Source organism: Lactuca virosa, chromosome 3 (assembly GCF_052849685.1).
Source record: "Lactuca virosa cultivar CGN04683 chromosome 3, Lactuca_virosa_CGN04683_v6, whole genome shotgun sequence".
In the NCBI taxonomy this organism is placed as follows: Eukaryota; Viridiplantae; Streptophyta; class Magnoliopsida; order Asterales; family Asteraceae; genus Lactuca; species Lactuca virosa.
This window is the reverse complement of record NC_136428.1, coordinates 214279052-214351140: the sequence shown is the minus strand read 5'-3', so window position 1 is coordinate 214351140 and position 72089 is coordinate 214279052. Positions and strand designations below refer to the sequence as shown.

The 72089-nt window shown below is 38.3% G+C and overlaps 3 protein-coding genes and 1 pseudogene across 3 annotated transcripts; 2 read left to right on the top strand and 2 right to left on the bottom strand.

The window, feature by feature from the left end:
• Window positions 1-23512: 23512 nt before the first annotated feature.
• On the bottom strand, window positions 23513-26859 carry LOC145164394 (katanin p80 WD40 repeat-containing subunit B1 homolog KTN80.1-like; annotated as a pseudogene).
• Window positions 26860-52335: 25476 nt separating this feature from the next.
• LOC145164393 (uncharacterized) lies at window positions 52336-52791 on the top strand. Its single transcript, XM_079083117.1, has one exon. It carries the CDS (start codon window positions 52336-52338, stop codon window positions 52789-52791), a length of 456 nt encoding a protein of 151 aa, XP_078939243.1.
• A 3865-nt stretch (window positions 52792-56656) lies between these two features.
• On the top strand, window positions 56657-57124 carry LOC145164392 (putative mitochondrial protein AtMg00820). Its single transcript, XM_079083116.1, has one exon. The coding sequence runs from the start codon at window positions 56657-56659 to the stop codon at window positions 57122-57124; it is 468 nt and encodes a 155-aa protein (XP_078939242.1).
• An 11988-nt stretch (window positions 57125-69112) lies between these two features.
• Window positions 69113-69565, bottom strand: LOC145164391 (uncharacterized). The gene has a single exon (XM_079083115.1). The coding sequence runs from the start codon at window positions 69563-69565 to the stop codon at window positions 69113-69115; it is 453 nt and encodes a 150-aa protein (XP_078939241.1).
• Between the last annotated feature and the right edge of the window lie 2524 nt (window positions 69566-72089).

The following is a 72089-nucleotide window of genomic DNA, read 5'->3' as shown; positions in this document are numbered from 1 at the left end:
CTAAGCTTCGTGCTTACAGTTTTCAGTTTTGGTTCAGGTACTTCCACTAGTTAGGGGAAGAGCTCGGCATGATTGCATGACACACACCACAGTTTTTAGCCTGGTATGTTTAGACTCTGATGTTTTGACACGTGATTTTGATATAGTATTTTGATATGATGCTTTGGGGATACATGACTTGTGATTTTATTATGATCTTGATGAATTATTGTTTTTCTTAAATGATTTAAAACGAAATTTTTGGACAGTATTTTTGGGATGATTTAAGTTGGTATCAGAGCCTTGGTTTGAGGGATTCGGACATGCTCTCGTGTGTGTCTGAACTCAAACTAAGGAGTTGGTATGAAAATTTTCTAAAGAAAATCATTTTTATAAAAAGAGCATTGAAAAGAGAAAATAATTTTGAAAGGAGAAAAGGGTGTGGTGCATGCAATCAGCCGAGCCCAAGTAAGTACTCCCAAATTACCCATAAAAAGTTTATGTTATGCTATGTGTATGAGAACTGCATGCTAGATTGGGACTAAGGATCTAGGAAGGATGCCTTATGTGGCTGTTATATTTGTATTAGCTTTATTAACTGCATGCTAGTACAAATTAGTCTGTGATATGATGGTCTAATTAGGATATGCTTGATTATGTTTACTCGATGCTCGAATGTTGCTTGCTTTGTGCTTTTAGGAGTCTTAGTTATATTTTACTAACTAGTAAATGGATATGTTAATTTACATATTGCGAGAAGTAAATAATTTCACAAGGTTAGGTTTAGCTCTATTTCGCAGCTCTCGTTTGAGTCTAACCGATGTAGGGTAGGACCTCTCATTCGAAGAATTATCTAGTCTTAGTGATATGTAATAGTATTCGCAAGCTAGTTAGGGGGAGATAGCAGGGACTTCTTATGCAGCTGATAGCGGAGAGTGGGTTGGTGATTACCCTAAGGCAAGCCTAGGATGAGATTAGTGTGAGAACAACAGTAGTAGTAGGAGGGACATGGTGGAGTCAAGGTAGTTATTGAAGAAAGTACGGATAGATGTGGAAGGTGGTATGGGCCCCTACTACTGAAAGCAGAGGATCCGTACTCGAATGAAGGAAGGTTGATATGAACCTAGGAAACTTGTAGTATGTGAGATCCCTCGAGTTATGATGAGTATACTGATGTTTTTTATGGTTTATTTTCAGTATGGTGACGCTACGCACTAGGCCAGTTGGAACTTCAAGCACTGGTGACGTATCAGGCTCGGGCTCAGGAGCCGGGCAGCTCGATGAGAAGACAAGAGAGTTCATCTCGTCTGAGATGACACACAACATTCTAGACCAGACTCTTGTGACCTTTGGTTCGGTCAAGGAGGGCATTTTGGAGATACTTGATGAGAGGTTGGGTGTATTCTGCACCGAGATGGCGGCCATGCTAGGGGCGCACACACTGACAATCAGGGAGTTCAAGGCTTGTAGAGCTCCCGACTATCATGGGTCTCGGGACCCCATTTCCAGTACCAGATGGTTGGCGGATGTCGCCAACGCATTCTGCACCAGCAGATGTACCGAGGGGGACAAGGTCCGACTTGCGTCCTACCTTCCGAAGGAAAGGGCACGTGACTGGTGGGAGGAGGTCAGACGGGCCATGAGGGATGATGCTGTTTTAGATGCGATGACCTGGAGTGATTTTTTGGCCAGGTTCAGGGCTGAGTTTGCACCTGTGATTTAGGTGCAACAGCTAGCTAGGGAGTTCCAGGAACTTGAGCAAACGAGTGAGACAGTGGCGAAGATCACCACCAAGTTTAGGGAGAGGGCCCTTCTCGTTCCACTGTACGTGGTGGACGAGGAGATGAAGAAGGGTCGATATCATGAGATGTTGCGGAGTGATATCTGCTAGTTTGTGAGCCGATCTAGCTACAAGACACTGGAGGATATGATTGCTAGGGCTCGTGAGAGAGAGATTGATTTAGAGATGGAAAGGAAGAGGATGCCAGAGATAGTGTATTGCGTGGAGGGCTCGGGCAAAAAGCCCAAGGTAGATTCCCGGGGGAAGGGCTAGCAGCACCGAGGCCGCTGCAAAATTTGTTAAAGGGGGCACGAAGGGATGTGTAGGGCAGGTAGTTCGGGCTGCTTCAAGTGTGGCCGAACTGTACATGCGATCAGCGATTGTACTGCTACCACCACCACACCATCTGATCTGATATGCTTTTAGTGCAATTAGAGGGGCCACAAGAGGTCCCAGTGTCCGAGTTTAGCAGCACCATGGATGGTGGCGGCACCCGCCCCTACTACATTGAGGATTACAGACGACCGTCATGATCGGAAAGAGGCACCAGTGGCGAAGAGCAGAGCCTTCTAGTTGGCAGAAGAGGAGGCACGTGCAACTCCTGATGTCGTTACGGGTATGTCACTTCTCCTTATCTCTTTATTTGTATTGCTTATGTGCTTCTTATAGGATCGTTCTTAGTGAATGGTATATCAGCCTTGGTACTGTTTGATTCGGGTGCCACCCGATCTTTTGTGTCGCTCGCGCTCAACAAGCGATTCACAGGGGCTCCTGGAGAGCTAGATATCCTGCTTGATATGGAGATAGCAGACGATAGGACCGTCAGGGTTGCGAGAGTTCACCGAGGATGTACACTACAATTATTTGATGAGCAGTTTTTTGTGGATTTAGTCCCTATTCCCCTGCGAGGGAATAAGGTTACAGTGGTTATGTATTGGTTGAGCCCCAATGGGGTAGTAATCGATTGCGAGCAGCAACTAGTGAGGGTCCGGACTACTAGTGGGGGGGGGGGGGTTAGTGATTCAGGGCGAGAGGCCGCAGGGTGGATTGACTCTATGCTCAGCAGTGAGAGCGAGGGGCTACCTTCATCAGTGTTAAGCGGGTTATGTTTCCTATGTCACGGATACCCGAGATAAGGGTAAGGCAACATTCGATGACGTACCGGTAGTACGAGAGTACCCGAACGTATTCCCGAAGGATTTACCTGGGATACATCCGGAGAGACAGGTTGAGTTCAGGATTGACCTAGTCCCTGGTGCGGCTTTGATAGCCAAGGCACCATATCGGTTGGCTCCTGCCGAGATGCAGGAGTTGTCTACGCAGATACAAGAGCTGCTAGACAGAGGATTTATCAGGCCGAGTAGTTCGCCATGGGGAGCCCCGGTCCTGTTTGTAAAGACGAACGACGGGTCACATCAGATGTGCATAGACTTCCGGGAGCTGAATAAGGTAACGGTCAAGAACCGTTATCCCCTCCTGAGGATTGATGATTTGTTTGACCAGCTAAATGGTGCATCTTGGTTCTCCAAAATTGATTTGCGGTCGGGATATCACCAGATGCGAGTCAGGGACGAGGATGTGATGAAGACAATTTTAGGACTCGCTATGGTCACTATGAGTTTGTGGTGATGCCGTTTGGGCTCACTAATGCTCCAGTCGTGTTCATGGATCTCATGAACTGCGTGTGCAGACTGATGCTGGATCGGTCTGTGATCGTTTTCATTCATGGTATCTTAGTCTATTCCAAGACTCAGGAGCAGCATGAGGAGCACCTAGGGGAGGTGCTGGAGACACTGAGGAGGGAGAGACTTTCTGAAAAGTTCTCCAAGTGTGAGTTCGGGTTGCGCGAGGTGCAATTTTTGTTGGATAAGGTGTCTAAGTCCATAACTATATTGGTATGTACTTGACCTGATAATAGCATGGTCCATTTGGGTTGCATTTCACCGGAACAATTTGAAAGGATGGACTTCTGAGTAGAGGTTGTTTATGATGCCTTAATATATTATAAGTTCTAATATATTAATATGAAATCATATTATTTAATTAGTATTGATCAAGAATTAATTTGGAATTAAGTTAGTGATCAAAACAGACTAATTAAATGTATGGGGATTGACTTGGTAAATCAATGATTCTTATAGTGTGGGCCCACAGTTATTTAGGATGGGCTAAACCAATATGGTAGTCCATGGATAGTCCATGGAGGTTTAACCCATGGAGCCTAAGTAATATGAAAAGTCATGTCCATTAGGGATTATATGGATGAAACCCTAGACTTTGCCACACTATAAAAGAAGTCCCTTAGCTTCTAAAATCAGACCTAGTTGTTCTTAGAGATCACAAGAGCCGATTTTTGTGCAACTCACTCTCTCTCAAGTCCTCCATTGATGGTGGTGTTTTGTGAAGCCTTTGAGGCATCACATTTGGGATGCTAGGATCTTAAAGGTTCAAGTTAACAAGCTACAACAAGTGGTAAGTCATCTAACTAGTTTTGTTGTTCAAGTACCATTGATTTGTATGCTAGTTAGGATAATTCTTTGGAAAATCAAATTGCATGTATAATTAGAGAAAACATAGATCCAAAGCATTTAGGGTAGTATGTACACCATAAGGTTGTTACAGTGCTCAAAACCCTTCAGTGGTATCAGAGCCTAGGATTGTTTTCTGTTATACTTGATGCTTATTGGTTTTCAAAGTTGAAAAAAATCGAATTTCTGGCTTCTGAATGTTGAACTTGCCGAGTCCACTGGCTGACTCGCCGAGTCCACTCAATAATAGACCAACTCGATGAGTCCAGTTCATGTACTCGTCCAGTTGGTGCTCCTGTTTTGGAATTTGTAAAGTCACACTCATGAACACTTTAATTCCAAACCCTAGAATTTTAAAAGTTTAAAACTCAACCCTTCTACTATTATAATATTACAAGTTTAATAATATATATGTATAAGACAAGTCAGTTTTACCGTTAGTAGGCCTAATTCACGAAGTCGGTCTATAAGGGGGGGTATAAGGTTGCTACCTATAAAATGACAGTTTAATGGGTGTCCACTCTCACCCACCGCTTCCTTGACTGGTGGAGGGTGGTTAGTCGAACGGGTAGGATAGGACATTAATTCTCATTAAAAGTATAATGATAATTATAAAGTAACTAAACTTTTATTAAATTCCCAATCTTAGTTACTTGAGGAAAAATGTGAATTTGATGCTAATCCATGAGATTGCACTTTCCACCTTGCCAAGTCGTTAGTGGAGCGTGTGTGGTCAACCGGGACACTAACATGGACTAGTAAGGGTGGCAAAGGGTAGCTTGATGTTTGTCACAGATCAATGGAGTGTGTGTGGTTAACCGGCACATTGATTAGGTGATAATTGACTTCAAGTGTACCAAGTAAATTTGCATGGTTATTCTCACCTTGTTTGTGATCCTCGATATCTCAGTCACAAACTTGAAGGGCATAATCAAGATTTAAACATGCCATTGAAATTTCATTGAATCTCAAAAGAATCTAGTAATTTCAATCCAATTAAAACTTAATAATCAATTTCGTTTTTCATGGTGGAAATTGCTAAATCGTCATTTACCTACCTTCAAATATTTTGCAAGTTGGATTACGACATTCCTCTTCCAAATTGTAAAATATTGTGTTGGATCCTAGCCTTAATATTTCATTTTGGGTGTTATATTAAGGATTAATTTCTAATCTAAATTATGTCTTTCTTTTTCAGATGTCTTCCAACACTGCTTCTGGCTCAAACCCTTCTAGCTCCTTCTCTCTCATGATCTTGTGTGGGAGAGTCATCTTTGATGGTACCAACTTCAATGACTGGATTAGGAACATCATGATGGTTACTCTTTATGAGGACAAGGAATATGTCCTCGATAAGGAGCTTAAGGAAATTGATGAGTCTTCTGCTACTCCTGAGGAGATCGTTGAGTTTAGGACTCATGAGAAGGATGCCATCAAGGTGTCTTGTATCATGTTGGCTACTATGACAGCTGAACTCCAAAAGTCCTATGAGGACTTATACCCTTTTGAGATGCACCAAGACCTGATGGAAAGATACCATCAGAGTGCTCGTCAAGAAAGGTATGAAATCATCGCCTCCATGATAACAAAGGTTTGTGGACCGCTTGCTGAAGTTGAATGTGAACTTCGATGAAGAGTTGGCGATAGATATCGTTCTACACTCTTTACCTCCATGTTATGATCAGTTCCGTATGACCTATCATATGGACAAGGAGGAGGTCACTCTTAGCAAGCTTCAAGACCTTTTGAGGACTGCTGAAAGTAGTCTCAAAGGTAAAAATGTTGTCCTACTCCTACAGCTACTGTCCCTGTCTTGGCAATTGGACATGGGAAATGGAAGAAGAGGAAGGCTCCCTCTAAGAGCCGCAAGGGAAAGTCTCTTGATGGATCCTCTTCAAGTGGAACCAAAGGTGGTTCTGCTGCTCCCTCTTCCATTGCTAAGGAAGTAGAGTGTTTCTATTGTCATGATAAAGGGCACTGGAAGCGAAGCTGCCCCAAATACTTGCAGGATGTAAAGAATGGGAATCTTAAACTCACCCATGCATGTATTTATACTATTCTATCTAATAACTCATCACATTCTTGTTCTTGGATCCTTGATACAGGTTGTGAAATTCACATTTGTTCTAATTTGCAGGGACTAAAAAGAAGTAACGATGTGGAGCACGGGAAGATGAACTTGATCATGGGGAATAGGAAGGTTTCACCTGTCACCAATATTGGAGTTTATTCTTTATTGCTTAGTAGTGGGCTAGAATTAGATTTGAATAATTTTTGCTACTCATCTGAAATGGCGAGAAATGTTATTTCCTTTCATGGTTTGTACAAACAAGGTTTTAGTTTTTCATTTGATAATGAAATTTGTTCTATTAATGCTTTTTATAATGGTGTTTTTTGTTTTAAAGCATTTCCATCTAATGGTTTATATGGAACTGTGATGGTTGTAGACAACTTAGGAAATAATGTGTTGCACATGGATTCTTCTAATGATCTGGATAAGGCATGCGTGTGGCATTGTCGTCTTGGACATGTCAACAAGAAGCGCATAGGCCAACTCCAAAAGGCTGGAGTATTGGAGTCAATCGAATTAAGGTCGGATGACACTTGCGAATCTTGTTTGCTTGGAAGTATGACTAAATCACCCTTCACTGGTACTTGTGAAAGGGGTGAAGGTTTGTTAGATCTCATACACACCGATGTGTGTGGACCTTGCAGAACCGCCACAAGGGATGCTAACCGCTTCTATGTGACTTTTACTGATGATTACAACAGATATGGCTATATCTACTTGATCAAGCATAAGTCAGAAACCTTTGAAAAATTCAAAGAGTTTAAACAAGAAGTGGAGAATCAGCTGGGCAGGAAGATAAACATTCTCTGATCCGATCAGGGTGGTGAGTATCTTTGTATCGAGTTCCTAGACTATCTTAAGGAATGTGGGATTGTTTCCCAATTGATGCCACCTAGGACACCACAGCTTAATGGTGTGGCTGAGAGGCGCAATCGAACCTTGTTGGACATGGTTCGGTCCATGATGAGTCGAGCTTCGTTACCTATCTCATTCTGGGGGTATGCCTTAGAGACTACCGCCCATATCCTTAATCTAGTCCCGACTACGAAGGTTGCCAAAACTCCTCACGAGATGTGGACAGGGAAGGTTCCCCCGTTAGCACACATCAAGGTTTGGGGTTGCGAGGCTTTCGTGAGACTCAAGACTCACGACAAGCTCAAACCTCACAGTGAGCGTTGTATTTTCATCGGCTACCCGCAAAAGTCCTTTGGATATCTCTTCTATAGACCGAGTGACATTGTTGTCTTCGTTGCAAGGAGAGGAGTCTTTCATGAGAGAGAGCTCATATGCCAAGGAGACAGTAGGAGGCAAATTGACCTTGAAGAGCTTCAAGAGTCAAGCGGTGAAGGAACCTCAAACACTAGCAATCAACCTGAGGAGGAAACTCCTATTGATCCAGTTGATGAGTTCGTACCTCTGAGGTGCTCCAGTAGAGTTAGTGTTCCACCCGTGTTATATGGTTTCCATATAACATATGAGGGTGATACATTTATCACTGATAGCACACAGATAAATTTGGATGAACCTAACAACTACAAGGAAGCCATGGGAAGCCCCGAGTCTGCTAAATGGAAAGAGGCTATGGACAGTGAGATTCAGTCCATGTATGACAATCAAGTTTGGAACTTGGTTGACAATGTATCGGGACGTAAGACAGTCGGGTGCAAATGGATCTTCAAGAAGAAGACCGAAATGTATGGAAATGTACACACATATAAGGCGCGACTGGTTGCGAAGGGATTTACTCAAACTCTGGGAGTTGACTATGATGAGACCTTCTTGCCAGTGGCAAAGATAAAGTCTATTAGGTTATGCTAGCCATCGCTGCATTTCATGATTATGAAATATGGCAAATGGATGTCAAAACCGCTTTCATTAATGGAAAGTTGACTGAGGATGTTTACATGAGTCAGCCAGAAGGTGTTGTCAATGCAAAGTATCTTAATATAGTGTGCAAGTTTGAGAAATCCATTTACGGATTGAAACAAGCATCTCACAGATGGAATCTTTGTTTCGATGAGAAAGTCAAAGAGTTTGGCTTTTCGAGAAGCGAGGATGAGTCATGTGTGTATGTCAAGGCTAGTGAGAGTACAGTTAGCTTTCTGGTGTTGTATGGGGATGACATACTTCTCATAGGAAATGACATCCCAACCTTGCAGGAGGTTAAGTCCTGGCTTGGGAAGTGCTTCGCTATGAAGGACCTCGGGGAAGCTGCCTATATTCTGGGAATAAGGATATTGAGAGACAGGAGTAAAAGACTCATTGGACTTAGTCAAAGTACCTACTTGGATAAGGTGTTGAAAAGGTTCAACATGATGGATTCCAAGAAAGGTGACTTACCCATCCAAGGGAATACCAAACTGAGTAAAACTCATAGTCCGAGTACAGAGGCTGAGATAGCTGAGATGAGTCGAGTACCGTATGCTTCCGCAGTTGGTTCAATCATGTATGATATGACTTGTACTCGCCCAGATGTGGCCTTTTCTTTGAGCATTCTCAGCAGATATCAAGGGAATCCTGGTAAGGCTCATTGGACTGCGGTTAAGAACATTCTTAAGTACCTGCGGAGGACTAAGGACTGGGTCCTTACCCTCGATGGGAGTGATGAATTGAGAGTAATGGGGTATAGTGACGCCAACTTTCAGACTGACAGAGATAATTTTCGCTCTCAGTCGGGCAGGGTATTTACCCTGAATGGATGAGCAATAACTTAGAAAAGTTCCAAGAAGGAGACTGTAGTTGATTCAACGTGCGAATCAGAGTACATAGCAGCAAGCGAAGCGGCGAAGGAGACAATATGGCTGAAGAACTTCATTGGAGACCTTGGAGTTGTACCAGCAATAAAGGAGCCTATGGAGATTTTCTATGACAGCGAGAGTGTGGTTCCCTTAGCCAAGGAACCTATGGATCATGGTAGATCCAGGCACATCGACAGAAAATATCACTTCATAAGACATCGAATAGAAGAAGGACTCATCGTAGCAAAGAGGGTATCGTCAAATGAGAACCCAACAGATCCCCTCATGAAGGGACTGAGTAGGGTTAAGCACTAACAGCATGCGAGGCGCATCGGGCTGAAGGACGATATTAGTTTTAAAGATTAGCCAGAATTTTGGAAACTTGTAATTGTTGAAATGTAATTGACATTTGATGATTGAATAAAAGGTGTTTTTTATTTATAAGTAATGTTACTATCTAGTGTCAATCATTTACTATTGTTTCATTTTACATTTTTTGGCTTCGAGAATAATTATATTATTCAAACTGTCCACAGTCGATCATACTTTGGAAGTAGGTATTGAGGCAAGAGTGTCATGAATTTGGCTTGTAGATTGTCTGAAGTGTATTAGACATAGAAAATTTTACTACAACATTCATGAGTGCTCATAAGGTCTGAGTATTGGATTAAACCCACGCTCACTTGAATCACTTTATGGAATTTATCATGAGTGATCGTGAGACGATAATATCATATAGTCTTCAAACCAAGATATATGAGCTGTTGGCTATGAGTTGGTTGTACATTGATAGTGCGAAACCGCAGCAATAACTTGATGCTATAAAACGCACTATTGTGTATGATTTAACAAGTAGTTAGTACAAGCATATATTTGAAGGGTTTTGAGCATTTTAACACTCCTAAGGTGTACATGCAACCCTAGAAACGTTGGATCTTTGTTTTACTAAGATACATGCAAAATTGATTTTCCAAGGTTCTTAACCTAACTAGCATGGAATGGGGAACTTTGAAACATAAAAGCTAGTAGGAGAGCATACCTTTCTTGTTGCTTGGATTCCTTGAGAACCTTGTGAGCCTAGCACCTGAAGTGTAATGCCTCAAATGTTTCACACAACACCACAACAATTGGAATAACCTTGAGAGAAGTCCACAATCGGCTAGCCCTCTTGTTCTACACATAGTGCCGATTTTGGTAGCCCATGGGGTCCTTTTATAGTTGTGTCACAAGTAGGGTTACAGCATGTAAACCTTAATTGACATGGCTTTTCATATTCCATGATCCATGGGTTTATAACCTCCATGGACTATCCATGGAGCACCTTGTGGGTTTTAGCCCAACTTAATAAACCATGGATCATTAGCCCACTATATAAGAATGGATGATTTACACAATCAACCCCATATATTTAATTAGTTTCAATTTTGATCACCAAGTTAATTCTAAATTAATTCTTAATCAATAGTAATTAAATAATATTATTAATATATTAGAACTTATAATATATTAATAAACCATAAGTGTCCTTTCGCTCATTTAGTCTATCCAAGTGTTGCAATGCCATGCAACCCAAATGGACCATGCCAATCGGGTCAAGTACATTCCAGAAATAGTTATGAACTTAGACACCTAATCCAACAGTCTCCCACTTGCATAAGTCTAATAACTATAACCGCAAGAATGACTTCAGGAACCGATCAGCAATCGTAGCTCTTTCAAAGTCTCGCGGAACTGAGATGATGATGATACGGCATTTAAGATAAGTGATCATATAATCCTCTGTTCTAGATATCAGCCGGACAAATACATAGAACAATGTCATACTTATTGTCAGCAGTTTGTTTCCCGATTTCCAATTTGTTTGACATAGAACTTAATCGAACACATCAATTTAGTTCTGACCGGGTCCGGTACATAGGTCACAAAAAAATCATCGAGGGGCCCATATATCGCTTCTAATTCAAGAAGGAACAGATAAATTTCGACTCATATGCTTGTTCTACTGCTTGTTGAATTATACACAAAGGCACGTTTTATAACATCGATTTACCAATGCGTTTTCGTACAATCAATGTATAACCAACTCATAGTCAACAACTCATATCTCTAGGTTTGAAGACTTATATGATATTACCGTCTCACGATCACTCGAGATAAATTCCATGAAGTGATACAAGTGAGCGTGGGTTGAATCCAATACTCAGAACTTATGAGCACTCATTTATGTTGTAGCAACCCTTGCTATGTCCAACACTTTAGACATCTACAAGCCAACTTCATGACAGTCTTGATTCATATCTACTTACAACATATGACCGATTGTGGGAAATTTGAATAATATGATATACCATAACATAATTATTTTGGACGTCAAAACATGCAAAATGAAATGATAGTAAACGATTGACAGAAGATAGCAACACTTTACTTATAAATAAACAACAACTTTTATTTATCATCAAATGTCAATTACACTTTACAAATTTCAAACCTATCTAATTTCTAAAACTAATATCATCCTTTAGCCCTATGCGCCTCGCATGCTGAAGATGCTTAACCCTACCCATTCCCTTCGTGAGGGGATCTGTTGGGTTCTCATCCGATGATACCCTCTTTGCGACGAGGAGTCCTTCTTCTATTCGATGTCTGATGAAATGGTATTTTCTGTCGATGTGTCTGGATCTTCCGTGATCCCTTGGTTCCTTGGCTAATACTGCACTTTCTCTATCACAGAAAATCTCCATCGGCTCCTTTATAGCTGGTACAACTCCAAGGTCTCCAATGAAGTTCTTTAGCCATATAGCCTCCTTTGCTGCCTCGCTTGCTGCTATATTCTCATCGAAACAAAGTTTCCATCTGCGAGGTGCTTGTTTCAATCCATAGATGGATTTATCAAGCTTACACACTCTATTAGGGTATTCTATACTAACAAAACCCTCTGGCAGATTCATGTAAACATCCTCAGCCAACTTTCCATTAAGGAAAGCGGTTTTGACATCTATTCACCATATTTCATAATCATGAAATGCAGCAATGGCTAACATAACCCTAATAGACTTATCATAATCAACTCCCGGAGTTTGAGAAAAGCCCTTCGCAACCAGTCGCGCCTTATAAGTGTGTACATTACCATTGCAACCAGTCTTCTTGTTGAAGATCCATTTGCACCCGACTGTCTTACTACCTGGTACATTGTCAACCAAGTTTCAAACTTGATTGTCATACATGGATTGTATCTCGCTATCCATAGCCTCTTTCCATTTAGCAGCCTCAGGGCCTTCCATGGCTTCCGTGTAGTTGTTAGGTTCATCCAGACTTACCAGTGTGTTATCACTAATAAGTGTATCACCTTCCGCAATAATATGGGAAGAATAGTAATGCTCAGGTGCATTCCTAACTCTCGTGGAACACCTCAGAGGTACAGACTCATCAGTCGGATCAACAGGAGTTTCCTCCTCAGGTTGATTGCTAGGGTTTGAGGTTCCTTCACCACTTGACTCTTGAATTTCTTCAAGGTCAATTTGCCTCCCACTTATTCCTTGGCTTATGAACTCTCTCTCGCGAAAGACTCCTCTCTTTGCTACAAAGTCCACATTATCACTGGATCTGTAGAAGAGGTAACCAAAGGATTTCTGTGGGTAGCCGATGAAAATACACCTCTCACTTCGAGGTTCGAGCTTATCGTGAGTCTCACGCCTCACGAAAGCCTCGCAACCCCAAATCTTGATGTGATCTAGATTGGGAACTTTTCCAGTCCACATCTCGTGAGGTGTTTTGGCAACCTTCTTTGTAGGGACTAGATTAAGGATATGGGCGCAGTGTCTAAGGCATACCCCTAAAATGAGATTGGTAGCGAAGCTCGACTCATCATGGAACGAACCATGTCCAACAAGGTCCGATTACGACTCTCATCCATACCATTCAACTGCGTTGTATTGGGAGGTGTCAATTGTGAGATAATCCCACATTCCTTAAGATAGTCAAGGAACTCTGTACTAAGATACTCACCACCTCGATCGGATAGAAGCATCTTAATGTTCCTGCCCAACTGATTCTCCATTTCCTGTTTAAACTCCTTGAACTTTTCAAAGGTTTCTGACTTATGCTTGATTAAGTAGACATACCCATATCTACTATAATCATCAGTAAAAGTCACATAGAAGCGGTTAGCATCCCTTGTGGCAGTTCTGAAGGGTCCACACACATCTGTGTGTACAAGATCCAAAAAACCTTCACGCCTAGCACAAGTACCAGTGAAGGGTGACTTTGTCATTTTCCCAAGCAAACAATATTCACAACTATCATCCGACTTTAGGTCAAATGAATCCAAGACTCCATCCTTTTCGAGTTGGCCTATGCGTTTCTTGCTTACATGTCCAAGACGACAATGCCATAATGATGCTTTATCCAAGCTAGTGGAAGAATCAATACACAACACATTATTTCCTAGGTTATCTACAATCGACACAGTTTCATATACACGATCACAAGGTAATGATTTAAAATAAAGAACATTATTAAAGAAAGCATTAATACCACCACATTCATTATCAAACGAAAAGGTAAAACCTTGTTTGTACAAACCATGAAAGGAAATAATATTTCTCGCCATTTCAGATGAGTAACAACATTTATTCAAATCTAAAGTTAACCCACTACTTAGCAACAAAGAATAAACTCCAATCTTGGTGACAGGTGTAAGTTTCCTATTCCCCATGATGAAGTTTATCTTCCCATGCTCCACATTTCCTCTTCTTCTTAGTCCCTGCAAATCAGAACATATGTGAATACCACAACCTGTATCAAGGACCCAAGAATTCGAATAGGGTGATTTGTTAGACAATATAGTGTAAATACCTGCATGGTTGGGTTTCACTTTCCCATCCTTAACATCTTGCAGATACTTTGGGTAGTTTCGCTTCCAGTGCGACTTTTCATGGAAATAGAAGCATTCAGCCTCTTTAGGGATGACAGAAGGAGCGACAGAACCTCTTTTGGTTCCACTCGAGAGGAGCCATCAAGGGACTTTCCCTTGGTACCCTTCGAAGGGCTCTTCCTCTTCTTCCCTTTACCTTGCCCGATTGGCAAGACAGGGGCCACGGTAGGAGTAGGAGTAGTAACAACCGACTTACCTCTAAGACCACTTTCCGCGGTCTTCAAAAGTCCTTGAAGTTTGTTTAGTGTAACTTCCTCCTTGTTCATGTGATATGTCATCCGAAATTGATGATAACACGAAGGTAAGGAGTGCAAAATGATGTCAATTGTCAACTCCTCGGGAAAGTTCACATTCAATTTCAGCAAACGGTCCACATACCTTTGCATTTTCTACATGTGGCCCATGATGGGTTCACCATCCTTCATCCGGGTTGTTATCGTGGAGAAGATGATGTCATACCTCTCTTGACGAGCACTTTGATGGTAGCAGTCCATCAAGTCCTAGTGCATCTTAAAAGGGTAATAGTCCTCATAGGACTTTTGGAGATCGGCTGTCATCGTGGCCAACATGATACATGCCACTTTGGTGGCATCTCTCTCATGAGTCCGATATTCAGCGATCTTCTCAGGAGTAGCAGACGACTCATCACGTTCATTAAGCTCCTTGTCGATGACATATTCCTTGTTGTCGTAACAAGTAACCATCCTGATGTTCGGGATCCAATCCATAAAGTTCGAACCATCGAAGATGACTCTCCCACAAAGGTTCATGAGTGAGAAGGAGCCGGTAGGGTTTGAGCCAGAAGCAGCATTGTTGGAAGACATATGATGTGAAAGAAGAACAAGTTTAGATTAAATATAAAGATAGTCCTTAATAAGACACCCAAATGTAATATTAAGGCTAGGACCCAACACAATATTTTATAACTTAGAATAGGGATGCCGTAATCCAAGCTATAAAATATTTGAAGGTAGGTGAATAACGATTCACCAATTTCCACCATGAAAAACGAAAAAAATTATTAGGTTTTTAATTGGTTTTTAAACTCCTAGATACTTTTGAGATTCATTGAACTTTTCAATGTCATGTTTCAATCTCGATTGTGCCCTTCAGGTTGTGACTGTAATGCCGAGGATCACAAAACAAGGTGTGAATTAACCATGCAAATTACTTGCTACTCTTAATGTTTATCACCTAACCGATGTGCCGGTTAAACACACGCGCTCCACCGATCTATGATAAACCTTAAGTCACACTTTGCCTACCTTGTTCAGTCCAGGCTAGTGTGCTGGTTCACCACACACGCTCCACTAACGACTTAAGCAAAGTGCAAACTGTAATTTCACGGTTTAGCACCATATTCACATTTTTCCTAAAGTAACTAAGAACGGGAATTTATAAAAAAACATTTAGTTACTTTATTAACCATCATACTTTTAATGAAGATTTAAAGTCATTGTCCTACCCGTTCGGCTAACGACCCTCCACCAGTCAAGGAAGCGGTGGGTGAGAGTGGACACCCATTAAGCTGCCATTTTATAGGCAATAACCTTATACCCCCCTTATAGACCGACTTCGTGAATGAGGTCTACTAAAGGTAAAACGACTTGTTCTTACAATATATATATATATATATATATATATATATATATATATATATATATATATATATATATATATATATATATATATATATATATATATATATATATTATTAACTTATAATATTATAAAGTATAAGGGTTGAATTTTAACTTTTAAAATTCTAGGGGTTGGAACTGAAGTTTTATATAGTGACTTTACGTGTTCCAAAACTTGAGGGCAAGTTTTGTAACTATTCAAAACTTTTCAACTTTCATAAATTATGAGTTAATGATTTATTAAAATGAAGATTCTTCATTTTATGTAACTTATGTGTTTAATTAATGGACTTTAAAAGAATGACTTTTGGTAATCCACAACTTCAGGACAATTTATGGATTCCATTAAAACACATCAAGATCAAGAATTAAACTAACAAACTATTTGCAAATAATTCCTATGATCTTCTAAACTCATAAGTGTATGAACATTCATATCAACAATTTCAAGAATCATAAATAACACATACAAAACTTGAAATTTTGATAATAGCCATTGTAAATGGTTAGCATAACCATTACACCATCTAAAACAGGTTTTATAAGACCAAAACAGTTTAGGGTAATGTTTCTAGTCCATTTCCAGCAGCAAAACTCGAAAATATGCATCCAGGGCCTCCTACTCATCGAGTGCAAGGACCTACTCGACGAGTAGGATGAAATAACACATGGACTAGTCGAGTCCCCCCATTGACTCGGCGAGTTCACTCAGCAGGATGCATAAATCTTGAGTTTTTCAATAATTTGCATCAAGTATCAAGAAAACAAGCCTAGGCTCTGATACCTCTAACGGGTTTTGAGCATTCTAACACTCCTAAGGTGTACATGCAACCCTAGAAACCTTGGATCTATGTTTTACTAAGATACATGCAAATTTGATTTTCCAAGGTTCTTAACCTAACTAGCATGGCATGGGGAACTTTGAAACATAAAAGCTAGTAGGAGAACATACCTTTCTTGTTGCTTGGATTCCTTGAGAATGTTCTGAGCCTAGCACCTCAAGTGTGATGCCTCAAATGTTTCACACAACACCACAACACTTGGAATAACTTTGAGAGAAGTCCACACTCACTCAAAATTGGCTATTCCTCTTGTTCTACACATAGTGTCAATTTTGGTAGCCCATGGGGTCCTTTTATAGTTGTGTCACAAGTAGGGCTACACCATGTAAACCCTAATTGACATGGCTTTTCATATTCCATGATCCATGGGTTTATAACCTCCATGGACTATCCGTGGAGCACCTTATGGGTTTTAGCCCAACTTAATAAACCATGGATCATTAGCCCACTATATAAGAATGGATGATTTACACAATCAACCCCATATATTTAATTAGTCTCAATTTTGATGACCAAATTAATTCTAAATTAATTCTTAATCACTACTAATTAAATAATATTATTAATATATTAGAACTTATAATATATTAATAAACCATAAGTGCCCTTTCTCTCATTTAGTCTATCCAAGTGTTGCAATGCCATGCAACCCAAATGGACCATGCCAATGGGGTCAAGTACATTCCATAAATAGTTATGAACTTAGACACCTAATCCAACAATATTGTCGAAGTTTATATGTTCCTTTTAGTAGTTTGAGGATTAAAAGCGATATCTTGGGCCCCTCAATGATTTTGTTTTGACTTATGTGTCAGGCCGGGTCAGAACTCAATTGATGTGTTTGATTAATTTCTATGTCAAACAAATTGGAAATCGGGAAACAAATGCTGGACAATAAGATTGACTATGTTCCATGTATTTGTCTGGCTGATATCTTAAGAACAGAGGATTCTATCATCCCTTATCTAAATGGCATGCCAGAGTTCGATAGAGGCTTTAAGAGCTACGATTGCTGGTCGGTTCCTGAATTAGTACTTACGGCTATAATTTTTAGACTTATCCAAGTAGGAGACTGTTGGATAAGGTGTCTAAGTCCATAACTATAATTGGTATGTACTTGAACCGAAAATAGCATGGTCTATTTGGGTTGCATTTCACCGAAACAATTTGAAAGGATGGACTTTTGAGTAGAGGTTGTTTATGATTTATTAATATATTAAAAGTGTTGGATTAATGTCTAAGTCCATAACTATATTTGGTATGTACTTGACCCGACCCGACATGGTCCATTTCGGTTGCACTTCACCGGCACAATTTATATGGATAGTCTTTTGAGAATAGTATATTTATGATTTATATTAATATATTATAAGTTCTAATATATTAATATGGAATCATATTATTTAATTAGTATTGATCAAGAATTAATTTAGAATTAATTAAGTGATAAAAAAAAACTAATTAAATGTGGACTCTTATATATATGGAATGGGTCAAGTTCATTTAGGTTGGGCTAAGCTTTCATGGATGGTCCATGGAGCTTTTAACCCATGGATCCTATGTAAATGAAAGGTCATGGGTATTAGGGTTTACATGGATGTAACCCTAATTCTCCATAATATATAAAGGGGTCCTTGGCTCACAAAATTGGCACAAGTGTGTGAAAATAAGAGTGGGCCGATTTTAGTGTGCATACATATTCTCTCAAGTTCTTCCAAGGTGTTTTGGTGATTTGTGATTCCATTTGAGGCTTCCACACTATTGGGGCTAAGCTCTTAAAGCTTGAAGACATCAAACTACATCAAAAGGTATGTCATCTAACTAGAACTTTGTAGTATAGGTGCTTCATAATATGCTAGTTAGGATGAAACCTTGGAATATTTAATATTTGCATGTATAATAGAGAAAACATAGATCCAAGGTTTATAGGGTTGCATGTACACCATAGGAGTGTTAGAATGCTCAAAACCCAACAATAAGTTCTAATATATTAATATGAAATCATATAATTTAATTAGTATTGATCAAGAATTAATTTGGAATTAATTTAGTGATCAAAAGAGACTAATTAAATGTATGGGGATTGACTTGGTAAATCAATGATTCTTATAGTGTGGGCCTATGATTATTTAGGATGGGCTAAACCAATATGGTAGTCCATAGAGCTTTAACCCATGGAGCCTAAGTAATATGAAAAGTCATGTCCATTAGGGTTTACATGGATGAAACCCTAGACTTTGCCACACTATAAAAGAAGTCCCTTAGCTCCTAAAATCGGACCTAGTTGTTCTTAGAGAACACAATAGCCGATTTTTGTGCAAGTCACTCTCTCTCAAGTCCTCCATTGTTGGTGGTGTTTTGTGAAGCATTTGAGGCATCACATTTCTGGTGCTAGGCTCTTAAAGGTTCAAGTTACCAAGCTACAACAATAGGTAAGTCATCTAACTAGTTTTGTTGTTCAAGTAGCATTGATTTGTATGCTAGTTAGGATAATGATTTGGAAAATCAAATTGCATGTATAAATAGAGAAAACATAGATCCAAAGCATTTAGGGTTGTATGTGCACCATAAGGTTGTTAGGGTGCTCAAAACCGTTCAGTGTCTTGGGCACCTAGTCAACCAGATGTGTATTCTGGTCTATCCGGGCAAGATGGAGGCCATGATGAAGTGGGAGATTCGGAGGTCTCCAACTGAGATTCGGAGTTTCCTGGGTCTAATGGGTTATTACCGGAGATTTATTCAGGACTTCTCCAAGAATTTTGTTCCTTTGAACCGACTGACCAAGAAGTCGGTGACCTTCCGTTGGGGGCCAGAATAGCAGGCAGCTTTCGAGACTCTAAGACAGCGGTTGTGAGAGGCACCGATCCTGACTTTACCGGAGGGCGTCGATGATTTCGTGGTTTACTGTGACGCTTCGATTACGGGCATGGGTGTGGTATTGATGCAGCAGGGTCACGTGATAGCTTACGCTTCGAGGTAGTTGAAGCCTCACGAAGCTAACTATCTAACGCATGATTTAGATTTGGGGGTTGTGGTGTTCGCCCTCAAGATTTGGCGGTATTAACTCTATGGGGTCCGTTGTACGATTTTCACGGACCACAAGAGTTTGAGGTACCTCATGGATCAACCGAATCTAAACATGAGGCAGCGTCGGTGGTTAGATGTGGTGAATGACTACAATTGTGAGATCCTTTACCACCCGGGCAAGGCCAATGTGGTGGCCGACACCCTGAGCTGCAAGGCAGTAGCGGCCCCGATTTGAGACATTTGTCTGAGGATGACAGTGATTACTCCATTGCTGGAGCAGATCCGAGAGGCGCAGGTAGAGGGCCTAAAGGAAGAGCGTCAGAAGTGCGAACGGATCATACCCCGGGTGGCCACATTTGATTATGATAGTCGAGGGTTGTTGACCCTGCATGGGAGGGTCTAGGTTCTGTACTGGGGCAGAGTACGGCAGGGTCTGATGGATGAGGCCCATAAGTCAAGGTTCTCCATCCACCCCTGGGCGACGAAGATGTATCGGGATATTCGTCCTGATTACTGGTGGCCCTGCATGAAGCGGGACGTAGCGTGGTATGTGGAGAGGTGCTTGACCTGCAGGAAGGTCAAGGACGAGCACTAGAGACCACATGGCAAGATGCAGCCGCTAGACATTCCGATCCAGGAGAGTATATCGTCCGAGAAGCTGGCTAATATATACGTGCGTGAGATAGTGGCACGACATGGAGTGCCTGTCTCGGTGCTGTCAGACCAAGATGTCCGTTTCACTTCCAGATTTTGGAAGAGGTTTCACGATGATATGGGTACTTGTCTCCACTTCAGTACCGCTTTCCACCCTCAGACAGACGGTCGGAGCGAGAGGACGATACAGACCCTCGAGGACATGCTACGTGCATGTGTATTGGACCCCAATATGTTGGGGAGAGGTCCGTCATAGAGTCATGGGTAGTACTGAGGTAGTAATCATGACTATAGAGCGGATCCAGCAGGTCCGGAGCAGGCTCCAGACTGCTCAGAGTCGGCAGAAGAGCTACGCCGAAAAGCGGCGTTCAGACTTGGAGTTTCTGGTGGGCGGCATGGTCCTCCTGAAGGTGTCACCTTGGAAAGGTGTCATCTGGTTCCGGAAGCGGGGTAAGTTGGGCCCCAGGTACATTGGTCCTTTCAGGGTTATAGCACGGGTGGGCAAGGTGGTGTATCGATTAGATCTTCCAGCAGAGCTTAGTCAGATCCACAACACTTTCCATGTTTCCCAGTTGCAGAATTTCTTAGTGGATGATTCAGCAATTGTGCCCTTATAGGATATTCAGGTTGACGACAGTCTGAACTACATTGAGAGGCCGGTGGCAATTCTGGATCACAATACGGAAACCTTGAGGAACAAGGTTGTTCAGCTAGTGAAGGTGCAGTGGCAGCACGATAATGGTTCTGAGTGGACTTGGGAGCCCGAGGAGGAGATGAGGGAGCACTACCTGGAGTTGTTTCCAGAAGCAGCAGACTTCGAGGACAAAGTCTAAGTCAAGTGGGGGAAGATAGTAGATCCAGAGACTTCCTTCCACCCCCTCACTTTCTGGTAATCAAGTCTCTAACTTGATCATTTGTTCATTAGATCTCCTTACTACCATTTTATAAGGGTTTTGGTTCAAGAATCTCGATCTTTGGGATTTGGAAGTCCCAAGTGGCTTACGTTTCAGATCTGGGATCTAGAAGGGGTTTCATGGCATAAATGTTCAAACTTTATGACCATGGAATCCCCATGCAAGCTTAAAGACGTTATCATGGCCTTCTAGCCCCAAAAGGCCATGCATTGAGGTAAAGTCTGAGACTTTATGTGTTCAAGTGGTGTGTAAGGCCTAGATCTGTGTTATGGATTTTGGACCAAGATATATGTTCTAGAGAGCTAAGGTTTGAGTTTAAATCTTTGAGAAGGACTAATAGTGGGTAAAGTTGGAAACTTTACCCTTAAAAAGGCATTTCCATTATGTAGATAAAGTATGGAGTTTGGATATGAAGAGTAGGGGCTTAATCCTTTAAGTTGACCCAAACAGACTAAGGAACTCGGCTAGTCCATAGAGGGACTCGACGAATTAATGGCATTATGTCCCGATTTTGTTCAAGGTAGAACTCGACGAGTCTTCAAAGGGACTCGACAAGTTGGATCGCGATTTCAGGATTTCCGGATTTATAGGACTCGGCGAGTCAGGGGATGACTCGACGATTTGAGTCAAATTGGATGGTTGACTTTGATTTTGACCAAAACGTTGACTTTGGCCAGGGGTAAAATGGTCATTTTACCATAAGGAGAATTATTAGGTTTTGACTAAGTGTTATTGTGATAATAATAGTCGGGGAGTCGTTGGAGCAGCCGTCGGAGATTCCTTACTCGAGATTTCAACAGTCAGCTTTACGAGGTGAGTTTCCTTCATTAGGAGCGGGTCTACGGCACCAAGGCCGGCCCGTATATGTGATACGTTAGTAGCCGAGTGAGGGCGGGGCCTGAATCTCATAGTAGCCGAGTGTGAGCGGGGCCCGAATCTCGTAGTATTATTTGAGTATAGATATGTGACTACTTGATAGGAATAGATATACTTCTTGTCAGTGTGATACTTGTATACACGTAGTAGCGGAGTGTGGGTGGAGCCCGAATGTCGTAGACAGCGGAGTGTGGGCGGGGACCGAATCTCCTAGACAGCGGAGTGTGGGCGGGGCCCGAATCTCCTAGCACTACTAGAAAAACAGCCTTTTACGACACGCAATGCGTGTCGTAAAACGCTCAGACGACGCGCAAATGCGTGTCAAGGAAGGCCCTGTCATAACGAGAGACGACACGCTTTTGCGCGTCGTCTATTTACGACGCGCATTTACGACGCACATTTATGACACGCATTTTCGATGCGCAGTTATGACACGCAATGCGTATAAAGGAAGGCCCTGTCATAAAGGAAGACGACACGCATTTGCTTGTCGTAACCTTACGACGCGCGTGTTTATGACACACAATACGTATCAAGGAAGCCTCTGTCAAGAAAGGACATGTCATAAATGAAGATGACACATTTTTTTGCGTATCGTAATTTTAAATGTTCAAAAAAAATATTATTTATAGATTTACTAACTATCAAATTAAATTTGCATTTAATGTCTCATAACAAAAAATAAAATACCATATACAAAAAATACAATCCATTGCATAAAATTTAATGTCATACAAATAATCGATCCAGGGAAAAATAAAACAAATCAATAGAAGTTGTTTTCTCCCTATACACGATTATCACATAGTAAATAACAAACTTTATTTCATATTCATACATATGATTACATTATTCATTAAAAAAACATATACCTACATCTTCACCTAAAATGTTATTACATGATGCAAGTTGGCCACTTCGTTGATGGATTACCAAGAGGAAGACCAACAACTGCCCTAAAATGTTCCATGATCTGCCCATACTCATGTCCTGTAACTTTAAACATTTAATGAGAAATTACTAACATGAATGGAAAAAGTACACTATAAATTTGTTTTTCCAAGAGTGGCATGGACGATAAGGTGCTACAAGTTTGTCCAAGCTGCCAAACAAAGACTGCATGCAAACCAAAACATACATATACTAGAAATTTAATTACCATACAGATAGAAACTTGGGAGTATTTATATTAGGTCATATCCTAAGAAGGCCCATAAATAAGTGATATGCTTAAACAATCCTCAATTGTTTTCTAGAGTGTGGTAGTTTGTTATTAACATGGAAGGCCCATGATTATCCTACACCATGAAAATTTGATCTTCTTTACTTTTGAAGAAAAAAGAAGGAAAAGAAAAAAGACTACATATGCACCTATTGGCAAAAGGCCAACAATTACCATACAAATTTCCAGCAACAACCATATGAATCTTGCATAAAAAACTAGTAAGTATCAAAACGTGTTCTACAACATGCAGATTTGATGTTTGTTGCTAAAATTTGTACAAACTTGCTTTTTCCATATAAAATATACACATTTGAACTTTAATGGGATCACGATAGTTGAAGTACAAGATTTAGTTCTTGTGCACTTCTTGCTGTCAAACCACCCCGCCTACAACCAAAAATAATCGATAACAAATGTTGTTCCCAAATCTGGAAGTTAATGTCATCAACTTCAAAAAAACATTTGTTTACCTTATAACATTTGGGAGACTTTTCTGGGTCTTTTGGAGCTCCACATGGCACTGGTTGCAGCATTCAAGTCTGTCATAAAAGTCAGATTGTTATACACAACTGAAAGTAGTTTGTGATTTCTTCAATTTAGCCCTTTTAAACAACAGTTTAAACTTTATACAAACCTTTTTTATGCATGAAGATCAACACCCACAGTTGGAGGTGCTGAGATTGTGGAGGTGATTAAAGGCCCAAAGACAGCTACAAGCTTCAATAACATTTCCAATGACCGTTTATATGTCTCTCTGTGTTGCTATCGAGTAATCCCAAAAGTAAAGGCAACAAGCAAGAGAAGTGATATAAATTTAAACACTCTGTGTTTTACAGCATAACACTAATCACATCTGCATGTACCTGAAATCAATCACACAAAATAACATGTCAAATGATAAAACACAAAGTATTTGTTGTAACAGTAAAACTCTACAGTGAATGAATAGTTGAATACTCACTGCATGATCTGGTAACTTCTGCAAGGAATTAATAGCGCCCCTTGTGTCATTTCGTGCCCAAAAATGTCCTACAACCTAGTCAAATCCAATCACAAATAAAACAAAAAGGAAATTAATTTAGAAAAAAGAAAGCACCCTAAATTTTTAAACCACGTGCTATGTTCATTTCATTTGATTAATAATAATACTGAAAATTAACAGGTACCTAAAGTTTTGTAAGGCGAGATTGAAGAGTGCTTAAAAATAACTCATGATCAATCATCAAATCTTCAGTATCATCATTCTTCGAGTTACACATCAAACCTCTTCATGTGGTTTGTGGATTATCTTCCTGCCAGTTGTTCAACCTCAAAAGTAAATCTATTTATTTTAATATTTATATAATCTATAGGATTATCTTACCAACAAGGGAGAAAATTTAGGTTTCTCAATTGTCATTTGTGTAGTAGAAGTAATTTGCCTTGGTACAGCTGGCAGATGTGAGGTTCTGGTTCTAATTCTAGTTCTTTCAGGTATCACTTGAGAAGAAGCTCTACATCTCCGTGCAACTGCCATGGGAGGTGACCTAACTTTTTTCGATATTACCCTTTGGGAAGCAACATGTCTTCTCTGAACTGATAAGGCCTTAGCTTTAGGGGAAGTCTTAAGTGACACAGGTGACAATTTAGCTTCTGATACTGACAAAGACGCCATATCATTATCAGGTGTCTTTATTGGTGATGTGGCAGTTTCAGGTATTTCACATGAGACCACATTGACAGGTGGATGTTCTACAGTGTCACCATTTACATACATGCTATCTGTATTAGGTTTTTGAGATTCATCAGTACCCAACTTTTCTTTTTTCTCAAATTTCTCAACAAGATTCCGAGTCTTTCCATTTGAAACTGCAACACATTTAACATGTGTCGACCTTTTGTTGGAGGAATCAACAGATACCTCATGGTTAGATGAAGATTTAGAGTTAGGTGTTTTCTCCTCTGAAGAATCAATCGCCACATCATCAGTAAAAATCCTTCTCTGAATATTTGTATTTGATCCATCTATCCTAGAAACAACAGGAGTCATGCCTGCAGCTTTACTTCAAACGATGAGTGTTACAGTTACAGTAACAGTAAGATAAAATAGGTAAAAGATTAAAATAATTGAGATAACAAAACAAATTACTGTCTACATATATATTCTTGATATCTTGTGTGTCATCATCTAAGGGTATAAATGACATTCTTGGAGTCTTAGTTCTCTCTATAACACTTTCCTGGAGATTAGTCTTTGGATCCACATGAGCTTTTTCTATGGCTATCATGTTATATGCATATGGTTCAATATGCTTCACAAACAGAAAGGTATACAAGTAAATAATAAATAATGTGAAATTATTTAAATTATGGAAGGATAAAGAATTAAAGATAGATATTGAAACATCTGCTGCCCAAACTCCAATAGAGTTTTGATAATATGAGCACCCTAAAAGCTTCCCATCATCAATACAAAGGTCACCCAATGTTGACCATCCTATATCAACATCATCATGACAAATTATAGGCTCCCATTAATACACCTTAAAAAAGAATCAGAGTGAGAATTATAGTTTCCAAAACGCAAACTATAAAAACTAATGTAAAAAAGAAGAAAATAGTTAGAACCTTTAAACTGTTGTCTAATCCACAAAAGAGTGTTCTTCCATCTGGATAAAATGCAACTGATCGTAACCCTGTTGGCTGTGTAAAATCAATAAACAAGTTATAAAAGAAAGATCATGGGCCCACGTTATTACATAGATTTTTCTAGAAGTATACCTCAGCCCGAGTTGTTCCAATCAATTCAAAGGTTTCCAAATCCCAAAATTTCACAGTTCTATCTGATGAACCTGAATTAACACATGCATCATCAAGAAAAACATAAAAAAGTTGAAAGAAAAAAGAAGCCATTGTTGGATGGATACAAACCTGTTGCTAGAAGAAACTCAAGAGGATGGAAATCCATTGATTTAATGTGGCCTTCATGTAACTTGAACTCATGCAAGAGCTTTATAGCAGTTAAGTCCCATATCTTTACAACATTATCAAGTCCTCCAGACACCACCCATCTTCCATCAGCGGTAAATCTGATTGTACTAATTGCTCGTTTATGACCCTTATATGTATGAATGCATCCTTTCTTTCGAATATCCCATATCTTCAAATTAGTATCCATGGATCCTGATGCAAGAAACTCACCAAAAGGATGGAATTCCAAGGCAGTGCAGTAGGATCGGTGTCCATTAAGTGTTCTAAACACTGCATTTAAGGAAAAAGAATTAGACATCGAGTAAAAAAAGTACTACGGGGACGTAAGGTGATTACTTAAAAAGTCATAAACACCCTTTGTCTCTTCTAACTCCCAGAGCATTACCACGCCAGAAGAAGCTCCAGCAGCCACCAACACTTGGGTTGAATCAAAATTTACAGATTCTATAGGGCTCGTGTGGCCACTTAAACTCTGCACCAACAAAAAATATATAATAGTTTAGAATCATTTGTACATTTTCTTCAATTCATTCTAATTTTAGAAACAGAAAGATGAAGTTTGGGTATTGAGACTATATATGTCTCTTTTTTTGGTAATGAGGATAGATAATCTCCATCCGAGCCAACTTCGTTTGACCAAAAGGGAAACTCGGGCCCTCACAAATACCTCGGGAACCATCCCCTTAGGAGAAGGCCGGTGGCTGTCAATAAGCTTTCCCTATAGAATCTCTTTGGTATTCTCGAATGAAATCTCAATAAGCTTGCCTTCATCTAGTTCAATAAACCCGCAAGAGATATGAATCGCTTTTGGAATCAGTTTCCATTTGTAAGAGGAGTATGAGAGAAGGAAGGCAATAGGGAAATTGATGCGGTGTGTTTTGGGGAAAGGGTTGTTAGACATCAGAAAAATGGAAGAGAAGAAAAGATAAGGGTAAAACCATATTTAGGGTTTTTTCGATTTGGGGTGTGAAGAACGCCTGAGCCATCACCACCAAAAACCCTAGCACGTACTAAGTCGATAGAAAAATGAGAGAATCGGGATTTAAGAAGAAAATAAAAGACCTCCCGCTACCTACTAAGAAGGAGAATCAATCTTTGCATTTGATACTTCATAGTGATAACTCATGGAATTCACAGAGTTTCACTAAGTCAAACCATGGAAAAGAGAAAAGTAGAAACGAAGGAAAATGAGAAGATGGCGGGGTTTTCTAATTTTTGGGATTTCGTTTCCCACTTAGCTATTAAAGGTTGAAAAATGTGCGTTCCATTAAAAATTATAAAGCGACATCCTTAGACGACACGCATTTTATTACAGGTGCCCTCCGTGTTTTATTTTGTTTGGACACTAATTTAAGGGCACGCAATAATGCATGACATAAATCCTTAAATTTTTTGAAGAGATGACACTTTTTTAATGTCACACGCTTTTGTGTAACATAAATCAATGAGTGTCATGGTTTGTGCGTCGTAAAAGGCTGTTTTTCTAGTAGTGTAGACAGCGGAGTGTGGGCGGGGCCCGAATCTCCATGAGAGTGGGCGGGGCCCATATCTCCTAGTTGCATGTTATGTGTGTGGTGTGTGGTAGTTTGGGGAGACTCACTAAGCTTCGTGCTTACAATTTTCAGTTTTGGTTTCAGGTACTTCCACTAGCAAGGGGAAGAGCTCGGGATGACGGCATGACACACACCATAGTTTTTAGCCAGGGATGTTTTGACTCTGATGTTTTGACACGTGATTTTGATACAGTATTTTAATATGATGCTTTGGGGATACATGACTTGTGATTTTATTATGATGTTGATGGATTATGGTTTTTCTTAAATGATTTAAAATGAAATTTTTGGACCGTATTTTTGGGATGTTTTAGCAATAGATTTTAGTGGATTATCTTATAAACATCATTTAATATATATTCCATTCTTGTTTGATTTATTAATCCTTAAAATAATTTTTAACCGTAATCAATTATTTTCGACGGCATTGATCCATATTTGGCTTTACGATGTGTAAAGGGATGTCGTAGACACACAACAAAGTATTTAGTTAGGTAATGCAGTTTACCAGTTTCAATCTCTTCTAAAACTCCTAGATATTTTGAGATTCATTGGCATGTAAATCTCGGATTGTGCTCATCTAAATTCAGAAATGAGGATATCGCAGATCATTGAGTAGATGGTGAATCAACCATGCAATATTGTGTGTCCCTTGATAGAAAATTATTCTCGCATTGACATGTCGGTTAACCACACACTGTCCATCAATAGAATAATTTTACAAGAGACACATCATTTCCAACTTATACTCTCGCAATGATGTGCCGGTTAACAACACACTCTCCATCATTATAATATAAGTGAAATGTGTGTTTTCATGGGTAACACATGACTCACGTTGTCTTTTTATAAAACGGGAATTTTATTTTATTTCTTTAGTTAATATGTGTATATTTCAAACACTTATCCAATCAAACCCTTTCGGTAAATCTTGTGGGAACCCATTTTTTCGATTGGATTGGTGAGGAATAATAATATCAAGAAGATAATCATATGAACAATGAAGAACATAATATGTGAGTAAACTGATAATGGATAGATAGAGCGACAGAAAATATTACATGACCAACACTCATGGCTAGGGAGAATCCCCAGTCAAACACCTTTAATCTAAAGTCTACATAGTGCACTCTTACTAAAATGACCACTCACCTCCACTTTATATATTAGTGGAGGGAATATGCTTTCTATACAAGGGAATATTCTAACCTAATAAACACTCATCATTGTAGAGCATTTTCAAGCTCCAATAATCTCCACCTAAATGCTCGGAAATGGTGAGGGTAAAGCAGTGATAAAAGGCAGAATATCCGACGGGCAGGTCCGATGGGTCTGGTGTTGAAGTGTGTCGGAAAAGCTGAAGCTGTCGTGATCACGGAATCTGGCAATGGAATCTCTATCGTCAAAGAACATATAGAGGAAACCAATCTCTGAATAAAATATGAAATCCCAATCTTCGAATGTGATCAGTCCCCAAAAATCAATCATGTTCACAGTCTCCCCCCTCGACTATTGAACCGAAGAGCACAATGTCGAATCACGCGTCTTCAATATTCCGAACTCAAGTGATAATTTACCAAATAATATTTGAAGAATAACCTGCTGAAAATGTGAAGCATCCCAAAGTGAATTTCGAATGATAAATAATGTGAATCCGAAGATATGGTCTAGAATGCCAAAAATTTGATCGGAAGATCAAATATAAGTGTCACGTCACATCACCAAAATAATCTTCGTCTTCCAAGTATCGCAAATCCAAACTCGATAAAGCATAAGATATGATCCGGATGAAAACACAAATGAGACATCCCAAAACGTAGAGTTTGAAGATAAATAGTTGTAATCTGAAGAACATCTAGTAATGCCTAAAATTTGATTTGTAAAGATCAAAAATCAGTGGCACATGACAATACTAAATCGATCTCCGTCTTCAAATGTCTCTAAAATCAAAACTCCAATAATAAATGAGAATGGATGCTCATAAAGATAAAAAATAATCATGAAACTATGCAAGAGAATATGCCGGATATGATGGAGCATCGCACGCTCCATCTTGATGTGAGCATCTACCCGAAGAAACGAGGATATTATTTCCTAGTAATGGGTAAACTTGGTGATGTTTTGTCGAACTGAAAAAACACTGTAGAATATATATGATAAAACCCGTTTCTGAAGAACCATGATGCTAAACCGAAGTAATGTCGATAACCGAAATGCAAACCCGAACTCCGAAAACACAACCAATGACTTGTCAATCAAGGTCAACGTGAACCAGTCTATACCTCTAATTGGTATGAATGATGGTTCGAGACCATATGCAACTAGTCTGAAGGAAGTAAAAATGTGAACCTAGGAAAGATCCAAACCTCGGAAAACATTGCTGATCAGATAAGTTTCTGAATGAAAATATGTGGATCCAAATCTCCGAAGCATAAAAATATGAGGTTGCAAATGCGAGTTGTTCGGAAAGAGGAAGAGCACACAAATAATAATCTATGAAGCAACTTGTCTTCACTCATAATCAGAAAGAAGAATGAAGTCTTGAACCATGAGGTTAAAATTGGTGTTAAAAAAACAATTGGTTTTAATAAAAAATAATAATTGGTTTTAATAAAAAAATGGTTTTAAGAAAAATAATTGGAATTAAAAAAAATAATGGGTTTAAAAAAATTGTTTTAAATAAAAGAATTGGTATGAAAAAATAATGGGTGTTAAATTAAAAAATTAAATAAATAAATAAATAAGATAATCGACAAGGTGGTCTCGTACTAAAGGAGTCCGAAATAAACAAAAAAAATGGATTAAAGGTGGATCCGAAGTGAATCAGACAGGTCTGTAACAATTTGATCCGAAGAGAGAAGGTTATAAGGCTTGCCTCGGAGGGAAGAGTGTTTCGTAGTGGGATCTCGGACTCTGTAACCAGACCGAGATGGGTGAAGTGAGCAGGTCTTCGAAATAGTGACTTCGAGATGGAGGTTGCGGAATGGCAGTGAGTCTCGGAAGGCGAAGTCTTTATGAAGGGCAATCCGAGGCGTCGTGCGAGGCTCAGATGCAATGCGAGAACTTTGCAATTAATTTTTCTCAGACTAGGAGTGTCCCCTCGGACAACGAGGTGATCACCTTGGCATATAGATGCGATGCGAGGTGTTGTCCGGAGTGATGAAAAGGTCTCGGATGTCAGAGGCTTCGGCTTGGGAGGCATCTTCGGACATGATGATTTTGTCACAACTGAACAGTAGATAACAAAAGATGTCAGACCATTAAATGCAAAGGGAAAAAAATGCTGAAAGTTTCATTATTTGTCTCATCCCCATATCCCGTACATGTCGATTTCCACCAATAGGACAAAAAATGTTTCCCTTTGTCAGACAAGTATTTAATGTTCCTTTGACCCATACTTTCAACATGCATGCATTAACAAGTCGTACCACATATTTGAGCACCTTTTACACTCTGAGATCAAAGTCCAAAACACATCAAAAGTTCATAAAATCCAAAATTTCAACCTCTGAACGAATATTTTATCCCATAGCACCTTTTTTGTCTTATTCAAAACACTTTTTATATGAGGATAACAAGAATCAAAACACCACCTTTTTCATGAAAAACTTCATTTTCTTCAGCATAGACTAAATATCTTCATAAATTAAAATTTAATAGCAGCAAAAATGTATGAACAAAACAGCATAATCTTTATTTTTCTAGCAACATCACCAACAAAAACAGTAAAATACTCGCAAAAGATTTTTTAGTTGCGAAGGCTGAGAAAAATGCTTCAAGAATGACGAAAGTCTCAAGGATAATAAACCAATCGGGATCGTTCCCTTGAAATAACTAGTTAGATCTTCAAGGTCCCGCTCTGATACCAATTGTGGAAACCCATTTTGTTGATTGGATTGGTGAGGAATAATAATATCAAGAGGATAATCGTATGAACAATGAATAACATAAAATGTGAGTGAACTGATAATGGATAGATAGAGAGACAGAAAATATTACATGAACAACACTCATGGCTAGGGAGAATCCCTAGCCTAATATTCTCTAATCTAAAGTCTACATAGTTCACTCTTACTAAAATGACCACTCACCTCCAATTTATATACTAGTGGAGGGAATACGCTTTCCATACAAAGGAAAATTCTAACCTAATAAACACTCATCATTGTAGAGCATTTTCATACTCCAACGACTCCAATCTCAAAACTCAAAGATGTGGTGAGGGTGGTAAGCCTCAAGGCTTTTAAAAACTGACCTCATTCGGAATTGAATACCTCCTTAAAGCTCTCTCAAAGCATTAGATTTGGTCAGCCTAGTGATAGTTCAACGGTAACATTTATGCTAAACATGTGAGGCCACATGTTTATAAGTTTGTTATAAATATAGTAATCTTACCATATATTAAATTTAAACATTTTAAATTGATATTCTTTTTTTAAATATTCTAAATTAATTCTCTTATTAAATAACATTTAAAGGTTTAATTAAATATTCTAATTTAAATCTTATTTAAATAATATTGAATTTATGAGGTAAATCAATATTGAAATTTAAATTCTCTTATCTTAATAATATTCAAGATAAATATTCAAATTTAAATAATATTCAAATTTTAATTAATTAAATATTTAGATTCAAATTCACATTAAATAATATTTCAAAATTAATCTAACATTTTAATATTCAAATTTAAACAATTAAAATAATATTTTAATCAAGAGGTTATCCTCAGGGTTTTAAAAAAAAGGATAAATCCGAATGTTGGAAATCTTGAACAGGCGCGCCGCGTCCAGTAGGGGGTGCACCGTGTCGAACAGGGCGCATGTTGAGAGAAGAACTTAATAACGAGATAATATATTGAGGAATAGTAAGTTAATCTCAATGGATCTTTGTTAGCTCAACAATAAAAGTTAGATTGTGGAAATGTATGAAATGTAAATAGCAGCAAGTTATATTAATAAGCATAAACAAGTAGACACTTAGTTGAATCATAACATGGTTTTCACTTAAACCATGTTAGTAAATGATGAACAACTTAAGTGAAGAGGGAATCGGATAAAGTATCAATTAGATAACTTTAGATAGTATAGAGATGAAGAAATCTTATATTGATAAGTTCAGAATTGGTACTTAATCATGAAGTGGAACCCTATATTTATAGAGGGCCAAAAGTTACAAGGAAATAATAAACAATTACAAAGTGACTGACTTCGGTGACTCTGAAAGGTACACCGGATAATACTAAGTTTACACGCATAGTCAGTAAAGATCACTTGTCACAATCTACAGGTTCACAGATGTCTTCGGGTCTTCTTCTCGTCTTCGGGATCCAAAAGATGACAACCAATATTTAGCATCCTCCTCTCCGGTTCACAAGAGCATTTAGGTCTTCTGGTCCTTCTTAACAGTCGAGGGTCACTTTCTTTTATCAATAATTTCCCTCAAAGTGACCTCGCATCTAAGTTCTTCATTGGTCATGTTTGAGAAATTTGATGAGGATCCACCAAAGTTTCCTAACTTCAGAGAGACATCTGATACTTCTGGTTATTTCAAGCTTCACCTATTCAGTGGTGTGTTCGAATCTATGTACCACAGTTATTGTGATCTCCAGTTGTTTCTTAGTAAGGCGATGAATGGTCGTGACTGGGATGAAGAATTTTGGACTTGATTGGGACTTCTTGTAAACAACCCCAAGCTTTGCAAAATTTGTTGCCTCGAGATTTATGTCTTAATAGCCCTCGGTGATTGTCAGAGCTGGTTCAAAGAGAGGGAAGTCAAATTTATGAGGAAGTATTGGGTGGATTCCAGCATCTACTTTCCCAAAGTCCCATATCAGGGATTTAAGAAACTCACATGCCCTTTCAAATGCAACCTTCATCTTTGGATAATTCTCAGCCTTAAGTAGGAATACTCGGGCAATCAAGAAAATTTCCTCCGGATTCACGAACGCGAAGCCTGCTTGTGTTCTTACGTAGTCACACCCTCTGATGGATAGGGTGTACAAGAAGAATTCACTCTTCATGAACTTTCTGGCCTTGTAGGTCTTGACTCCTTCTGGTCTATCTGTCGACCAGATGTTTTCAAACATATCACCATGTCAGGCATGAAAAAAGTTCAGCCTTTCAAATTCCATGGGAGTCTTCGATCGTCATGAATGGTGAGCTCAAAGGATAGAAAAACAAGGAAGTACTTGGAGTTGGGTGAGAGAGGAATATCCCAATACCCATCATGAGGAGGTTATTCATAGGTGAGACATGGAATGTAGTCTGATTCCCAAAGTCTTCGGGTAGGATTCACCCACGACTTAATGAGGGTTTCATCAAAAGTGGTATTGAAACCTTGGGCTTTCCATATCTCATCTGCAAATTTTGCAGCTCTCCAATCTTGTTTCCTTTGAATCGTGGCTGGGGAGTCATTGGAGTGAATTGATGAAACATATTCCTCTAAATTTTGCAAGTGAGGAGGAGTTTGAGGCCGAGGAGAAAGTGGAGGTGTTGAATGTCGAGGAGAATTGTGAGGAGTTGGTTCTTTGATGTGCTCTAAAGGAGATTAATGCCGAGGAGGAGTTTTGGATTGGTTCACCGAGGGAGTTTTTGACTTTGAAGATTTTGAGGATGAAACACTTTCAATCCTTATTCACTTATTTGGATCACTTCCCCCTTTTAAGGAAGTAGGCCCCATCTTCTCCTCAAATCATCAAGCTTTTGGAAGGTGGTATTGAATTAGGTTTCCATCTGAGCACTCACTTCCTTGTTTGTCGGAAAATCAGGATTGAAAAGTGTTTGATATATTCCCTTGGTAAGACAAAGGATTTCATCAACACTTGCTTTTGCTGTAAGAGATCACCTCAACCCTTTGACAGTGTCTTGAAGAACTTAATAACCTATTTCATAAGTCGTATGAGTCTCACTGATGAGTTATTGAGACTTGTTTTTTTGTTCGAGCATGGTTTTCTGAAGCTCGTTTTTAAGATCCTTCACGTCGTTTATGACAGCTGTGGCTTTCGAGATGAATTCCATATGATCAATAGTTCTTTTATTATTAAGTTGACGAATGTCCATTTCCAACCCTAGAAGCATTCTATCAGCAAAGAATTTCTCTATTGTTTCCAAGGCTTGAACTCGATCGACCAGTGATTCTTGAGTTGAGTATTCAGTTGTCTTCGGGGTTGTTGACGTGACTGCAGCAAGAATTTGATCAACCTTAGACTGAAGATCAATGAATTCTTTCCTTGACACTACCAACTTCTTCTTTTTTTGCTTGGGCTTGGAGGTGGAATGATGTGACCCATTGTATTCCTCTTCATCAAGAACCATTATGAAGTCATCGAAGGGGCGAGGTTGTTGGACTTCATCATGATTTTCATCATCTAACCCGAAGAGTGGTTCAGAAATTATTTCAATCTTCGTTCCTCCTTAATTAGAATCATGCACTTCAGTGTTGGTGGGAGGAGGCTTTTATCCACCAGTATTGTCTTCCATAGCGTGAAACCTTTTAACTGTGTGTTCCATATCAGACACCCATTTCTGAATTGTTAGGATTTCATACACAGTTTTGGAATTGTTGATTTCGGTGGCCCAATACTTGGCAACATGAAGAAGATAATCCTCTTTTTTCTGTTGCTGTTGAACTTGTCATGCTATCCTGGCCTGGACTGCCCTTTTAAAGGCTTCAAATTTCCTTATCCCTGATTCAATTGTTGGTCGATACCGAGACCAGGTATCATCAGAAGCGTATCCGTCAATTCCTTCTCGCACCGAGGTGTCCCTCGGGTCCATGGATCCTTGCATAATGGTGCTCACCATTCCTATGTCTCTTGGTCATAAAATCGATGGTGAATGATTTCCAGAGATTCCTCAATCTCCTTGGTCTGAAACCAAGTGTGGCATCGGCTCTGTTCTGGCAAGGGTATCTGAAAAAAAAAGACCCTACAGTGCAAGTGGTGTTTGAAGTGTATGTGTGACAAGAAAGAAAATGGATTTGAGTTCCTCAGGAGTTAAAAAGTGCATACATGAAGCCCTGGAGACCTTAGGGCAATTATCAACATCCGAATTCACTTGGAATCGGGATTGGATTTTGTCTCCGTAGTGTAATGAAACTGATACACTTATTGTATCAGAGTAGATAGATGGGGTTGCTTCGGGTGAGTCAGCATGGACTCGAAGGGCTAATGGAGTCTTTTGAGAGACTCCAACATATGCCTTGTTACTCTTTTGTCCAAAGGTTGGGGTAAGCTTCAACTTCTTCCTTCTGAAAATGTCATCGAAATCTTAAGGCTCATTCAGACTATCATCAACCACGTTTACTGGTGGATCAGGAGCCTTGGAGGGAGAAGATTGAACATGAGGTGTGGACTCTGTAGTGGTGTCTTTTCTTTTCTTCGAAGCACCCGCACCCTTTGATACAACATTTGAAGGAGTGCGTCTGATAGCTAGGGATTTGACCCTTTTTGGCTTGGGTTGTAGGGCTTGGACCTCGGTTAGCTGTGGGTGGTGGAACGGTATGGGGCAATACCGATGGTAGCCACAATGTGATCAGCTACCTCAAGATTATTGAGTCCAATAGACTTAATAATGTACATGGGAAGACATCTAATGGGACCGACAAGAGATTGGTCTTTAGATGGATTGTACCTTTTGAGATCTCTACAGGAGAAGAGGTTGGTATCATTGCCGAGACTGAGCTTTGCATCTTTGTGTTGATCGAACAAGCACAGGGACAAATACCTTGTAGATGTGAGTTCAAACATCCCTTCCTTATGTAAACATCTTTGGATGGATTCCACCTTGATGACATATTGGACAAAATCATCCTAGAGGATGTTTCTATAGTTCACAGGGTTTCCAGTAAAGATGTTCCACACGATGTCGAGTAGTGGCTTGCCCATGTGATCAGTACCACCAGTTCTTCCAGACAAACATCTGATAACATGGTGGCAAACGTATTGCCAAACAGCCAATAATTTTCCCTTCTTGAATTCAGCTACCCCTTTCAGTTTAGATTGGTACCCCCATCTGGTACAGAGCATAAAAGATGTTGTTGTTGCTGGGAGTGTAGAACTTACTGTATGATGAAACTCATAGATTTATCACTTCAAAAAACTTTTCTTTGGTTAGAACAACCAAGGAATCATCGATAAGTCAGAGATGAACTTCTTGCAGTTTGTCCGAAGGCCTGAATGTAGAGAAGGAACATTTGAACAAGATTGCTTGTGGTACTGCTTCTGTGAAAGAATCAAATGCGCCAAATAGTGGATAAGTGGGTAGGAATTTGATCATGAGCTTGATGGATTCATTGTAGCTTTCATGATCATCAAATATTCCTCTGTAGTTGCTTGTTACGATGGATGGAGTGATGTTCTTGATGGTTAATCCTGGCCCAATAGGTTTAGCAGAGCAGGAAGCCTTGGATTGTTTCTTTGAGGCATCGGATTTCACTATTGTTATGGAAAAATGATTTGAAGAACTTGCAAGAAAAGGGTTTTTTTGCAAGAAGAAGAAGAAGAAGATCATCTTGAGAGTTCAGAAAGCGTAAACTTTCTTGGGGAACAAAAAGGGTTTTTATACTTCCGGATTTCAAAAATTGATCGGTTTTAAATTAAAAAGGGTTTTTTCTTTATCGGTTTTAAATTAAATCAAAAATGTTTCTGGGAAAAGAGGGAGCATTTAATGCATTTGCAGGCGTGTGATGATGCGTAGGAGAATCGTGGGTGAAAATGGTTTCATCCGTTGAATAAAATGGGGGACTGGAATGGATGTGACCCCAACGGTTGTTTGATGGGATTGTTTGAGTAAAAAGAGATTTTTAAAAAAGATTTCTTTTAAGGAAAATCAAATCATTTATCCTTTATCCAAAAATAGACCTGGTTAAGAAAATTCCTTGGAAGAGCAACCGTTGTTCATGTGCGGCAAATTAAATGAAAAAGAATAAAACATTTTCCTTTTGAAATATTGATGTTTCAGATTCATTTAATAGCACACAATGAAGTTTAATATGTCTGATGCGAGATGGCTTCGGGTTTTCGAGTGAGTCTAAGGCAGATGATACTCAAGAGCAACTTGATCACAAAGGTTAGAAATACAAATAATAAAGAGACCCGAGGAGTACATAGATCATAAATGATATTTGGTATACAGAGCATACCGAGGAGCAAGTTATGAAGTATGCACTACATCAGTTATTCTAGAAATAGATAAGGTAAGTGAAAAGCATCAACGGTTTTTTCTTTAAAAGAAAAGAAGAAAATTTAATTACACCCAAATATTATGAGATCTTCAATCGTTATCCTTTTAAGAAGAAGTCAGGGTCTGGGTTCATCATTCCTAAAATTTCTAAAAAACCATTAAGTTTTGTGGAGTCGAGTGCTTTTGTGAAGACATCAGCTATTTCCTCGTGAGATGGAACAAAGATTAGTTCAATATTACCTTTGAGGATATGATCCTTGATGAAGTGATACCGTAGCTCGATATGTTTTGTCTTTGAGTGATGAATAGGATTGTGTGAAATGGCTATTGCACTCTCTGAATCATAGTAGATGGGTACCCATAGCATCCTATACACGTCATCCATAAGCTGTGTTTTCATCTATAGGACCTAAGAGCAGCAACTGGCTGCGACAACATATTCACCTTATGTGGTGGACAGTGAAACTCAATTTTGTTTCCTTGAGGACCAACTCACTAATCTTCCACATAGAAATTGACATCCTCCTGAGGTGCTCTTTCTATCAAGTTTGCACCCTGTATGGTCTGCGTCAGTGAAATCCTGCAGACTGAAATCATTTCCCGCTGGATACCAAAAACCTAAGGCCTTACTCCCTTTGAGATATATGAATATCTACTTGACTGCAGTCAAGTGTGATACTTTGGGATCATCCTGGTATCTAGCACATAAACTCGTGGCGAAGACTACATCTAGTCTACTTGTAGTGACATACATCAATGAACCAATTATTCATCGGTATATATTTCAATCAACTGACTCTCTGGTAGGGTCAGCTGAGATCTTGTAGCAGAAGGCCATAGGGACCTTTGCCGAGGAGCAATTTTCCATTTAGAATTTCTTCAACAGTTCAGTAGTATACCTTTCTTGATGGATGAAAATATCTTGAGATACCTCCTTGGCCTGAAGACCTACAAAGAAATTAATCTCTCCATTCATGCTCATTTGGAATTTGTTGGTTATGAGCTTAGCAAAATCATCCACCATTCCTTGATCAATTGAACCGAAGATAATATCATCCACATAGATTTTCACGAGCCTCAATTGTTTGTCATTTACTCGTCTGAAAAGAGTCGGATCTATCACACCTTGTTTGTACCCAGAGTTGACAAGAAACTCTAAAAGAGTTTCATACCAAGCTCTTGGTGCCTGTTTTAAACTGTAGACCTCTTTCTCCAGCTTATAGCAATGGTTGGGAAAATCTGAATTTCCAAAGCCTGGAGGTTGTTGTGTATACACTTCTTCTATCAATTCTCCATTGAGGAAAGCACTTTTTACGTCCATTTGATGCACTTTGATGTTATTATATGATGAATACGATAGAAAAATACATATGGCTATAGTTCTTACTACCAGAGCATATGTTTCATCATAATCAGCTCCTTCTAGTTTATTATACCCTTTGGCAACCAGACGAGCTTTGTTGTGAATCATGAAACCCGATTCATATAGTTTGTTATTGTAGACCCATCGATTTCCAACTACATTCGGTACCAGTTTCCAAACCATGTTTCTTTTAAACTCTGTCAGTTCCTCTTGCATTGCAATAATCCAATCAGGCTCCATAAGTGCCTCTTTCGTGGTTCTGGGAACGATTGATGACATAAAAGATACATAGTGACAATGATTAGCTAAATCGGAAGAAGAACGAGTTTGTATACCTGCATATGGATTTCCCATGATTTGGCCAGGTGGGTGATCTTTCGTCCATATACGTAGACGAGATTGTTGATGTTCAACAGCTACATTAGAGTGAATATCCTCTACTTCAGAGGAATCTTTGGGTCTATCTGTTGAAGGTTGTTCCCCCTCGGTTTGTGAGCATCCCACAGATGAGTCTTGAACTGTTGGGATTAGTTCAGCAGCTGAAGTTAAAGGTCACCCTATGGACGGATGATGGTGTTGGATTAGCGTCTAATCTCATAACTATAATTGGTATGTACTTGACCCGACTTGTCATGGTCCATTTGGGTTGCACTTCACCGAAATAATTTATATGGATAGTCTTTTGAGAATAGTATGTTTATGATTTATATTAATATATTATAAGTTCTAATATATTAATATGGAATCATATTATTTAAATAGTATTGATCAAGAATTAATTTAGAATTAATTTAGTGATAAAAAAGTAACTAATTAAATATGGACTCTTTTATATATATATATATATATATATATATATATATATATATACATATATATATATATATATATATATATATATATATATATATATATATATATATCTAAAAGAGTCCATATTTAATTAGTTCCTTTTTTATCACTAAATTAATTCTAAATTATATATATATGGAATGGGCCAAGTTCATTTAGGTTGGGCTAAGCTTTCATGGATAGTCCATTGAGTGTTTAACCCATGGATCCTATGGAAATGAAAGGTCATGGGTATTAGGGTTTACATGAATGTAACCCTAATCGTGTATACTATATAAAGAGGTCTTTGGCACATGAAATGGCACTAGTGTGTGTGAAAACAAGAGCGGGCCAATTTCTAGTCTGCTTACTATTCTCTCAAGCTTTCCAAGGTGTTTTTGGTGATATGTGATTCCACTTGAGGCTTCCACACTATTGGGGCTAAGCTCTTAAAGTTCAAGACTTCAAGATCTATCAAAAGAGAAAACATAGATCCAAGGATTATAGGGTTACATGTACACCATAGGAGTGTTAGAATGCTCAAAACCCTTCAGTGGTATCAGAGAGAGGTTTGTTTTCATTTATACTTGATGCAACTTATTTTTCAAAACCAAGAATCTGCCCAGAGTGAAAACTCGACGAGTTCTGGCCAAAAACTCGACGAGTTCATGAGTTAAAGCACGAACTCGACGAGTTCCTTAGAGAACTCGACGAGTTGATCTTCCAGTTTGTAGATTTTCGATGTTTTTGGCTGAAATTGGACTAGAATCATTACCTTAAACTATTTTGGTCTTATAAAACCTGTTTTTGATGTGGTAATGATTATGGTAAACCAATTTCAAGGTTATTATCAAAATTTCAAGTTTTACGTGTGTTTATTGAAGTTGTTGATATGATTGTTCATACACTTATGAGTTTTGGTAGATCATAGGAATTATTTGCAAATTGGTTGTTAGTTAATTCTTGATCTAAATGTATTTTAATGGAGTCCATAATTTTTCCTCAAGTTATGGATTTCCAAAAGTCATTTCTTTTAAAGATTCATTAAAATGCAAATGTTACAAAATTGAAGAGTCTTTTTGTTTTATGAACTCCATAACTTGTCCTCAACTTATGGATGTTCAAGAGTATCTTCATTAAAGTTTTTAAAACCTTAATTAAACTCATAATTTATGAAAATCAAAAAGTTTTTGAATAGTTCAAAACTTGCCCTCAAGTTTTGGAATTTGTAAAGTCTCACACATACTTTAATTCCAAACCCAAGAGTTTTAAAAGTTAAAATTCAACCCTTATACTTTATAATATTATAAGTTAATAATATATATATGTATAAGAAAAAAGTCAGTCTTACCGTTAGTAGCCCTCATTCACGAAGTCGGTCTATAAGGGGGGTATAAGGTTACTGCCTATAAAATGGCAGTTTAATGGGTGTCCACTCTCACCCACCGCTTCCTTGACTGGTGGAGGGTCGTTAGCCGAACGGGTAGGACAAGGACTATAATTCTCCCTTCATTATAAGTATAATGATAAATATAAAGTAAATAAACCTTTTATAAATTCACAATCTTAATTACTTTAGGAAAATGTGAATTTGGTGCTAACCCATGAAATTACACTTTGCACTTTGCTTAAGTCGTTAGTGGAGCGTGTGTGGTTAACCGGCATACTAACCTGGATTTAACAAGGTAGGCAAAGGGTAACTTAATGTTTATCATAGGATCGGTGGAGCGTGTGTGGTTAACTGGCACATCGATTAAGTGATAAATATTAAGGGTACCAAGTATATTCGCATGGTTATTCACACCTTGTTTTGTGATCCTCGGCATCCCAGTCACAAAACTTGAGATGGCACAATTGAGATTGAAACATGCCATTGAAAAGTTCAATGAATCTCAAAAGATCTAGGAGTTTCAAACCAATTAAAACCGAATTCCTATTTCGTTTTTCATGGTGGAAATTGGTGAATCGTCATTCGCCTACCTTCAAATATTTATAGCTTCGATTACGGCATCCCTCTTCCAAGTTATAAAAGTATTGTGTTGGGTCCTAGCCTTAATATTTCATATTGGGTGTTATATTAAGGACTTAAATCAACTAACTTGAATATCTCCCATTGTAGATGTCTGGTTCAGACAACTATGATCTTCCCAAATCGTTAGGAACAAGCTTTCCTAATGAAGGTGATGTCCCATGGTTGGTTCATGGAAATCATACTTCTTTTCCTTCACCTCCTCCAATTATTCTCCCTAACCCATAAGTTCTTGAAAATTTCAAGGTCACTCAAGCCCTATTGGCAAGCTAAGTCTATGTGTGCTCACATCTTGGAGATAAAGTCACATATTGAGAAGCTGGGAGAGTTGGGTGTCAAGGTCTAAAGGAAGTTGGTTGTTGATTAGATTCTTCAACAACTTTCTAAGTCACATAGTGAGTTCCTTTAGGACTACTATATGACAGACCATGACATGACCCTTAATGATCTTACCCATTTGCTTGATGCTGCTGAATCAGCAATGATTTGAAGCACTGGTAAAGCAAATTGGATTGGAAGATCGACTTCCCAAACTTCTATGGAAATTGACAATGGTGACATTGGAAATCCAGAAAAGCTTTCTCTTCCCAATGGAAAGGGATCGGCCTTAGTCAACTCGATTGACCAAATGGTAAAGAGAAAGGCTGATCCTGAGATAGTCCCGTGTACCATGACTATAGAGTCCATAAGTTTCTATTTCCAAAAGAAGGGGCATTGGTTGTGAAGCTGCCCTATTTACCTGAAAGTTCACTAGGATGGTAAAAGTCAAAGTTTAACTCTACTTCGGGTAAAGTCCATTATCTAACTCTGTTAAGTTCCTATTTGGAGATTATTATTACATGATTAGACTGGATCACATGTTGAAGTTTTAAGAATCAAAGAAAAGAGAGGAAGCTTAAAGAAGAGTAAGCTGATTCTGATCGCGAAGATAGATTTCGATCGCATGGTTAGGTGATCAGAATTTTTGAGCTGCTGCTTAAGAGTTGTGATAAATTGCTTAGGAATAGATAACAACATAGTGTTCGTATGCATTTGCATTGTAAGGATAAGTTTTTTCCACAAGTTTTAAATAAAAGAAATGTTTCGTTTTTATTTATTTTAAATATCCTTACAGTGGCATTTGTGAAAAAATTGTTGTTTATATGATTCCATTGATAGCAACATTGGAAACTAGATTTGATTCTTTCGTTTGTGGTAGTGTCATAATTCACCAAATAAAGGAAAGATTCTCATCAACCAAGTTTCAGTTGGATAGGAACTTGGAATTATGCAAATTGTATTGTATGGTGAATGAGAATTTTAATCTTTGGAAAATTAAGACTAGTTCCTTGTTCACATGTATATGTGAGTCAAGTGAAGGACTATGGGATCGAGTACACATTCTTGTGCACTGGTCAAGTCCACCACAAAGATCGATAAGATTATTCGTCATGATTTACTGAAGTTTAGTAAATATGGTTATACTTACAAGCTTAAGTATGATTTTGAAACATTGGAAAAGTTTCGATGTATGGCAAAACGAATGAGAAGAATCAAACTTGGTAGAAAGATAAAAGTTTCTCAAATCTGAAAAGATGGGAGAGTACTTTAGTATCATGTTTTATGATCATCTTAATGATTATGAAACCATATCACAATTGATTCTCTAAGGACATCTTAGAGCATTTGTTTGACTAAGAAGAGGAATCGTGAATTGTTGAATTGGTTAAATCAAAAGATGAATCATACTTAGTTCCAAAACAAGTCTTAGAGTCATACTCCAAGATTATAATTTGAGTGACACATCTTCAAGAAGGTATATTAACACTTATCAAATGTAAGAGTAAAATGTGTCCTACTCTTCTACATTTGAAATTGGTAAGTTGTGATGTTTTTAGATAAAACAGAGACCAACTTAGGCCAATTGTGTGAAGTGTGTGTCTTGATAAGAATCCATACTATCTCTTGAATATTGGTTTGTCAAGCAATGAGTCTTGGCAAGAGAGTCTTATATGTCAAGAGGACAGTAGGAGTCTAAAAGATCTTGAAAGAGTCTAATCAAGAATAAAACCTGTAGTTTATCACTAGCACACGATTTGAGGACTATAACCTTTCGTGTTGACATATTCCTATTTTTGTGCCCATTCTAGTTAAAGTTGGCTTTTTATATGAGTTCTGAGAGTTCTCAATTGATTGCATAACAACTTGGAAGCAATGGCAGGCCCTTGTGCTGCCATGTGGCAAGTAGTTAAGACTGCACAAGTTCAGTCCATATGAATTTGTCACTAACCGTGTCTTGTGATTATGGTTTGACAAATTCACATGGAAAGGAACACACATACACCATAAAATCTAAGTGTCAGAAGGTTTCTCTCCGATTCATGAAAATGATGGTGAGGAAACGCTTTCACTAAGAGGTTTTAAGTAGATAGCAATTGTGATACTTGCATTCTTAAAGTCGTTAGTGGAGCGTGTGTGGTTAACCGGCACACTAACATGGACTTGTGAGAAATGGCAAAGGTCTAAACAATTAAGACTATGATTACAGCATCCCTTTTCATAGTTCTGAAATTGTTTAGACACACATGTGTGCTATCTAAGGAAAGGTATATGATTTTGATAAAGTTTTATCAAAGCATCTCGTGTCAAAAATCTGAACTTTGGTAAGAAAGTCAATAAAGTATTAATTTTTAGAAGTCCAGCTGATTTCTGAGTACATGTCAAAGCTAGTGGGAGCATAAGTGTTATGTTAATAATCATCATGCAAGTGGGAGCATGATAATTATAATAAGTGTTGCAAGTTAGCAATGTTAATTATAGAAAACAAAAGTTTCAATTGGGAAAAGTTGTTTTGCTATAATTAATTGAGAGGAAATTATACTTCATATCAAATCTAAAAGCTTAGATCGTGAGATTTTAATCATCTTTAGTCAAGGATATATATATGAATTTTATGTTGGAATGGCTCAACTTGAGGAAATTCTATATATAGTGCGTTCTAAAAATTCGATTATGATTACGACATCCCTCTTCATAGTCGAATTATGAAAACATGGAAAATAAAAAAATATTGTAGCAAAAGACTGGTGTAGAATCATATCTTTATGTGAGACATCATGAATCGTGTCCCATATGCTTCGGGTATAGGATCGATTGCATGTGTTATAATATTTATCCTTTCTAAATTTTCCAAAGTGCCTGGGGGCATTAAGAGGGGAAAAGGTCTAGAATTGGATATGACTAAAATGATTAAGCAATTATCGAGGACAATCTAAGGTTTACCAAAGATTGATTGCTCAGGGACAGTTGGAAGTATAGTGTTAATTTTTGAAGGACCATATTGACATATTCTGAAAGGAGGCAACTCTTGTTCAGAAGTGATAGTCAAAATGGGACTATGGAAAAGTCTCCATGGGTGGAAACTATTCAATCTATGTAAGATTAGAAAACTTAATGCAAGAAGGATGTTCAAAGAAATGTACTTTGAATATGAGACTTCATTTCCATGGAGTTGATCTCCATTGGAATACTCTGTAATGTCTGTTGACAAGTCTTTGTGACTTTGTGCATAATCATTACAGAGGATCAGTGCATATAAGTTTAAAATCTAACAGATTTCGGTAAATGGCAGGAATTTGGAACTTTTGCAATTGCGGTAATGAGTTGGGATTGTGAAATGAGAATCATTGGAATTATGTTCAATCGATCTATTTCACAAAGTAAAGATCACAGACAAACTTAGTGTGCATACTTGGTGTATGGCATAACTAATGTTTGGACAAACATAGTGTGCGTACTTGGTGTATGGCATGACTAGTGTTTAGAAAACATAGTGTACATGCTTGGAGCATGGGACAACTATTGTTTTAATTCAAGTATTAAAGTTGATAATTTGAAATAGTATGCAATGAATAATGTGTAATCAATATGGTGATAAATAAAAGGTGTTCTATTTATATTCATAAGTTCTAAGACCATATTGGATTCGATTATTCTTGTCTTTCACTTTGCATGTTTTGACTTCCAGAATGACTAGGTCATTCTTCCTGAATGACTATGTTATTTAAACCATCCACAGTCGATAATACGTTGGAAGTAGGTATTAAGGAAAGACTGTCATGAAGTTGGTTTGTATATGTCTAAGGTACTGGACATAGCAAGAGTTGCTACAACATTCATGAGTGCTCATAAGTTCTGAGTATTGGATTAAACCCACGCTCATTTGACTCACTTCATGGATTTTAGCACGAGTGATCATGAGACGATAATATCTTATATTCTTCAAACCTAGAGATATTAGTTGTTGCCTATGAGTTGGTTATACATTGATTGTACGAAAATGCATTGGTAACTCAATGTTATAAAACGTGTCTTTGTGTATGATTCAACAAGTAGTAGGACAAACATATGAGTCGAAGTTTATCCATTCCTTTTACCTTTGATGGGATAAAAGCGATATATGTGGGCCCCTCGATGATTTAGTGATGACACCCCTAAGTGCTTGGCCAAGCCTGGACAGATTTGATTTGTTCAATTAGTCGGTCGTCATAAATTGAAAATCGGCAAATAACAAATGGACAAAGAGAATGATTACAATCAATGTCTCAGTCCATATGATATCTAGAATGGATGAATATATGATCTCTTATCTATTGGACAAGTCATTGACTAAGGTCAGAGCTCGACAGCGGCTTTAAGAGCTACGATTGCTATTCGGGTTTTGGAGTCATACGCAATAATAGTTTTAGACTTATCCAAGTGGGAGACTGTTGGATTAGTGTCTAAGCCCATAAATATAATTGGTATGTACTTGACCCGACTTGGCATGGTCCATTTGGGTTGCACTTCACCGAAACAATTTATATGGATATTCTTTTGAGAATAGTATGTTTATGATTTATATTAATATATTATAAGTTCTAATATATTAATATGGAATCGTATTATTTAATTAGTATTGATCAAGAATTAATTTAGAATTAATTTAGTGATCAAAAAGGAACTAAGTAAATATGGACTAATTAATTTAGAATTATATATATATATATATATATATATATATATATATATATATATATATATATATATATATATATATATATATATATATATATATATATATATATGGAATGGGCCAAGTTCATTTAGGTTGGGCTAAGCTTTCATGGATAGTCCATTGAGTGTTTAACCCATGGATCCTATGGAAATGAAAGGTCAAGGGTATTAGGGTTTACATGAATGTAACCCTAATCCTCCATACTATATAAAGAGGTCTTTGGCACATGAAATGGCACTAGTGTGTGTGAAAACAAGAGTGGGCCAATGTCTAGTGTGCTTACTATTCTCTCAAGCTTTCCAAGGTGTTTTTGGTGATTTGTGATTCCACTTGAGGCTTCCACACTATTGGGGCTAAGCTCTTAATGTTCAAGACTTCAAGCTCTATCAAAAGAGAAAACATAGATCCAAGGTTTATAGGGTTGCATGTACACCATAGGAGTGTTAGAATGCTCAAAACCTTTCAGATGGTTCCCGCGGAACTGATGAAGGTTCTCCCTGAACCGATGATGGTTCCCCCTGAACCAATGAATGAGTTACTATTCTTGGATCCCCTTTAGTATCAATGTCTGCCATTTTTTCGTCCTTGGAATCTTCATAGACAGTTGATTGATTGGTCACTTTGTAGACAGGTACCGGAGTAGTATCTTCAAATTATGGAACCTCGATGGTTACGATTTCCAAAGGATTTGAGCTTTCCCCCTCAACCGGCAAGGTGGAAATAGTTGGTCCAGATACTTCAGAGTGTTGTTTTTGTGCTACCGGAGACACCAATATCTCTGAAAGATGTGCAGTCTCTTGAGGATCAAAGAGGTCGTCATAGTTAACTTCAAGTATGTTTAAGGGTCCCGAAGACGGTGGAATGCCATTCTCGAGGATGAACTTGGTTTCTTTGATAGGAGCAGTGATGCATACATAATAGTCATCGAATTTGACGTCAAAGCTTTCAATTATTAGTCTTGTTCTCCTGATAAGAACACGATATGAAACCTTGTTTGTTGATTTACCCAAAAAGATGCCTTCACCAGATTTCAGTGCAAATTTGTTGAGATGATCCTTGTTGTTATCCACGAAACACATGCAACCAAAAATATGAAAGAAACGTATATTGGGTTTTCTTTTGTTCAGACCTTCATATGGAGTTTTGTGGAGACGTTTGCAAATGATACTTCGATTTTGAACAAAACATGTTGTTTCCACTGCTTCAGCATAAAAATAGAGAGGTAAGTTGGCAAAGTTGAGCATTTATCTAGCAGCTTCGACCAACGTTATTTTCCTCCTCTCCACTACTCCATTCTGTTGAGGTGTGTATGGTGCCGAGAAGTTGTGGTTGATTCCTTTTTATACTAAAAATCTATTCAAAAGCTTATTAGTGAACTCGGTGCCATTGTCACTTCTTACTCTTCTGACAGGCAGCTTGATCTGTAGCTCTATCTCTTTGATGGAATTGATTAGAATCTGCGGTGTGTTTGAATTTAGTATTAGAAGGAAGACCCAAGTAAAACGAGTGTAGTCATCAACTATAACGAGAATGTATTTTTTATGATGCAGACTTTCTACAATTGAAGGACTATAGAGGTCTATGTGAAGGAGCTCCAGAGGTTCAGCAATCGAAGAATCAATTATCAGAGGATGAATTCCTTTGGTTTGTTTACCACACTCACACACTGGACACAAAGTATCGTTGTTGAATTTCAGAATTGGCAGTCCTCGGACTAGCTCTCCAGTCACTAAATTATTGATGTATCGGAAGTTGAGATGTGCAAGCTTCCGATCCCATAACCAACTGACCTCGGAAACTGCCTTCGACAAGATTGTCTAGTGGGTACATTGTTCCTTCAGAATTGGACTTGATCAAACACTTCTCTTTATCATTTTTTATGATGTAACAATACTCGTTGTCAAATTCTGCCCGATGACCTACTTTACACAATTGACTAACAATGATCAAGTTGTATTTTAAACCCTCTACATAAGCTACTCATTGAATGGAGAAGCTTCCCGTAGTTAACACACCATATCACCTTATTATCCCGTTTTCATTATTCCTAAAGGTGAAGTGTCTGCCACCACTGACTGGCCTGAAGTCACGAAGGTAGTCTAACCTTCTTGTTATGTGCAAGGAGATGGCATTATCAACCAACCATTCTTCTTCATGGTCCTCCTCACACATAGCATGTATAATCAGTTGATTAATTTGGGCACCCAAGCTAGTTTGGGGCTCGTAGTAACATGGGAAACATTCCTATCAAATGTATACATGTGGGAATGATGAAGAGATTTTTGTTTCCATATTCTTTTGTCTCCATGATTTTTCACGTTCTTTTGGACATTTCGAGTTGGGATTTGACGTATCCTTTTTGACAGTGGGTAGAAGCCAAAAGTGAGGTTATTTTCATTGACCCACAAACCGTACTTGGTCAAAGGTCTAGAGAGTGTGGTTTGGTTCTTTTGCCTGGTCCTTGGGTTGTGCCTTACTGAAGAGTCCATTATATTTGAAGATGACTTGCTAAAGGACCTAAACATAGGTTTTGACTTCCTGATGGGTTGATGGGATTTTGAAAAATGTGGAGTATGCAAAATACCCTTCATTTTTTAATCTTTTAAGGAAGTTTGTGACAAGGACTTGACCTTGTTGTGAGTGGCTACAGTGTTGTTGATTTCAAAAGATTTAGCCATTGTATATGCATTTTTACAAGATCCATCGACTGCAGTGTCATTTTGAAACGTTTTTGCAGTGGTGGATTTGTCCAAATGCCTTTTGTTTCAAAATTTGGCCTAAGTTTTGAAAGATTTAATTTTTGAATCACCTTACCGCCTTTCAATTCGAGATCTGATTTCATTTTTCAGAGCTATTTTTGCCTCAAGTTTTGGTGTGACAATGTCGGAAGCATTTACTTGGGGTTTTTTGAGGTTCTTTGATCTAGACATTGACCTAGGGGTTGAATCATAAAAACTATAGAGTTCATGATTTTGCGAGCACTGTCCAAACTCAAAGTTATTAACAGGAAGTTCATGTGCGAAAGGCTGAAGAGTCGATGTGGACTTGACTGGGGTATGCGGGATGTCAATTGTTGGTAATGAGGATTGAAGTACTGCAGAATAGGTCAATGGCAAATCTTTGTTGTGACTTGTCTTAGAGGACAGTGATGGTTCATCTAAGATTATTTCTTTACTAATAGAAGATGTTGAAAAAGATTCAGGTTCTTCCATAACAATTTCCTCGTCCACTATAGAACTGGACTGGGAATTAGGACTAATCGTACCAATGACAGGAAAAAAAACTTTCTGAGTTTCCCGAGGATTCTGAATGAATCTCCTTGATCACTCAATTGTTACTGAGGTCATGGAGTCTATCGAAGTGACATCAAATATCTTCGGGAAAAGTCTTGTCGTTGATTGGGTAATGAAAGGTCCGGTCTGATGGGACATAAGGACTTTCGGCATCGAACCGAGGAGGAGAGTTCTCTTCGGTAGAGTACCCATTGGATCATCCCCAATTATATGTGTTATCAACAGTCCCATTATTTACTAAGTTTTCAATGGCATCACTTTCATTAAAAAACTTTTCAATTAAACGATTCACACATACAGTTTCTGTTGAAACAAAAAGTGACCCTCTTTAGCTAAGGAACTGCATACCTGGATTACTGGTGATACCATAGAGTAGATGACTACTGGAGATTGATCTTATCTTTGGTGAACCGCAGACTTGAAGTCCTACCGCAGAGATGAATGATGCATGAAGACTTTTATGTTACTTTACTGACTTAGCGTGTTTACTTTATTTTGTCCAGTGAACCTTGCATGGTCACTGAAGTCAGTAGTTTAGTATTTGTTTATTTCACAATGTAACTTTTCGGGACTCTATAAATAGAGCTTCCCACTTCATGTAACACTTAGCCACTTCCAGAACTATTATCGAAATATAAAGATCGTTCATCTCTATCTATTTATCTTAACTGATATCCCGAGTTCCTCTTCACTTCAAGTTGATCACATTTACTAACTTGTGTTTTCATGCAAACCTTGTTATGAATCAACTTGGTGTTTACTTGAAATAACTTGTTGTCATTTATATTTCCTTTACATTTCCGCATCTAACTTCTAGGTCACTTAACTTTTTATTGTTGAGCTAACAAGATCCTCGAGATTAACTTTTATTCTGCATCATATTATCTTGTGACTAACATTTGTTCAAGTTTTTCTCTCAACAATTGGTATCAGAGCCAAAGTGGTTGCTTTTTAAACAAAACTCTGATTTTAGAAAGCCTTCTATACCACTGAAGCTCTGTTGAATCAAGAAAGTGACCCTCTTAAACTTATTCGAAGTTATCTCTTGCTACCGCAACCTCAAAGTGAAGATGTCATCCGCAACTACCTTATCTGCAACTACAAGTAGTTATTTTGTTTCTTTAAATTACATGATATTGTCTAATGTACCTTGCATGGACAGTTTATCAGAATTTTAGTAGTTGTTTATTCACCATGTACGTTCTCGAGACTCTATAAATAGAGTTCTCTTATTCTGAATGAAATACAACTCTTATCTCTCAATTTACATCTCTATTCTCTATCTGAATTACTCTATATTCTTATCTTCAAAGATCTTTCTGAACTTACACTGAAATATTAAGATCGAACTCTCAAGCTCTCTTTCGGAGCAAGTCCTCATGACTTCACTCACTTTAAGCTGATCACATATACTGACTCGGTTTGAATGAAAACCTTGTTAAGAATCAGCTTAGTGTTTACTTGATATATGACTTGTTTTCATTTACATTTCCTTTACTTTTCATACTTACATTTCTGCAACTAACATCTCTAACAATCCTAACTTCTTATTATTGTTGAGCTTTATGATCCTTTGAGATTAACTTAATTCAGCAATATATATAACTTGTACTAACGTTTGTTCAAGTGTTTCTCAAAAATATTTCTCTCAACAATTGGTATCAGAGCCAAAGTGGTTGCTTTTTAAACAAAACTCTGATTTTGAAAAGCCTTCTATACCACTAAAGCTCATTTTCTCAAAAAAAAAAGAACAAAAAACAAAGGAAATATGGCACAAGCTTTATCACTAAACGTTTCCAACAGTGTTGGTGGTTCCAATCGAGCCCTAATACTTGTTGCTAGTGAATATCATCACTAGTCTCAAAGAATGGAGAGGTATCTAAAACAACTCGGTAGAGATGTGTGGAGATCCGTAGAAGAAGGACCTCATGTTCCGGTTCTCACACTTGTTCAAGCCGATGGCGCTCAAGCCAGACTTGGAAGAGCTCAAGCTGCAATGAATCGTCCCACAAAAGATGATCTTGATAAAATGGAAAGTGATGCTATTGCCTTTTATGAAATATCCTACGGAGTTGCTCCTGACAACTTCAATATTATCATCAATTGCAAATCAGCCAAAGAAATATGGGATGTTCTCAAGAACTTATATGAAGGTTCTGAGCAAGCTCAAGATAAGAAGCTTACCACCGCACTCAACGAGTTCAACATCTTCGAAGCTCATGCTGGTGCAAGTCTTGAAGATTCCTTTAAAAGGTTAAACCTAATTGCCACAAAGTTGTCAAATGTTGGCACCGTCGAAAGTAATCATGAAACTAATCTGTAGTTTCTCAATGGTCTCGGTAAACATTGGACTACGGTGAAAATGGTAGTCCAAGGAGACAGTAAATTTCACACTCTCTCTCTCTCTCTTTTCAAACTATATGGCGAACTACAAGCACAAGAATCAACTGTTCTAAAAGACTGTGCAAACTTCGGAGGACCAGTCGCTCTCATAGCTCAAACCCCTCACAACAAAAACATTCAACCTTACTCTCCCTCGTATGACAATCCACCACAGTCATACGAAGTCGATTCAGAATATGACGATGAAGAAGAATTCCAAAATGCTATTGCCCTAGTCAGCCAACAGCTCAACAGGCTACCACCCTCATCTTTTCATAAGAATCAATAATTTACTAAACCTCCCTTCAACCGCAATTTTAACTCAAACAACAAACACTCTCGATATCCGAAAAATCGTCACCGGTCTCCGCAACCTCAGAATACTAATCAATCCAAGGAGGCACCGTAGTCTGTCAAGCCTACTGACTCCAGTACCTCAACCAAAGACAAGAATGATGTTATCATTTGTCACAAATGCAACAAAGAAAACCACTTTGCCAAAGACTGTAAAGCGGATGTGGTGAAGGAGAGAGCGTTCCACCGCAATGGACTCATCACCCCGATTCAACAAACACCGTCCTTATGTCCCTCCGGATCGAGAGTTTCATTTCCCAGTCATAGACAAAACATTCCCCGAGGACATTAGAACCCACTTCGGTAGACTTCATAATATAAGCAATATTTGTGTCATCGAGGAAGTTCTTCCTGAAACCTAGGATCACTCAGATGATCAAATTCTCATCATTGGTACAATTTATCCCAACTCTCAGACGTCTTCAGTTGATGAAGAAATTCTTATGGAAGGACCGGATGAAACTGTAAAGTTGACATCTTTGTCCTCAGACCGAAGTCTCGTTCTCTGCAGTCTTGGACCGCAATCCTCAGCACTACCTTCCATAAAATGTCAAACTACAGAACCATCATTGAGTTACTCTGCGGTAGTCCAATCTTCCTTACCACAGACCACAGTCAAGAGCACAGTGATTGTTCAACCAATTCTTCATGATTTACCCATAGAAAATTTTGAATACGATCAATGTTCTATGAGTCCTGAGTCTTCTAGTTCAGATGACTCAATCCCTCATTTTCAAAAACAGTCAAATGTCTCCAGGAAACCGCAGTTGAACATCACTAACTACGGTTCACCAAAAACCCAAGAAAAACTGGCTTTCAAAGAGGAACTAAAATCTCGTGGTGAAAAGCGAGAAATCTTTTTCAAAAACAAAACACAAGCCAAACTTTCAGTCCAAAAGAGTCTTGAAAAACCTGTTATATCAAATCAGTATTCAAAAAACACTACAGTCAAGAAATTAGACAAAGAGGAATGTACAGTTCCAAAGATTGTTTCAAACTCTTCTGACAAATATCAAAAGAAAGTCAAGTCTTTTCAAAGATACCGTTTTCAAATCTATTCCTTGGACGACCCAAAATGGAAAGGGATTTTACCAACTCCTACACTTTTTAAGTCACATCGGTTTGTCAAACGTACACAAACTAGGAGGAATTCACGTGCTCACACTTTTTAAAATTCCAAGGATACCTCTGTCAGAACTCACTCTCAGACTAGTCATAAGAATCACACTACACCCTCCAGACCGTTGACCGAATACAGTGTCTGGATGAATGAGAAAAGTCTTACCTTTGGATTTTATCATCAGAAAAGGTCTTATCAAGGTCAACCTCGTAATCCCACGAAACCTCGTAATTCTCCAAAACCTCATAACACTCCAAAAGTTCACAAATACCCAGGTCTAGGTCTCAAAATTGATACGAAACTCATCCCTACGGTCCCTTCTCATGCATCTACGAAGAATAACTCACATGTCACCCCGAGCTCCAAACTGGTTTGGGTGCCCAAACTAACCGTATAATTTTCCAGGCAATGTGCAAGGAGGAACAAGAAGAGGAGTGGTTGATAGACAGTGCATGCTCCTTGCACATGACCGGAAGGTTAGAATACCTTCGAGATTTCAGGCCTATCTGTAACGGTGGAAAAGTCACATTCGGAAACAATGTGAATGGTGTTATTAGTGGTTATGGTGTGTTAACAACAGGGAACTTCTCAATACAAAAGGTTTCTTACGTAGAAGGCCTCAAACATAATCTCATCAGTGTAGGCCAACTATGCAAAGCAGGCCATCGGGTTGAGTTTGATAATGATTACTACTACATTATGACAAGTGATAGAAGCACATTTTTTATCAAATATAAGTCCGAATGGACAATGTATCCTTTGATGTCTCATTAATCATTGGGAAATCGCATCTGTGCTTTTTGTCCAAAGCAGTATCCGAAGTCAGCTGGTTGTGGCATCACAAGCTGGCTCATCTGAACTTTCGGTATATCAACAACTTTATCACTAGAGAAATCGTCCGAGGTCTCCCCATTCTTAAGTACAACAACGATACACTCTGCCCAGCCTGTGAGTGTGGTAAGCAATCGAAGGGAAGCCATCCACTGGTGATTGATTCATCAATTTCTGAACCCTTAGAACTCTTGCACATTGATCTCTGCGGTCTATCTACCGTAGTCAGTCTCCATCACAAGAAGTACATACTGGTTATAGTTGATGACTTCACTCGTTTCACTTGGGTCTTTTTCCTGAGGCTCAAATCCGAAACACCGTAGGTTCTGATCAACTTCATCAAAGAGACTGAACTTCAAATAAAGCTGCCAGTACGAAGACTCCGAAGTGACAATGGAACCGAGTTTACAAATCATCTCTTGAATAGTTTCTTGGTTTCCAAACGCATCATTCACAACTTCTCAGCTCCCTACACACCGCAGCAAAATGGAGTTGTAGAGTGAAGAAACCGTACTCTGGTCGAAGCAGCCAGATCTATCCTAAACTTTGCAAACCTTCCTCTCTACTTCTGGGCTGAAGCAGTGTCAACCGCATGCTTTGTTCAAAACTGAAGCATTGTTTGTAAGCGTCTCAACATAACTCCTTATGAGGGCCTGAACAACCACAAACCAAATGTCAGATTCTTTCACATATTTGGGTGTAGATGCTTTGTGATCAACAACAAGGATCACCTCAAAATATTTGCACCAAATTCAGACGAAGGAATTTTTCTCGGCTACTCAACAAACAAAGTGGCCTACGGGGTTCTCATCAGACGCACACGGCTGATAGTCGAAAGCTTCGATGTTAAATTCAATGACTATTACGTCCGCAACATTGCTCCCTCATCTGAAACAAAGTTCATCATGGAAAGTGATATCCCAGTCTCCTCGGGTCCTCTTAACATAGTTGAAGTTAACTATGATGACCTTTTCGACCCCGCAGAGACTGCTCATCTCTCTGAAATTCTTGTATCACCGGCTGCTCAATACCAACATGGCGAAGTCTCTGGCCCAACTCTATCTGAAGATTTGTCATTCAACACTTCCACCTTGCCGGTTGAAGGGGAAAGCTCAACTCTGATTCAAGCAACAACCATCGAGGTTCCAGTACTTGAATAAGCAGCTCCAGCATCTACTCGCAGAGTCACCGTCCCATCAAATGTCTCCTCAGACTCTGACGATGAAGAAATAGAGAATATTGACACAAGAACTGACTCAAGGATCATCACTCACTCTCCAATCCAGGGGGAACCATCTCAGGTTTAGGGGGAACTCCCGCCCATAATCCAGGGCGAACCTCACTCGAATGTTGATCAAGCTCCTTTAGTCCAAGACACTTATGCGGGCTGTTCACAAGTCGAGGGGAATTGCCTTCCCCAACCGCAGAGTTTCCTGACATCGAAGACATTCCCTCCACCGCAGCCGTTGATCATCTTCAACCTTGTATGCACGTCTGGACAATGGACCACCCACCTGGTCAAATCATTGGTAACCCATCAGCAGGCGTACAAACTCGATCTTCTAGTGACCTAACGGACCACTACCACTATGCAGCCTTCATGTCCGCAGTAGAGCCTCGATCCATCAAGAAAGCCCTTCTAGAACCGGACTGGATAACCGCAATGCAAGACGAACTAGCCCAATTTGAAAGAAACATAGTTTGGAAGCTGGTTCCGAAGCGAAAACGTCACACTATTGTTGGAACAAGATGGGTGATCAAAAACAAACTCGATGAATCAGGTGCGGTCGTGCGAAACAAAGCAAGATTAGTTGCTAAGGGTAATAGTAAACTGGAAGGTGTTGACTATGATGAAACTTATGCCCCCGTAGCCAGGATGGAAGACATACACATCTTCTTAGCATATGCGGCACACAAAAATATCTTAGGACATCAAATTGATGTAAAAAGTGCTTTCCTGAATGGTTAGCTGAAAGAAGATGTTTACTTGCAACAACCTTCAGGCTTCGAAAATCAAGAGTTCCCAGATTATTGTTTCAAGCTTGAAAAGGCAGTCTATGGTCTTAAGCAAGCACCAAGGGAATGGTATGAGACTCTCTCTGAGTTTCTTGTCACGTCCGGATACAAAAGAGTTGTAATTGAGCCCACATTGTTAAGAAAGACAAATGGTAATCACCTTATGCTTGTCCAAATCTATGTGGATGATATCATATTTTGTTCAAGAGATCAAGGTATGGTGGATGAATTTACAAAGCTCATGACTAACAAATTCCAAATGAGTATGAATAGAGAGATCAATTTCTTTCTAGGACTCCAAGTGAAACAAGTCCCTCAAGGGATATTCATTCATCAGGAAAAGTATACCTCTGAACTGCTGAAGAAATACGCAATGGACAATTGTTCCTCCGCCAAGGTTCCTATGGCCTTCGGATATAAGATATCTTCTGATCCGTCCGGAGAATAAGTTGATCACAAGACTTATAGAGGAATGATTGGTTCCTTGATGTACCTCACCGCAAGCAGACCAAACATTGTCTTTGCAACGGGCTTATATGCCAGGTACCAAGCCGATCCTAAAATATCGCACTTGACCGCAGTCTAGCAAATCTTCAGATACCTCAAGGGAAGCAAAGCCCTAGGCCTTTGGTACCCCGCAGGAAATGATTTCAGCCTTCAAGCCTTCACCGATGCGGATCATGCCGGATGCAGATTGGATAGAAAGAGTACTTCCGGTGGTTGTCAATTTCTTGGAGGAAGATTGGTCAGCTGGTCCTCAAGAAAACAAAATTGTGTTTATTTGTCTACCGCAGAAGCTGAGTATGTGGCCGCAGCCAGTTGTTGTTCTCAAGTCTTATGGATGAAAACTCAACTGATGGACTACGGATATAGAATGTTGTGGATACCAATTTACTGTGACTCAGAGAGTGCTATTGCGATTTCTCATAATCCCATTCATCACTCAAAAACGGAGCACCCTAAAACTGCTCGAGGCTATCGATGGAGATGTATTTCTTGTGTTTGATTCAGAACCGGTTGGTTGTACTGACCCAGAAGCTTTAGATTGTTTTTTCGAGATACCATATTTCACCATTTTGAAAAGCGTTGAAGAACTTGTAGAAAAATAACTTGAGTGCAAGAAGATGAAGAAGAAGAAATACCGTCTGAGTTCAGAAAGTGTAAAGCTTTCTTGGGAGGGAAAAAAGGTTTTTATAGTGTCGGATTCCAAAAGTTATGTAAATAAATTTATTAACAGCTGTTAATGGTAAAAACCCTTGGGTTTTAGCCATTATCAACCATTCATAAACTTAATCGAAAAAGATTTTTTTTAAATTAATTAATTTTTAATTTTTATTTATTTTAAAGGAAGAAATTATCACACGTTTGAAGATCGTGTGGAGGGGTGGGGCTGAAAATCCGTTGGGTAATGGGAAGTGAAAACGGATTATACATTTTGGGGGCTAGGAGATGTGACAGGAAAAGGTAAAAGATTTCTTTTTTGGGAAAAACAATTTATTTTTCATTTTTCTTAAAATGGGTCTGACATGATAAAGGTGATTTTGAAAGAAACAGAAACGTTGTATGCTACAAAACGAATGTTTTTTTTAGAATGTTTTTCTTTATTTAATGAAGATCATTAAATAGCACACAATGTTATCAGTGAATTTATGAATTGGTTGATGATTCATTCAATCTGACTGCGGATGGTATAATGATTGCGGTGGGAGACAGCGTGTAGCAAGATCTGAAAGGAACACTTGACAAAAGATCAGAAACAACAAACAATATACCCAAGGAATACAAGTATGATATATGGTTGCGGTATACAGAGTATATTGAAACCATGTATGATAGATATATTACTCTAGGACCGCAACAGAGACCAGAGGTGGTATGCGGTACCTATCAATTCAAGAAGAATTGCGTGTCCAGATTCATCATCCCTAACATTTTTAGAAAATTGTTGAGTTTTGTTGAATCAAGTGCCTTTGTAAACACATCAACAATCTCTTCGTGAGTATTGACAGAAATTAGTTCAATGTTACCTTTGAGAATATGGTCTTTGATGAAGTGATATCGGACCTAACTAGGTGATTCTCCTTGTGATTTCAAACTTTACTTCATCCGTAGTATTTTTGGTTCTTTGCACCGAAGTCAGTGTGACTTCTAGTTCCTTGCGGGTTAGGCACTGCATGGCAGTGATGGGAATGAAGTACTTAACGTTGTTGTTTTCTCTTTTGAACACAACTCCCAACTGTGGAAAGTTGGTTGCACCTAGGGATCGATTTTGATATCCTTCGGTGAAGAAGGGAGTTGGATCAAGTGCAGGTAGGTTGAATTTTTGAGTAAGGGCTGGATGGATGTATGCATCAATTTTTGCGATGTCAACTACTGCAGATTTGAGATATTCACATGCCTTTTCGAATGCAATTTTCATCTTTGGATGTTTCTCAGACTTGATCTGAAACACCCTAGCGATTAGAAACACTTCCTCTAGATTCATGCAGGGAAAATCTGCCTGAGTCCTGATATAATCGTCACCTCTTCTTGTGAGTGTGTACTGGACAAAGTCTGACTTCATGAATCTTCTGATCTTATAGCTCTTGACTGTGGAAGGTCTATCGTTAGACCAGATATTTTCAAGGGCAGATCTGTGCTTTGCGTGGAACTTGTTCAGTCGCTCAAATTCAAGAGGGAGCATCTGGTCATCTGGTAGACTGCGGTCAAATGGTTCAAACACAGTGAAGAATTTAGCATTGGGAGAGATTGGAATGTCCCAGTATCCACCCGAAGGAGGTTCGGCGTAGGTCAGAACTGGCATGTAGTCATCATCGGCGCAACTACAACTAGTTATTTTGTTTCTTTAAATTACATGATATTGTCCAGTGTACCTTGCATGGACACTTTATTAGAATTTTAGTTGTTGTTTATTCACCATGTACATTCTCGAGACTCTATAAATAGAGTTCTCTTATTCTGAATGAAATACAACTCTTATCTCTCACTTTACATCTCTATTCTCTATCTGAATTACTCTATATTCTTATCTGCAAAGATCTTTCTGAACTTACACTCAAATATTAAGATCGAACTCTCAAGCTCTCCTTCGGAGCAAGTCCTCGTGACTTCATTCACTTTGACCTGATCACATATACTGACTCGGTTTGAATGCAAACCTTGTTAAGAATCAGCTTAGTGTTTACTTGATGTATACCTTGTTGTCATTTACATTTCCTTTACTTTTCATACTTACATTTCCGCAACTAACATCTCTAACAATCCTAACTTCTTATTATTGTTGAGCTTTATGATCCTTTGAGATTAACTTCATTCCGCAATATATATAACTTGTATTAACGTTTTTTTAATTGTTTCTCAAAAGTTTTTCTCTCAACAAGCTCATTCTTAAAAAAAACAAAAAACAAAAAAAACAAACAAAACAAAAAAACAAGGAAAAATGGCACAAGCTTTATCATTAAACGTTTCCAAAACTGTTGGAGGTTCAAATTGAGGTCCAATACTTGTTGCAAATGAATACCACCATTGGTCTCAAAGAATGGAAAGGTATATTAAGAGGCTCGGTAGAGATGTATGGAGGTCTGTGGAAGAAGGACCTCATGTTCCTGTTCTCACTCCCGTTCAAGCAGATGGTGCTCAGGCACGACTAGGCGGCGCTTAGGCAGCCATGAATCGACCAACAAATGATGATCTTGACAAAATGGTGAAAGATGTCATAGCCTTTTATGAAATCTCATGTGGTGTTGTTCACGATAATTTTGACATCATAATCAACTACAAGTTTGCCAAAGAGATCTGGGATGTGCTCAAAAATCTTTATCAAGGTTCTGAACAAGCTCAAGACAAAAAACTCACCATTGAGCTCAATGAGTTCAAGAACTTTAAAGCTCTTCCCGGAGAAAGTCTTGAAGATTCATTCAAAAGGTTCAACCTCATCATCACAAAGTTGTCTAATGCTGGTACAGTTCGAAGCAATCACAAGAGAAATTTATAGTTCTTGAATGGTTTGGGTAGATATTGGACTACCGCAAAGATGATAGTCCAAGGAGACAAAAAGATCCATACTCTCTCACTGTTCAAGCTATATGGAGAACTTCAAGCACAAGAATCAACCGTGCTAAAGGATTGTGCAGACCTGGGTGGACCACTTGCTATGATAGCTCAAACTCCTCAGTACCCATATAACGCAGAGTCATCATACCAACACTCATATGACAATCTAACACAGTCGTATGAAGTTGATGCTGAACTAGATAACGAATAAGAGTTTCAAAATGATATCGCCTTGGTCAGCCAACAATTCAACAAGCTTCCACCTCCATGCTTTCGTAAAAACCAACAATTCACCAAACCATCTTTTAATCGCAACTTCAATCCACAAAGTAACCACTCAAGATATCCCAGAAACCCTCACCACCCATCTCAGCCACAGAGTACTCATCACACTAAAGAGCCACCGCAGACCATCAAACCATCAGACTCTAGTACCACTACCGAAAATAAAGATGGAGTCATTGTCTACCATAAGTGTCATAAGGAAAGCCGCTTTGCCAAAGACTGCAAAGCAAACGTGGTAAAGGACAAGGCATTCTACCTTAGAATGGCATAGGAAATGGAAGAAAAAGAAAAAGCAAGAGCTTATATTGCTCAGGTGAAGATGGATCATCAAGTGTGGTCCTCGGGAGATGAAGATGAAGAGATTGATAACAACAAGAATAAAGGGAAGATTTGCATGGTGGCAACCACCGAAGAGGACGAATCGATGAATCTACACAAGAATTACTGTTACATGGCCAAAGATATCACCCTCAGCATCGCCGAGCAGGTAAAAATTATGATTCAACCTAATAATTATAGCATGCATGATTGTGAACCATACTTAGAAAGACTTAATGACACTTGTGATGTCGTCCTTTCAGACTACAACAAAGCCTTTGATGAAAAGAACATAGAGTCCCATGAGATGTACCATGTGAGAGGAAGACTAGTAGACAAAAGACTTAAGGTTGCCATGTTAGAAAAGGACTTATTGTTAGAAAAGGATGCTAGAAAGTTAAGTGAAACTCAATTAGAAATTTCTTTGAATCCATGGGATCTTGTCCGAAAAGAGATTATACGTTTAAATCTTTTAATTGTAAAACTCTTTAATGAAAGTGAAGCTATTACAAATCTTGTTAACAATGGGACCATAAACAACACTTATAGTTGGGGATGGTCTAATGGGTACTCAACCAATGAGACCTCTTCTCCCCGATTCAATTATGAACGTCCCTAAGTCCCACTAGGTAGACCTTTTCAATATCCAGTCAACAAAAAGACATATCCAAAGACATCCAGTGTCACTTCGGTAGACTTCGTGAACTTAGCAACAATTGTGTCATTGAAGAAATTCTTCCTGGATCCTCGGGTAATTCAAATGAATTCATACCCACCATTGGCACAATTATTCCTCGCTCTCAATCAAGTTCAGTTGTTTATGAAGAAATTGTCTTGGAAGGACCAGAATTAGTCACAGACTGTCCATCCTTGTCTTCCAAGAAATACCCCATTCAAAAGTCATCTCTAACTTACTCTACAGTAGTTCAATCTTCTATACCGCAGACCCCGGTCCAATGCACAACCACTCTTCAGCCCATTTTGCATGAATTGCCAATTAATAATTTTGAATTTGGCCAATGTTCCTAAAATAATGAACTTTCAAGTTCAGATGACTCAAGTCCTCGATTTTCACCTCAAACAAAGAATTTCAAAAAAACCTCAGTTGAATGTCACTGATGTTGTTTCACCAAAAGTTCAAGCAAGATTGAGTTTACAAAAGGAGATCAGATCCCAACGTGAAAAGCGGGAAGCTGATTACAAGAACAAACTTTTCAAAAACCAAGTCAAAGTTTCAAACAAAAAGAATCTCGAAAAACCGGTCACTGCAAAAACTTTCTAAAAAAACTACTGTAGTTGATAGATCATGCAAAAAGGAACGATCAATAACAAAAACGTTTCAAAATGCCTCTCCGAAACATCAAAAAAAAAGTCAAGTCATTTTCACAAAATACCTTAACAGATCCAAATTTTAAGGGTATTTTGCCAACTCCAAATCTTTCAAAATCACATTAGTTAGTTACCAAGTCAACACCTAAGTCTAGGTTACGTAGCAAGATTTTTTCCAGTCCCAATGATACTCCATCAAAACACCATTCAAGGACCGGACACAAGAAAGAAACTACACCTTATGGACCTTTGATAAAATATGGTTTTTGGAAAAATGAGAAGAACCTTTCCTTTGGTTTGTACCCACTGGAAGAGTCACGTCCAATCCGAACTGGTGACATTCCAAATGGAGTAAAACGTCTTGGACTTGGACTAAAGCAAGAAAAGAAACATGTTGATAAGTCTCATATGCATGTATTGGTTAAGAAAGTGTCACAAGTTACCCAGGGCTCCAAACTTGTTTGGGTGGCCAAACTAACCCTCTAATTTTGTAGGCAATGTGCAAGGAGGAACAAGAAGAAGAATGGTTAATTGATAGTGCCTGATCCTTACACACGACTGGAATGTTGGAATACCTTCACGATTTCAAGCCAATCTGTAATGGTGGACACGTCACTTTTGGATACAATGCAAATGGAATTTATCAGGGTTTATGAAGTATTGACTACGGGAAGCTTCTCAATTCATAGAGTTGCTTACGTTGAAGATCTTAAGCATAACTTGATCAGTGTGGGTCAATTATGCAAAGCTGGTCATCGGGTTGAATTCGATAGTGAATATTGTTACATAATGACAAATGACAGGAACACTTGCCTGATCAAATCTAAAGCTGAAGGGACAATGTATCCATTGGATGTCTCTTTGATCATTGGCAAACCACAGTTGTCTTTTCTGTCAAAGGCAGTATCTGAAGTGAGTTCGTTGTGGCACCGCAAACTTGCTCACTTCAACTTCAGATACATCAACAACCTGGTAACCGAAGAGTTAGTCCGTGGACTACCAATCTTGAAGTACGACAATGATACATTATGCCTAGCCTGTGAGTGTGCAAAACAAACAAAGGGTAGACATCCTCTTATTGTTGATTCTTCAATCGTTGAACCATTAGAGCTATTTCACATTGATCTTTGCGGTCCATCTACCGTAGCCAGTCTTCACCATAAAAAATATATTCTAGTTATTGTTGATGACTTTACTCGCTTCACTTGGGTCTTCTTTTTGAGACTCAAATCAGACACACCGCAGATCATGATCAAATTCATTAAGGAAATAGAGCTCCAAATCAAACTACCAGTCGGATGGATAAGGAGTGATAATGGCATGAAATTTCCTAATCAGCTCCTAAATAGCTTTTTAGTTTCCAAGGGCATCTGTCACAACTTCTCGGCACCCTACACACCACAACAAAACGGAGTAGTAGAGCGAAGAAATCGAACATTCGTCGAAGCATCTAGATCAATGTTGAACTTTGCCAACCTTTCTCTCTACTTATGGGTGGAAGCAGTGGAAACTGAATGCTTTGTTTAAAATAGAAGCATCATTTGCAAAGGCCTTAACAAGACTCCCTATGAAGGTCTCAACAACCGCAAATCCAATGTCCGCTTCTTTTATATTTTTGGTTGCAGATGTTTTGTGATCAACAACAAGGATCATCTTAACAAATTTTCACCGCAGTCTGATAAAGGCATCTTCCTGGGTTATTCCACCAAGAAGGTTACATACAAGGTTCTCATACGACGTACCAAACTGATAGTCGAAAACTTTGATGTTAATTTTGATGACTATTACATCCGCAACACTGCTCCTTCCATAGAAACAAAGTACATTATGGAAAGTGATATTCCCGTCTCCTCGAGTCCATTGAATATAGTAGAAGTTAACTATGATAACCTTTTCGATCTTGTAGAAATAGCGCATCTCTCAGAAATTTTGGTGTCTCCGGGAGCACAACAACAAAATGCAGTAGTATATGGACGTATCTTGTCTGAAGGAACATCATTAAATACTTATACCTCATCTGTTTAGGGGGAAAAACCATTTCCTCAAAATAAAACAATCGTAGAGGTTCCAGTACTTGAAGATAATGCTCTAGTGCCAAACTGCAAACCAACCAATCAATCAACAGTTTCTGAAGACTCTGAAGAAGAAACTGAAAACATTGATACAAGAAATGATCCAAGGATTGTTCATCACCTATTAGTCCAGGGGGTACCAACGTTACTTGTCCAGGGGGAACTATCCACGATTTAGGGGGAACTTCCACTACCTACCATAGACCCCACTCCAACAAATCAAGACTCATCTGTCGGCTGTTCTCAAATCGAGGGGGGACTACCTTCTCTTATCGCAGTTTCCTCAGACGTAGAGGATATTCCCTCAACCGCAACCGCGGACCATCATCAATCACGACTACACATTTAGACAAGAGATCACCCACCGGGTCAAATAATCGGCAACCCATCCTTAGGTATTCAAAATCGTTCTTCATCTGATTTAAATAATCACTGTCATTATGCAACATTCATGTCTTCGGTCAAGCCCAGAAAAACAATACAAGCACATATGGAGCCCGATTGGATCATTGCAATGCAAGAGGAATTAGCTGATTTTTGAAAGAAATAAAGTTTCGAAATTGGTACCGAAGCCAAAAGGTCACACAATCATTGATACAAGATGGGTGTATAAAAACAAGCTATATGAATCCGATGTGGTGGTAAGAAACTAAGCACCTTTAGTTGCAAAGGGGTATAGTCAACTTGAGGGTGTTAACTACGACGAAACATATGCCCCTATAGCAAGAATGGAAACCATATGCATCTTCTTAGGGTATGTTGCTCACAAAAACATCAAAGTTCATCAAATGGATGTAAGAAGTGCCTTTCTCACTGGAGAACTGAAAGAGGAAGTATACCTACAAGCTTTGAAAGTTTACAATTCCAAATCACTGCTACAAGCTGTAGAAAGCAATATACGGTCTTAAGTAGACACGTAGAGCGCGGTAAGAGACTCTTTCTGAGTTTCTTGTCACCTCAGGATACAAAAGAGGTGTGATTGACCCCTAAGTTATTTAGACAAGCAAATGACAATCACTTAATGCTTGTTCAAATATATGTGGATGATGTCATATTTGGATCAACAGATCAGGGTATGGTGGATGAATTTGCAAGGCTCATGAGAAGAAAGTTTCAAATGAGCATGAATAGAGAGATCACTTTATTTCTAGGACTTCAAGTTAAATAGGTCCCTCAAGGGATATTCATTCATCAAGAAAAGTATACCACTGAGTTGTTGAATAAATTTTCGATGGACAATTGCTCCTCGGCTAAGCTCATGATGGCCTTTGGGTATAAAATATCAGCTGCCCCTACCGGAGAGTCAGCTGATCACACAACATACCGAGGAATGATTAGATCATTGATGTACCTCACTGCCAGCCGACCGGATATTGTATTTGCAACAGGTTTATGTGCTCAGTACCAGGCTGATCCTAAAATATCTCAATTGACCTCAGTCAAGCAGATCTTCAGATATCTAAAAGGGAGTAAAGCCATGGGTATTTGGTACCCTACGGGTAATGATTTCATCCTTCAAGCTTTCACAGATGCAGATCATGTCGGGTGAAGACTTGATCGAAAAAGCACTTTGGGTGGATGTTATTTCTTAGGTGGAAGATTAGTTAGCTGGTCTTCAAGGAAACAAAATTGTGTTTCTTTGTCTACCGCAGAGGCGGAATATGTGGTCGTAGCCAGCTGTTGTTCCCAAGTCCTTTGGATGAAGACTCAACTTATGGACTACGGTTAAGGGATGCTACGAGTACCCATTATTGGGTTTTATTTAAAACTTAGTTTCAAAAACTACAAATAATGGCAAACGGAAGACTTGAGTTTTATAAAATGACATAAACAATTTATCACCCACCAATGATCATCTTGCAAGTAAAGGAAAGATTTAAAACACAACCATAGAAGGAAGTAGTGGAAACAACCTTTAAAGCACTTTGAGTCCTCTAGGGGAGGCTTGGAAGTTGATGGAGTGATGATGAACCCTTGAGACACCAACAATGTACCAACTTGATGTAATGCTAGTTACAACTCTTAAGTATCAAGTCAAAACAAGGTTATGACTTAAAGAGAGAATGCAAGCAACAAAATCTTCAAAGTTCAAGACTTTATAGAGAAGATGGAGAAGAAGAAAGAGCTCTTGTCCAAGGAGAGAGGTGTAAACCAAAATGCAAGCACTCACCTCTTATTTATAATAGAATTATGATCCAAAAGTCCTTAACCATTAAACACTTTAGACAATCTTGTCCCCTAGCATGCACCATAATTTAATTACTTTTGAATAAATAAATAAGAAAGCCATACTTCATCTTTTCCCATGCATGGTCGGCCATACTCATGGAAAAGAGAAGTTTTGGTTTATATTTTACAAATTCAAAGTTTATAAGATCTAAACTTTGTCTTTTCCTAAAAGATAAAAAGTTTACCTAGTCCAAAATGTTGTACATGACTTATTAATTAATACATTACGAAATAATGTGTTACTTGTATTGTAAAATAATTATTTCCTTGAAATAAATATTTTCCCAATTTAATATAAGAGTTTATAAATATTTATTAAAATCAATTTCTAATAAATAATCATTTTTGTGTCAAGTTGTTGTTAGTGTGACCCTTAGGATCATATGTTATTTAGCAATATCATTTTAATAAGACTCTTGAGCATACTAGATAAGGATGGAGGTCTTCCATACCACATCTCATAAGGTGTTTTCTCTACCTTCTTAGTAGGTGCCATATTCAAGATACGGGTTGCGGTGAGTAAAGCATAACTCCAAAATGATAAAGGAAGGGTACTTCGACTCATCATAGATCGAACCATATCAAGTAAGTTCCGATTTATCCTCTCGGAAACACCATAAAGATGTGGTGTTCTAGATGGAGTGAGTTGTGAGATAATCCCACAAATCCTTAGATGGTCTTGGAACTCTTGGCTCAAGTACTCGCCTCCTCTATCCGAACGAAGGATTTTGATTGTTTTGTCGAGTTGATTTTCAACTTCACTTCGAAACAATTTAAACTTTTCAAATGTTTCACGTTTATGTTTCATTAAATACACATAACCAAAACGACTGAAGTCATCAGTGAAGGTGATATAATGTCTCTCACCATATCTTGACATTGTTTTGAAAGGTCCACATACATCGGTGTGTATGATGCCTAATAAAACACTTGCCCTTTCATTTGTTCCATAGAAAGGATGATTTTTCATCTTGCCACATAAACAAGATTCACATATGTATAATGATTCAATGTTATTTGCCCCCAAAAGTCCACTCTTTTGGAGTTGAGATATGTGCTTCTTGTTTATATGACCTAGGCGACATATGTCATAGATATGTTTGGTTCAAATATGGTTTGGGCCTTTTGGTGTTAACATGATAATGGGACTTATTGTTTTAGGTGTCATCTAGGTGTAATTCATAAATTCCATTTATTGGTCTAGCCTCAAAATAGAAGATTTCGTTCAAGGAGTGAATGTTATCATCAACAAATTTGAAATCATAACCATATTTTCTCAAACGTGAAACTGAAATGATATTTCTAGTAATAGAAGTAGTTAAAAAAACATTGTCTAATGTCAAGTACAGACCAGATGGTAAACATAAATCAAAATGTCCTAAAGCTTGGACCGCAACACGTACTCCATTGCCGACATGTAATGCCATCTCATCTGCTTTCAGTTCCTTAATCTTTCTGAACCCCTGCAACGAATTACAAATATGAGTTCCACAACCAGTATCTAATACCCAAGTGTTAGATGAAAAAGTAAATAATCCCATTTCGATCATGACAATGGATATACCTGAAGGGCCTTCCCCGACCTTCTTGTTTTTCAACTCTGCAAGGTACTTAGGACAATTCCTTTTCCAATGCCCGACAACTCCACACTCAAATCATGTTTCATCATTGGCAACATTTTCCTTCTCCTTGGGTGGTGGGTTCTGAGGAGCTTTCTTCCCTTTTCCCTTGCCAACTTGTGGCTTTCCCTTGAAATTATTACCTTTGTTCTTCTTGACTTTTCCTTCCCTAATCATGAGCACTTGGGGAGTTTTACTTGGGATATTCTTCTCTGTAGTTTTTAGCATCCCGTGCAACTCAGAGAGAGGTTTCTCCCACCCATTCATGTTATAGTTCCTGATGAAAGCATTGTAAGACTTTGGCAAAGAGTTCATAATGATATCTCTAGCCAAGTCTTGTGGATATGGAGAGCCTAATCTCTCCAATTGATCTATGTAGCTTTTCATCTTGAGAACATGTGTGCTCATATTTCCACTATCCTCCATTTTCATGTCATGAACTGCTCTCATAGTGTCAAACCTTTCGATTCTAGCTTGCTTACCAAACATCTCCTTGAGATGTTAAATCATGTCAAAGGCGGTGTAGTGTTCCAGATCCCACTGAAGATCGGGAGCCATAGAGGGTTCATCAGGGGTTTGGTTTTCAAGGACATACTCTTTCTTTTCTTGTTTCAAAACGATTCTTAAATTTCTATGCCAGTCCAAAAACTTGGAGTGGTTCGGTTTTTCTTTGTCAAAAATTGATCGAATGTTCGTTGGGTAATGTGCTACAGTAATCGGTGGAGCCATCTACAAAAGTTTAACAAAGTTTTCATTGAGTATTTAATTCTTTAAATAATAATACCCTTTCGTTTCCAAAAACATTATTTATTCAAAGTTTAGGATCCAAGTTACAAATCAAATAAATGGTTAGGTATCCTTTATCCCATTTACCCATTTTTAACAAGGTAAATAACTTGTATTAACTACACCATTTGTAATTGCTAGATATATGAGACGCTTAACAATCCATTTGTTAATTTGACATGTTTGGTCTCATCTATGCCTTGGAACACTCTTGCTTAGGTGACCTTTATCACAAGAGGTTTCCAATTAAGTCATCCAATTAGAGAAACTTGTATGATTGGCATGTAACTTGGTTATAGAAATCGCAAAAATACATTGGGCATCAAAACATGATAATAATGGTTAGGTATCATTTATCCCACTAGCACTATACAAGTGATGTGCAAGTGTTTCTAAAATTGGATGGAATAGACTTGCATTGTGAAAAGGGGTGTTGTATGTTTTATTATTTTATTTAAAACATGAATTGAATTCATCCAATATGTCATGGTATCAATTTTCTAAAAAAAATTACTTTTAAGGTTCTTATAAAAACCCGGTTTTTACATTTCGGCTTGGTTCAATTTTAAAATTAATACCTAATATTAAGTTTGTGTTTGACCCATGTGGAACCTTTTAATATTGTTTAATAAAACTTCATTTTATTAAATAATACTTTGGAGTTTGAATAAGTCATAAAAACATGATTTTTAACACTTATAAAACAGTATTTCAAAAGTTGTCGTAATTAACAATTTTATAAAACCGGTTTTTATTTTATTTCTAGAATGTGTTACATTTCAATGTCCATATTTTATATTTTGAAATCCAAACTCCATGTGATGTTTATTTTGTCCAAAAAATAGTTTGGGTTTGTGAAAAACTAAATTATCAACCACACAAAATATTTACTTGAAAAATAAACAAAACAAGTATTCATTTGTCATAAACAAGCCTTAAACTATATAACACTTTTGTGAGCCAACACAAAAGTGTTAAGTCCTTCCTAAGGGACAAAGGGACCAAATATTACAACTTGTTCTTCATGTGATCTTCAAGCTCTCACTTGCAATTACAACCAACTTTGTTTGCAATTTTATAAAACTTTATAAAAGTTATCAAGTTTATAAAATCTTTATAAAACTATGGGTCTCCCATGGTTCTTCAAGAAATGGTCTCCATCTTCATCTTGTTATATTTTTCATAAAATAAATATATTCTAAAACTAATTTATTTCATAAAAATAACAAGAACAAAAACTAGCTACTTTTATTACATACTTTATGAATAAAAGAATATTACAAACCATTTTCAACCAAATCACACAAACAATAACACAAAAGGTCCAAGGCTTGTTTATGCACACTAAAATACATGTAAACATAAAACAACCTTCGTTTTTCTAAGAAAACTTTAAGTGACAAAAATGCATGTAAATTTTGTCACAAAAATAACAATTATAAAGTTGTCAAAGAAAATATGTATGAACTTGTTTTTATACAAAAAAGAGTTATTCATATTCTCCGAAAACTAAGATTTCCATAAATCAAAAAATCTAACCAAACTTGCAATGTGGCTCTGATACCAATTGTTGGGTTTTATTTAAAACTTAGTTTCAAAAAACTACAAATAATGGCAAAAGGAAGACATGAGTTTTATAAAATAACAAAAACAATTTATCACCCACCAAGGATCATCTTGCAAGTAAAGGAAATATTTAAAACACAACCATAGAAGGAAGTAGTGGTAACAACCTTTGAAGCACTTTGAGTCCTCTATGGGAGGCTTGGAAGTTAAAGGAGTGATGATGAACCCTTGAGACACCAAAAATGTGCCAACTTGATGTAATGCTAGTTACAATTCTTAAGCTTCAAGTCAAAATAGGATTATGACTTAAAGAGAGAATGCAAGAAAAAAATCTTCAAAGTTCAAGACTTTAGAGAGAAGATGGAGAAGAAGAAAGAGCTCTCGGCCAAGGAGAGAGGAGTAAACCAAAATGCAAGCACTCACCCCTTTTTTATAATAGAATTATGATCCAAAAGTCCTTAACCATTAAGCGCTTTAGACAATCTTGTCCCCTAGCATGCACCATACTTTAATTACTTTTGAATAAAGAAATAAGAAAGCCATACTTCATCTTTTACCATGCATGGCCGGCCATGCTCATAGAAAAGAGAAATTTTGGTTTATATTTTATAAATTTAAAGTTTATAAGATATAAACTGTGTCTTTTCCTAAAAGACAAAAA

Coding starts and splice junctions, on each gene's coding strand:
- LOC145164393 (XM_079083117.1), top strand. CDS start 52,336: ATGGAGAGGTATCTAAAACAACTCGGTAGAGATGTGTGGAGATCCGTA.
- LOC145164392 (XM_079083116.1), top strand. CDS start 56,657: ATGGACCACCCACCTGGTCAAATCATTGGTAACCCATCAGCAGGCGTA.
- LOC145164391 (XM_079083115.1), bottom strand. CDS start 69,565: ATGTTTGGTAAGCAAGCTAGAATCGAAAGGTTTGACACTATGAGAGCA.